Source organism: Schistocerca piceifrons, chromosome 1 (genome assembly GCF_021461385.2).
Source record: "Schistocerca piceifrons isolate TAMUIC-IGC-003096 chromosome 1, iqSchPice1.1, whole genome shotgun sequence".
NCBI classification, from domain to species: Eukaryota; Metazoa; Arthropoda; class Insecta; order Orthoptera; family Acrididae; genus Schistocerca; species Schistocerca piceifrons.
Window position 1 is genome coordinate 1,184,612,754 of NC_060138.1, and position 72,089 is coordinate 1,184,684,842.

Sequence of the window (72,089 nt, forward strand, 5' to 3'; positions counted from 1 at the left end):
TGAAACGATTTGACGATTTGGCGAGGTTGATGGATTTATGTATGAAGTGAGACTAATGGTGTTTGATTTTCAGTGATGCCCCATTATAAGGTGATAGGAAGTTGCAATTTCCCACCACCTACTATTAGGCACGTTTAAGGATGCCAGAATATGGAAGCTCTGAAAGATGAATATTAAAACACATTTTAAAAACATTCAATTTAATATTTGATAAATAATCAAGGTAACAACCTATAAGTGTAAAATAACGTGAAGGTCTGTGAGGATACCTGGCGACACGTGGTGAGTAATGGTGCAATGGTTGTGAGTGTCGTATGACAATTAGTAAGGTGAGAAATTATGGCCATGGGCAAATGATTTGATTTTTTTAACAATCTTTTATATGTTTACGTGTAGGATAAAGTGATTCTGACTTCTGTTTTATGCCCACTAATTCCGTTTGGATCAATCTGATGCCTCAATATTAACACGTTATAAATCCAGATATGACTTGTATGAACCTTCTGTGTCTCATTAACTATAGCTTCTATTGTGAAATGTTCATAGAAAAGATGTCACAGAAATTTTCCACAGATCAGCAAACGTGTACTGCAAACCATGGAGAAGCAGTCAAAAAATAGCAGTATGAGTATCGAAAAAATACATTTTTATTTGTGACAATCGTAGTCGTCCTATATGTTTGTGGTGACTGGTACAAATTCTGTAGATTGTGTGTGGGAATATAGTTAGTAGTTGATAAAGTCATCAAATGTACTCCAATTCCTTACCAAATATTGTACGAGACCTGTCCTGAACCATTGTCTCAATGTATGTAATGCTGTATCTGTGTTACATAAGAAGTATCTTCGTTGTTTAAATTTTGAATACCATGTCGCTCTTGTGAAGGGAGCTCAGATGATTTCCTATGAGTTAAACCCATTTCCGTTTATCGTTAAAATTCATCCTAATGCTTAATAATTCAAGTTTTCGTTTTTAGATTATTAATAAGGCTCTCTTTCTGAAACGAATTTCTGGCACTTTTTCATATATTAGTCAGTAGAAGGAATTTCGGTAGATTTTTTTTAATGTATACGCACCATATTATGTGAAAGTCTCTCTGAGTGCAGCTATTAAGTGCGCGATACATTGCCAGGCTGTCTAGTGAGCGTGTGCATCAGAAAGTACGGGTCTTGCTGCAACAGCGCACCGGGGCACGGCGCTAGGTTAGCGTGATGCAGAGGAGCGTAACTCGCGCACACACAAGCGAGATTTGGGCACTGGCCGAAACACGACACAAAAACATTAATACAGTCTGACAACGGCATGGTTCCTGGCCTATTGAGACGTTGCCATCTCTGTAAGATGGTTTTGCTGAGCTTCACGGCCACGGGGGTGGGGGGAGGGGGAGGGGCTGTGCCCATGTGACAAGTACAGAGCTGTGCAGCTGACCGCTACCAAACAGCACTTAAAGTGGACGTTCCCTGCTTGCTGAGGGGTAGCACGAAGAAGGGCTTATTGCTGCCTTCTTCGCGCGGGAATGTCCTGACAAACATTCCACTGCTCTACCAAATGAGCTGTGCGCAAATGATGATGACGATGGTCATCATCATTTGTGGTCGACGTTCCTTGCTTGCCGAGGGCAGTGCTAACAGAAGAGCCTTTTTTGCCTCCCTCAGGCAGGAACGTCAAACGACCATGGTCGCTATGACGTCATGGGAAGTTCACTGAGGCTTTTTGCGGATGATGCTGTGGTATATCGAGAGGTTGTAACAATGGAAAATTGTACTGAAATGCAGGAGGATCTGCAGCGAATTGACGCATGGTGCAGGGAATGGCAATTGAATCTCAATGTAGACAAGTATAATGTGCTGCGAATATATAGAAAGAAAGATCCCTTATCATTTAGTTACAATATAGCAGGTCAGCAACTGGAAGCAGTTAATTCCATAAATTATCTGGGAGTACGCATTAGGAGTGATTTAAAATGGAATGATCATATAAAGTTGATCGTCGGTAAAGCAGATGCCAGACTGAGATTCATTGGAAGAATCCTAAGGAAATGCAATTCGAAAACAAAGGAAATAGGTTACAGTACGCTTGTTCACCAAATGCTTGAATACTGCTCAGCAGTGTGGGATCCGTACCAGATAGGGTTGATGGAAGAGATAGATATGATCCAACGGAGAGCAGCGCGCTTCGTTAATGGATCATTTAGTAATCGCGAAAGCGTAACGGGGATGATAGATAAACTCCAGTGGAAGACTCTGCAGGAGAGACGCTCAGTAGGCCGGTACGGGTTTTTGTTGAAGTTTCGAGAACATACGTTCAGCGAGGAGTCAAGCAGTATATTAACCCCTCCTACGTATATCTCGCGAAAAGACCATGAGGATAAAATCAGAGAGATTAGGGCCCACGCAGAGGCATACCACAATCCTTCTTTCCACGAACAATACGAGACTGGAACAGAAGGGAGAACCGATAGAGGTACTCAAGGTACCCTCCGCCACACACCGTCAGGTGGATTGCGGATTATGGATGTAGATGTAGACGTAGATGTAGACGTCCTAAAGAAATAATTTACAACGACCACGATGAAGAACTCCCGCGAGGTTCGGAACTGCCAAGTAGGTGTGGCGAATAGACAGTCATGCATGCTCACAGCCATGCCGGCGGGAGGAGATCCACCAATGTCCTTCACTCTGTGGGACGACGGCGTGCGCTCTGGTGGATTCGGGGGTCATGTCACTGCTCGAGCAGTGAGGTGCACGTGTTTTTTTGTGTTGTTCAAATTGTTCAAATGGCTCTAAGCACTATGGGACTTAACATCTGAGGTCAGCAGTCCCCTAGACTTAGAACTACTTAAACCTAACCTAAGGACATCACACACATCCATGCCCGAGGCAGGATTCGAACCTGCGACCGTAGCAGCAGTGCGGTTCGGGACTGAAGCGCCTAGAACCGCTTGGCCACATCGGCCGGCGTTGTGTTGTTCGCCGCATAATATGAATGTGTGATTGTCTTGAGATAATCTATCGAGGCACGTATGTCTTTAGGGTGCTAAAGCGTGAAACTAGCTATGATGATAAAGTGCCAACGAAAGTTGCGACGTCATGCTTACAAACCACCGACGTAATATTCTCTTGTCTAGCCGTGCACTCACGAGTTTAACCTTGTAGTATTGTGTGTTTATTTTGTAAACCTGTATATTTGTCTACCTTTTATGTATGTTTCTGTGTTAATTAGGATTTTGTACTGAGTATCGTTAACCAATTTAATTTCCAATTTTACTTTGATGACCGATAGAGGTCTGTTTTGTCGCATACATTACATTTTTCTCTTTAAAATTGTATTTGAAATGCTTGTAATTTGGTTCTTGCATTGAGCTTGATGATCAGGACGAAAGTACTGATCACCTTGTAATAATTACTTTTAATAACTGTTGAAAGCAATTTTTGAGATGATATCGCATGTTTGTTATTGCAATAAGTTGGGTGATATGATGTCAACTTCCAATGTCTGAGTATCGTTAACCAATTTAATTTCCAATTTTACTTTGATGACCGATAGAGGTCTGTTTTGTCGCATACATTACATTTTTCTCTTTAAAATTGTATTTGAAATGCTTGTAATTTGGTTCTTGCATTGAGCTTGATGATCAGGACGAAAGTACTGATCACCTTGTAATAATTACTTTTAATAACTGTTGAAAGCAATTTTTGAGATGATATCGCATGTTTGTTATTGCAATAAGTTGGGTGATATGATGTCAACTTCCAATGTCATATATTTCAGTTATCTTAATCTGTTTGCCTTGCGAACCACATGAGGTCACAACTACTGACTAAAATCATCCAAAATTAATTTAAATATTGCAGTTTAGTCAGTTCTTTTGAGCTGCTGTTTGAAGTTGGGATAATTGTTTCTTAAGTAATGTTTGTTTCGAAGACGGTTGGCGAATCTCCTAGCATGGCTAGAAAATTCACGGTACAGTCTTCTCCAGGACGTTTGGGGTGATGAAAGGGTCCTGTAGTCCCCTTTCATTATCATTTTATCTGTTTTCTAATGATACAGAACTCTCTGACATGCGTGAGTGAATGAATGTGACTGTGTTTCATTTGGTATACGGTGGTTTAGTCTGCTGCAGAGAATCAGCGGTAGTCGTACAGAATGGCCAATTCTTATATTTTTCAGGTAGGCAAAGAGGTTTCCTCCCCTTGTGTGAAAGTTACCGGTGTTAGGTTGGTGGTGGAAGCCTCATCTCTGTGTTTTCCTAGCCACGGGGTCGCGTGGCAGACGTTGGAGTGTGTGAGACGGTCAGTCTAGTTCCAGCTCGCCGAGGATCTGCAGCCGAATTCTCTTCGAAGAAGGGTGAAGTGATTTAAGCATGTGGCGCGTTGTCTCATAGCGAGAGGGGAGCTGTTAGTTTTTGGCCTCACGTTTCGTCTTATAAAGATTGTTTTTCTGGGTCGCAGCAAGGAACCCAAGGCTTTTGCGGATATTCAGTTTGATTCCTTACGCAGACTGTGACCCACAAGAATAACTTAGCACAAAGGTTGAAGCGCCCTTGGTTCAGTGTGAATGTTTGTGTGCCTGCAACTGCGTCTGTATACAATCTAATCTTTTCCTAACCTTGACAATTTTTGCCTCTTTGTGTACTTTCTTTGTCTCATTACTTTATGTCCGGTGGAAACCATCCATATAGGTTAATTATTAGAGATTGTTGGTCATCTGCCATTATCATGTGTCCTCCGTAAAATGTTAACTGTTCGCGGCTGCTTTATTTGATGTTATTAAAATTTGGCCACCTTACGTAAAAATTGTGTCTCCGCGAACCACATGGGCTCAGGAGTCTGTTGTAAAACGTATAACGTTTCACAAGCAATTGTGCTTCGTTACCAGGCAACAGCAGTTCTATAGACGGATTACATCAATATTTTAAGGAATAAATAATTTTGTCTCTCTTATCCGGTGTACGATGTTACGCCTCTATTACGTACGCCATTTACCTTGTAGTTTTCCTTGTTAGCCCATCCATAGCGTTTCCATGCGCACAGGTCCAATAATTAGTTTTTCCTTTTTATTTTAAACAAATACTTTAGAATAGATCTTATTTTCAGGAATATTGCTGCAACTGCTCTTATGCAAAATGTCCACGCACTCTTCGCTTTATTTTAATATTTGATTCACTTGAACAGTGGGAGACCATATTAATAATTACATCCCATTCTTTATGAATGTTCTTTGATAAGATTTTTCTTAGTAATACATTAAGTAATTTTCCTACTCAGCCCAAGCTCTTTCTTGTCGTGTGGCTAGAGTTGGTGGCAACCCAATCTTTTACGTTGACTTCAATGTCAGACAGAATTTTCTTATTCAAACTGCGCTTGACGCACCTTGAAAGGTGGCTACACTGAGCTACTGCGCCAGAGATTGCGCCAAAGAGTATTATTAAGCCGCCTCCTCAGTGCTTGTGGGGAGCTCGTAGTAGTCAGTGCTTGTCGAGTGCTCGTGGCAGTCAGTACTTGTTAAGAACTCGTAGCAGAGAGTGTTTGTAGGCAGTGCTTGCTGAGATGTGATATTGGAGAGTTCTGGTTGAGATGTGATAGTAGAGAGACGGTGTGAGATATATTGTAAGGATTAGAGTGATTTTCATCGATATAAATGAGGTAACTAACTCCGTTTCCTTTTATTTCAGTATCCTAAATAATGCTTCATTACAGGTTCAGTCAACAAAGCATCTGGTGTGTGTTCTTGTATTAGAGTTTAATTCTGCTTTCCTTACGTAATTATAGTATTTGTAATTTTCTTTTATCACGTCAGTAAAATTGGTATTAAAAAATTCTTGTCTTGTTGAAGAAGAACCGTGCCAGACGTACGTTGAGTCATACTTCCACATACAGAACAGTTATACTTATGCTTTGGTTTCGTAGGTTTCATAGTTGCTGGGGACTTAATTAATTAATTGTGTTAACGAAAATTTTCATTTCATTCTTAGTTGTTGTTCTTTGCAGTCAGATTGCGTAATAGTTCTAGTCAGGGCCAACTGTTTACGAAACAGCATAATCGGACTTACAGCTACTAAAAACTAAAAAAGTATTTTCAATCATATTTAATTAAGCCCCCATGCACGTGGCGACCCTGCCAGGATACTCCATACGAATACTTTCAGAAATGACTTCCTGACACTTAAATCAATACTGGATGTTAACAAATTTCTCTTCTTCAGAAACGCTTTCCTTGCCATTGCCAGCCTACATTTTATATCCTCTCTACTTCGACCATCATCAGTTATTTTGCTCCCCAAATAGCAAAACTCCTTTACTACTTTAAGTGCCTCATTTCCTAATCTAATTCCCTAAGCATCACCCGACTTATTTAGACTACATTCCATTATCCTCGTTTTGCTTTTGTTGATGTTCATCTTATATCCTCCTTTCAAGACACTGTCCATTCCATTCAACTGCTCTTCCAAGTCCTTTGCTGTCTCTGACAGAATTACAATGTCATCGGCGAACCTCAAAGTTTTTATTTCTTCTCCATGAATTTTAATACCTACTCCGAATTTTTCTTTTGTTTCCTTTACTGCTTGCTCAATATACAGATTGAACAACATCGGGGAGAGGCTACAACCCTGTCTTACTCCCTTCCCAACCACTGCTTCCCTTTCATGTCCCTCGACTCTTATAACTGCCATCTGGTTTCTGTACAAATTGTAAATAGCCTTTCGCTCCCTGTATTTTACCCCTGCCACCTTTAGAATTTGAAAGAGAGTATTCCACTCAACATTGTCAAAAGCTTTCTCTAAGTCAACAAATGCTAGAAACGTAGGTTTGCCTTTCCTTAATCTTTCTTCTAAGATAAGTCGTAAGGTCAGTATTGCCTCACGTGTTCCAGTGTTTCTACGGAATCCAAACTGATCTTCCCCGAGGTTGGCTTCTACTAGTTTTTCCATTCGTCTGTAAAGAATTCGTGTTAGTATTTTGCAGCTGTGACTTATTAAGCTGTAAGTTCGGTAATTTTCACATCTGTCAACACCTGCTTTCTTTGGGATTGGAATTATTATATTCTTCTTGAAGTCTGAGGGTATTTCGCCTGTTTCATACATCTTGCTCACCAGATGGTAGAGTTTTGTCAGGACTGGCTCTCCCACGGCCGTCAGTAGTTCCAATGGAATATTGTCTACTCCGGGGGCCTTGTTTCGACTCAGGTCTTTCAGTGCTCTGTCAAACTCTTCACGCAGTATCGTATCTCCCATTTCATCTTCATCTACATCCTCTTCCATTTCCATAATATTGTCCTCAAGTACATCGCCCTTGTATAGACCCTCTATATACTCCTTCCACCTTTCTGCTTTCCCTTCTTTGCTTAGAACTGGGTTTCCATCTGAGCTCTTGATATTCATACAAGTCGTTCTCTTATCTCCAAAGGTCTCTTTAATTTTCCTGTAGGCGGTATCTATCTTACCCCTAGTGAGATAGGCCTCTACATTCTTACATTTGTCCTCTAGCCATCCCTGCTTAGCCATTTTGCACTTCCTGTCGATCTCATTTTTGAGACGTTTGTATTCCTTTTTGCCTGTTTCACTTACTCCATTTTTATATTTTCTCCTTTCATCAATTAAATTCAATATTTCTTCTGTTACCCAAGGATTTCTACTAGCCCTCGTCTTTTTACCTACTTGATCCTCAGCTGCCTTCACTACTTCATCCCTCAAAGCTACCCATTCTTCTTCTACTGTATTTATCTCCCCCATTCCTGTCAATTGCTCCCTTGTGCTCTACCTGAATCTCTGTACAACCTCTGGTTCTTTTAGTTTATCCAGGTCCCATCTCCTTAAATTCCCACCTTTTTGCAGTTTCTTCAGTTTTAATCTACAGGTCATAACCAATAGATTGTGGTCAGAGTCCACATCTGCCCCTGGAAATGTAGTCCCCGCCCAGAGATCCGAATGGGGGACTATTTTACGTCCGGAATATTGTACCCAAGAGGACGCCATCATCATGTAATCATACAGTAAAGCTGCATGCCTTCGGGAAAAATTACGGCTGTAGTTTCCCCTTGCTTTCAGCCGTTCGCAGTACCAGCACAGCAAGGCCGTTTTGGTTATTGTTACAAGGCCAGATCAGTCAATTATCCAGACTGTTGCCCTTGCAACTACTGAAAAGGCTGCTGCCCCTCTTCAGGAACCACAAGTTTGTCTGGCCTCTCAACAGATACCCCTCCGTTGTGGTTGCACCTACGGTACGGCTATCTGTATCGCTGAAGCACGCAAGCCTCCCCACCAACAGCAAGGTCCATGGTTCATGGGGGGGGGGGGGACTTGGGACTATAAGGCACTAGTTGATGTTAATAGACCAAGTAATTTTGAAGATATAAAGCAATAATTTAATTATCCTACGTTATGATTCCTAAAAGAAGAAATTTATTTCATGAATTGTTTTCATGAACGTTCAGCCAGTTGAGTCTTATTTGTATTGAAAGTAGTGTTTATTTTGTGAGTGACAAAAATAATGGTATCTTTGACTTTGAAACATATCGACAAAATCTATTTTAACTGAGTAAGAAGTCTTTTAAATAACAGGATAATCCGCTATCGGGAGGTTAAGAAAATATATTTAATTTTCACTTAATCAAAAAATAACAACGAAGACAGAAAACAGAACATATTGAAATTTATCTAGAAATCAAAGCACAAAATACAGAGGTCCAGTGGATTTGGGTGAGCTTTCTATTACACACCATCAATGGTTTAGCAACGCGGCAACCAACAAGTGCCACTACGACTTGAATACAAAATTCCAACAAGAAGTCGTTACTCTTTCTCCTCCTACTGCACATGAAGAAGACGACCTGCATACTAATTAATTTATATAGTATAAGTGGTGTTCTACATGTAGCTATACACGGTCGTCAAAACAATTTTAAAAATGAAATGTCTTACCGTTAAATACCTGTGGTCTCTAATCAGAAAGCTGACTTGACACCTCTCTCCACGCGAGAGACACCATGTGTTGTTATTACACATCCCTAAAAACAGAAATTTCGCCAAAATCCAAATGGACTTTTCCATGGTGTCTCACGTGTCCTCTGATTTCATCCCACCCTCCAGTTAAGCTATTCCATAAATTATTTTTGACCTCAGTTCCACGCAATACCTCATCAAAAGTTGTACGAGTTACATACACAAGAAATATTCAACTTTTTTCTGTGAACGACATTTTTTAGTGTTACTACGCAGGGACATTGATTTTACTATATTTCCCTGTTATGGATCCAGTTTGATGTCTAATTAATAATAATTCTCTTCTACGAAATGTGCAACATCTCGTGGTTATTGTATGGGAAACTGTAGACAATAATATAAACACTGTAAGACATATTGCATAACCTAGAAATGACGTTTCAAATTACAGTCACCTTACCATTAGCATCAGTTTCACAGTTAATAAAATATATCATTAATGTTATATCTCGCAGGTGAATAATTAAATTAACATTTTAATTACTGCTTCACAGTGGTACCTGTATAGTTATGAAAGAGTGCAGTGTTTACTTTAGTTATTCGCTCTGAGTGTAGAGTTTATGAAGTGTCTAAGTGCATAGGACGAACTACGTTACAAAACTGCATATTTGTCTTAAGTCCGTGTCGATGAGGAAAGGTCATGACTGAAGCAGAGCTCGGATATTCGCAGATATTGACTTTCCACTCAGATCCCAAAGGGCCGAGAGAGGAAAGAAATTGCCCTAGTCTCGCAATCGTTGGTACGGTAGCTTGAGTGTCAACGTTTGCCTTACGGCTATAGAGAATTTTGACGTAATAACGTGATATAAATAAGACATTTTACGAGGAAATGATCATACTGTGAGAAACTTTAGTATGAACAGTTCAGTAAAGAAAACCACAAACAGCCAGTTTGTCCTAACTAGCATTCTGTTCTCAATGATTCCTGAAATGGAGTGGGCTGAGACAGAAAGAGGATACATGTTACAGTATGCTAAAATGTAGGTGGAGATCGAACATAGGAAATGGGAGGTCTACACAGAATTGACAAGCAAAGAATATTTACTGCACAGAGAGAATGACGGAATGATAAGGCGTGTTTAAACATTGGTGAATAGTACTAATGGTGAGAGAGGGAGTTTTATAGAGAGGAAAAAGTATTGGGGAGCACCGAAATTGGAATATGTTTGTTGCTGTGGTATGTCCAGAGACTGGTTTGATGCAGCTCTCCATGTTAGTCTATCCTGTGCAAGCTTCTTCATCTCCAAGTAACTACGGCCACCTACACCTTTCTGAATCTGCTTAGTCTATTCATTTCTTGGTCTCCCTCTACGATTTTTACCTTCCACGCTGCCCTCCAATACGGAACTGAAGATCCCTTGGTGCTTCAGAACGTGTCTTACCAACCAATACCTTCTTCTAGTGAATTTGTGCCAGAAATTCCTTTTCTCCCCAGTTCTGTTCAGTACCTCCTCATTAGTTACATGATCTACCCATTAAATCTTCGGCATTCTTATGTAACACCACATTTCGAAAGCTTCTATTCTCTTCATGGTTAAACTATTTATCGTACATGTTTTGCTTCCATACAAATAGTTTCACAAAAGACTTCCTAACGCCGGCCGGCGTGGCCGAGTGGTTCTAGGCACTTCAGTCTGGAACCGCGCGACCGCTAGGGTCGCAGATTCGAATCCTGCCTCGGGCATGGATGTGTGTGATGTCCTTAGGTTAGTTAGGTTTAAGTAGTTCTAAGTTCTAGGGGACTGATGACCTCAGATGTTAAGTGCCATAGTGCTCAGAGCCATTTGAAAAATATTTTTGACTTCCTTACACTTAAATCTGCATTCGATGTTAACCTATCCCTCTACTTCAGAAACGCTTTCCTTGCCAGTGGCAGTGTACATTTTATATCCTCTCTACTTCGACCATCATAAATTATTTTGCTTGTCAAATAGGAAGATTCATTTACTACTTTAAGTGTTTCATTTCCTTATCTTCTTCACCCAACATCACCTGATTGAATCTGACTACATTCCATTATTCTCTTTTTGCTTTTGTTGATGTTCACCTGATATCATCCTTTGAAAACTGTCCATTCCGTTCAACTGCTGTTTCAGGTTATTTGCTGTCTCTGATAGAATTAGTATGTCATCGGCAAAGATGGAAGTTTTTATTTCTTCTATATGGATTTTATTTCCTACTCCAAGTTTTACTTTTGTTTCCTTTACTGCTTGCTCAATACACAGATTGAATAACATCGGGGATAAGCTACATCCCTGTGGCACTCCCTTCCCAACAACTGCTTTCCTTTCATGCCCCTCGACTCTTTATAAGTGCCATCTGGTGTCTGTACAAATTGTAAATAGCTTTTCGCCCTCTGTATTAGACCCCTGCCACTTTCAGAATTTGAAAGAGATTATTCGAGTCAACATTGTCCAAACATTTCTCTAAGTCTACAAATGCGAGAAACATAGGTTTTCCTTTCCTTAATTTATTATCTAAGATAGTTCGTACGGAAGCCAAACCGATCTTCCCCGAGGTCGGCTTTTCAAAAAAAAACCGAACTAACCTAAGGACATCACACACATCCATGCCCGAGGCAGGAATCGAACCTGCGACCGTAGCGGTCGTGCGGTTCCAGACTGTAGCGCCTTAACCGCTCGGCCACTCCGGCCGGCCGGTCGGCTTTTACCAGTATTTTCATTCGTCTGTAAAGAATTTTTGTTAGTATTTTGCAGCCATCACTTAGTTTGGTAGTTTACACACCTGTCATCACCTGTTTTCTTTGGGACTGGAATTGTCATATTCTTCTTGCAGTCCGAGGGTTTTGCTCACCAGATGATAGTGTTTCGTCACGGCTGGCTCTCCCAAGGCTATCAGTAGTTCCAATGGAATTTTGTCTGCTTCTGGGGCATTGTTTCGACTTATCTCTTTCAGTGCCCTGTCGATCTCTTCACGCATTATCATATCTCCCATGTCATCTTCATCTACATGCTCTTTCATTTCCATAATATTGTCCTCAAGTACATCGCCTTTGTATAGACCCTCTATATACTATTTCCAACTTTCTGCTTTCCATGCTTTGCTCAGAACTGGGTTTCCATCTGAGCTCCTGATATTCATACAAGTGGGTCTCTTTCCTCCAAAGGTCTCTTAAATTTCTCGGTAGGCAGTATCTATCTTACCCCTAGTGGCATATGCCTCTACATCCTTAAATTTGTCCTCTAGCCATGCCTGCTTAGCCATTTTACACTTCTGTCGATCTCATTTTTGAGACGTTTGTATTCCTTTGTGCCTGCTTCATTTATTGCATTTTTATAGTTTCCACTGTCATCAATGAAATTCAATATCTCTTCTGTTAGCCAAGGACTTCTACTAGCCCTCGTCTTTTTACCTACTTGATCCTCTGTTGTCTTCATTACTTCATCTCTCAGAGGTACCCATTCTTTTTCTACTGTATTTCTTTCCCCCCTTCTTGTGAATTGTGCCCTAAAGCTCTCTCTGAAACTCTCTATAACCTCTGTTTCTTTCGTCTCATCCAGGTCCCATCTTCTTAAATACCCACCTTTTACAGTTTTTTTCAGTTTTAATCTACAGTTAATAACCAATAGATTATGGTCACAGTCTACGTTTGTCCCTGGAAATGTGTTACTGCTTAAAATTAGTTTTATTGTCACATATGTTATGTTTATCTAATGCGTTAAATGACAAATTGTTGCAAACAAATGTTTCTTAACATCACTGGGTAAAATGGCCCTTTGTAGAAACTTCCACTGTGATACCAGCACTACATACTAAACATAGCGTTCACATCTCATGCTCAAAGTGATGCCTATTGGCTTGCATACATAGGGTCACTCTGCGGATGAAGGATGCCCTACGTCGTGCTACTGGTTCCTCTTTGATGGCTCTACAAGCATCAATAATGCGTTGCTTCATGTCCTCTGGTGTTGTTGGTTCATGTTGGTAAACAGCATCCTTCACTGCTCCCCAAAGAAAATAATCCAGCGGTGTAAGGTCCGGAGATCGGGCAGGCCACCTAACTAGGCCACCTCGTCCAATCCACCTACCAGGGAACTTACGGTTCAGAAGTCGTCGTGCTCGTAAGGGGTTATGTGCAGGGCATCTGTCATGCTGATACCACATGACCATTCTCCGGTTCAGAGGTACGGTGTCCAAGAGAACAGAAAGATTGTGTCGTATAAATCTGGAGTATTGTCTGCCATTTTGGATGCCATTTATAAAGAAAGGTCCGATAATGGTATCTCCAATAACCCCACACCAAACATTAACTTCCCACGGACGTTGATGCTCTACCTGACGGAGCCATTTTGGATTGTCTGCGGACCAATAATGCATATTCCTTATATTAACAATTCCTTTGTTGGAGAATGATGCCTCGTCGGTAAAGAGAACATCTGCAAAAAAAAATTTGGATCAGTCAGAAGTTTTTGCTGAGCCCACCGACAAAATGTTACCCTATTGCGGAAGTCATTTCCATGAAGATCCAGGTGTATATGAACATGGTAAGGATGAAATTTATGACGTTTAAGAATACGCTGTGCACTTGATTTCGACACACCAACTTCACGTTCAATTTGACGTGTGCTGATTTGAGGATTCACAGCTATGGTAGGGAGCACAACAACTTCAGCACGTTCATCTGTGCGTGTTCTAGGACGATGTCGAGGTCTAGGATTTAAGCTTCTCGTTTCACGTAGGCGAGATGTGAGACGACCAAACACCCGGCGCGAAGGCGATGGCCTGTCAGGGAATCGTCTTCTGTACAGTCGTTCTGCCTGAACAGCATTTGGTCCACCTTCAACAGGGTACAGTACAGGTATGTAGAGTAGGGTAGAAAGCAGACATATTAACTTAATAAAAATAATGTTCGCTAACAGTACTATCAACAAATAAACAATCTCATAACGTATTTCCGGTCAACGTACATTCTCCATAGATCAGCAGCATTTCCACCATATCTTCATGTGTGTACATTATATTGTACAGTATAAGTTCCACAACACAACGTTTACTTACAATGTGTACTACCTCCGTGCCGTCACTAGATTACTCTTATGCATGACTACACTGGCAAGCGGTGTACTGCACGCCAAAGCAACAACAAATGGGATGCCCGGAGGGTGGTGGAGTACAGGAGTTTGCATGGGTCGCAAATCATAAACAAGGCGAAGTGGTAACTGTGGCAGTAGTGGGAACTACGTTGGACACTTGACTAGGTAGAGCCAGGCCCTGCGCGACACGCACAATGGGTCATACAACGCATTAGATAAACCTTATTTTGAGTGTGCAGGATAAATAAGACAACCTGACGGGTGTATACCGATCGGAACTGGTCCATATTGTGTACGTAGATACGTAAAACGTGCAAGAGGGAAACCATTATGTGCTTATGAGAGTTGATGGCAGGAGACGGTATTATTCGTTTCGGACCTCCTGTTAAGTATGGAGGTGTGATTACACATGTCAATCACATCGCGATTAGGGGCAGCATGGGGTTCACGCCTGAGCCTCAGGACGTGCGCTAGCAGCGCATGTCGGGTGTTTCAAGCGTCAACTTCGCGTCTCAATATCTCGGGATATAGTGGTAATATTGCTATGCAATCAACGCCATTGTGAATGTGCTTTGTCATGCTATGGATTGCTGAAGATAAAATATAGGAGGTCCATTTAAGAAAACATAAGTTTGTGTTAAAAAGCACATATGCTTTCGTTTTAGAATGTTTCCAAATATGTACTTTCATGGGCCCCAGCCCTAAATTGATACCGGTGAAAGTCGTTTTCCAATAGCTGTTAATGTTCCAGAGATATTTTGGGTGGACAAGATAGCTGGGACACCCTGTATGTTACTTAGACAACACACGACTCACACTTTGCCATAGGTAACAACTCCCACGTGATATTATTCCGTTGGGGAGCATCAAAGACGTTGGGTATCAGCAGCGGTACAACGTGAGATGGTTTGAAAGACATACTTTGCAAGGAATGCCGGTCCCTCCAAGATGAAGAACATCATCAGGGTACTCTGTGTACAAAGGCGGGTACCCCATTCGTCAAAACAAGGCATAAAGCATTTCGAACGCCTAATACTGTAACAAGAAAAATGTTACATTCTCTTACAATTCCTTTGTGTTTTTAAACAGAAATAAATTATTTCGGAGTTAAAAGTGTAATCGACAGTTTTCCCCCACTGCAACATACAAAAAAAACAAAAAAAAAAAAAAAATAAATGGTTCAAATGGCTCTGAGCACTATGGGACTTAACATCTATGGTCACCAGTCCCCTAGAACTTAGATTTAATTAAACCTTATTAACCTAAGGACATCACACAACAACCAGTCATCACGAGGCAGAGAAAATCCCTGACCCCGCCGGGACTCGAACCCGGGAACCCAGGCCCAGGAGCGGGAACGCTACCGCACAGCCACGAACTGCGGACTGCAGCATACAAAAAGTACGTTCATTATCATATAAACTTTTTTGAGCATGTTCAGATAGCCTGCTCCAGGACGAGTTTTTCAGTGATAACATTGAAATGGAACAATTTTCTTTTTTTTTAAAAAAAAAAAAGAACTTTTTCGAAAAAACGTCCAGTTTTAAGAGCTCGTATTCCCATCGGAATTTCTATAGTTGATTTCCTTTCCTCATGTTTCAACAGTTACCAGGGAACGTAGGTTTCGTCTTTTCATTTGCCTTTATCTGTTTGCCTATAATGCATTTCACCCGAACCCACCGTTTCCCTTTTCCTCTCTGAAGAAGATACACAACTCGCGATCCCCTGGCATCGCCTAGTCCGTATTGTCCGAAATCTACCTTGATATAATATTGGAATGTCTTAGTGAGCCGACCGCGGTGGTCTAGCGGTTCTAGTTGCTCAGTCCGGAACCGCGGGACTGCTACGGTCGCAGGTTCGAATCCTGCCTCGGGCATGGATGTGTGTGATGTCCTTAGGTTAGTTAGGTTAAAGTAGTTCTAAGTTCTAGGGGACTGATGACCACAGATGTTAAGTCCCATAGTGCTCAGAGCCATTTGAACCATTTTTTTTTTGCCACTTCGACACGCTCTTCCTTTTCGTCAGAACCTAAGTTCATTTCTAGACATTGGAAGCAAGGCAACAGACATGTACATTAACGCATTTCCTCTTACAGCTTATCGAGTCAAGTGACGAAGTTACTAGCATTCATAAACTAAATATTTCAACACCCAATCTGCTGATATAAATCACTGCTTCCCGTTTTTTCAGTAAATGGCTTAATGCGAATCCCTCACCTTCGAGGACATTCGATCGTTCTCCTTCCACATCGTCACGAAATCGATCCCATATTCCGTCTTTAATGAACTCGTCGTTGACGGGAAGTCTTACGCCACTCTTTCTTCATTTGTTACGTTTTCTGCCCTCGTGCTTCTTCGCAACATCGCGTCTTGCTATGCACTTCTACAAGGCTGTACTTCGTCAGATAACGATGCTTAGTTGCTGCAACGGCTACGAGAATAATACTTGCTCCAGGAAGCTGTTTCTCCCCTTGCCTTCGTCTCCATTTAGCAACCATTGTCTTCCTGTCAGAGCCTGACGGTGCACGTGAGGTGGCTGGTGTACTGAAAGAAACCATCCGCGGCACCAACTGGCGGTGAACGTGATTAATAGCCAGGCTGCGTGTTCCGGCTTACGGTTAATTACTCACCGCCTGTCGCCGGAACTTCCGCACGTCCTTATGTCTCACCGCACTTCGGGTCTGAGTGACGGTGTCTCATTAGCGACAAGCAACCAGGCGTGCATGCATATTTAATCATCCGATCAAAGTGTCTCCTTGGCTAAGTGCTCAAATTTAGCTTCCAACGATCGAGCTACATGGAAGTTCCTCCGAGACCGGGACTGTCAACACAGCAACATCACTGGGAAAGCAATTACAGATCAGTTTAGTAACATGGCTTAGGGTTTCCAGACAGAGTTGCTGATTCCGGCTTTATGCACATTATTGTGATACCTGGAATACTTTCCCTCATGTCCTCGCTGTTTGAAGAACAGACTGTGCGTAGCAAATAATATTACGAGAGTCACAATACCATATTTCGGTGATATTTCGCAAAAAGTGGCTAACATTTTCAAACCTTTTAAAGTTGATACCGCTTTTCAGACCAATAATGCGCTGCGATTTAAACTGAGAAATGATTTACAGCAGGAGAGCGATAAATATGAGAGAGCTGGGGTCCATAAAATTCAGTGCAGCACGTGCAAGGCAAGCTATGTAGGCCAAACTGGTAGGTCCTTTAAAGTACGTTACAAAGAACATAGCGATACTTTCCGGCTTAATAATTTCGCAAAGTCAGCCATAGCCACGCATGCTTGGGAAACGGGACACCCCATGTTGGGAATAGATTAGGGTCTCGTTATTTTACTTAGACAGGACAAAGGCAAAAAGCTGGATCTACTAGAACAGCTGGAAATTACGATACATAGCGTGGATAATCAGAACACACTGAATGAACAGCTAACTGGTGATACAAATAACTTTTTCAAACGTTTCACTGGTTTCTTGTAGCAACTACATTTTTAGCAATTGGCAGGATACCATCATTTCATGAGGTCCTTGGAACATGTATACGATATCTGTTTGTATAGACATCTCTGTGACTTCATTGTTTACTTGCGAGTGAGCTCACTCGCGTTTCAGTATCGTGTTTGGCTACGTGGTGAGTGGTATCAACGAAGACGCACAGGCGGTTTACGACGATAGAGGAGAGAGCGATGTGGTTAGATGTTGAACACCATAGGCGACACCATTTGAGAGTGTTTTATATTTTGACGACTATGTGGAGATGCACCTTGGAAGACAGGGCTGCAACAAGGGAAGTAGCCACGATGTTTTAATTTCATTATCAATTTTATTGTGCCTGGTACATGTTCCATTTTAACGAGTTTTAACAGGTTCTTTTACTTTTTATTATTCTGATGAGGGAAGCTGGACTTCCGAAACGCGTCAATCTTAGTGTTTTACACTATAAACAAGTGGTTGAGCCGATAAATTCTTTAACATTGACATTCACAACCACGACCTCTCAGCCAGTATGGATAAAATCAAAACGTCATATGGTTAGGACCAAATAGTTCTATGTCCCCATTTGGCCATTAGCTACGAGAAAATCTGTTATATCTTCATAGATGTTCATGTCCTGCCCTAACAGGACGTAGTATTTACACAACTGACCCGTAGCATCCGTAACAGTGATCTCTCCACAGATGTCGATGCGACGATAGCCTTGTCTTAATAAATGAATTCATAGACACCGCCGCTCAAAAAGGCATACTTGAAAAGTCCATCGCGATCAAACTTTAGTACAACATTTTAGAGAAGAAGTACGGCAAAGGGAAGACAACTGCAAGCATCTAAACGCAAATACGTCCGAAAATTTCCTGTGAGTCTTGCTTCGGAACAATTTACTAGGTTAAATGATCCGCGTCAGCTTTAATCACCGGTCATTCACCAGCTATCTTCAACGAACACACGTACGAAATAATCCTTAATTTGAATATTATGAAAGAATAGCAGGAGATATAAATCACATTGTCACTGCAATTGGCTATGTGTAAATCTAGCCGGCCGCTGTGGCCGAGCGTTCTAGGCGCTTCAGTCTGGAACCGCGCGACCACTACTCTCGCAGGTACGAATCTTGTCTCGGACATGGATGTGTATGATGTCCTTAGGCTAGTTAGGTTTAAGTAGTTCTAAGTTCTAGGGGACTGATGACCTCAGATAGTGCTCAGAGCCATCTGAATTATTTTTACTGAGGAGCAATGCAATGCATGACGCTCACGACTAGAGTTACACGTCACATTGCTATTTGAGGCCCACGGCAATGACGGGGAGCGGCACGTTCGTCACAGTACGTGACACTACAGATCTTACTAGTGCCAGCAGCCTTCTCTGGTATGGAGTGAGTGACTATTTCAGAAAAGTTTCATAACTCTTGACTGCGTGTTTAAACACATGCAAGTGCTCGAAAGCACACCACAAAATTAAGATGTTTAGTTAGTACCGTTTCAGTTAAATACTGATTCCCGTGGTCCCTGAATGGAGCCAAGCTTTCGCGAAGTTTGATGGACAAGGTGTTCGAAATTTGCACTGTTTGCCTGAATGCATCGCTCAATCGTCCCTTTACGCAGATACTCTAAAATTCCCTCCATATTTTGGATCTCTGCTGCGGCAACGGCTAAGTGAGGTACGAGCTCCATCAGGGACTCCACTGACGTGCTGTAAGCTACTTCTTCATACGACCCCAAAGGAAAACGATATAGTGTGTGAATCCTGAGATCCTGATGGCGAACAATTGGTTAGCGTTGTAAGCAGGCTGTTTAGGTTTTTATGTTAGTAACGTCACCCAGCGCTCTGTATGAAAATCACTGGCTGTGCTGTGTGCAGTCTCTGCCTGGTTTGCAGTGTTGTTCGCTATTGTAGTGTTGGGCAGTTGGCTGTTAACAGCGCATAGCGTTGCGCAGTTGGAGGTGAGCCGCCAGCAGTGGTGGATGTGGGGAGTGAGATGGGGAGTTTTGGGAGCAGATGATCTGGACAGAGACAGTAAATTTGTAAGACTGGATATCATGAACTTATATATATATATATATATATATATATATATATATATATATATATATATATATATAAATGACTTTTGAACACTATTAACGTAAATACATTGTTTGTTCTCTACCAAAATCTTTCATTTGCTAACTATGCCTATCAGAAGTTAGTGCCTTCTGTAGTTTGAATCTTTTATTTAGCTGGCAGTAGTGGCGCTCGCTGTATTGCAGTAGCTTGAGTAACGAAGATTTTTGTGAGGTAAGTGATTTGTGAAAGGTATAGGTTAATGTTAGTCAGGGCCATTCTTTTGTACGGATTATTGAAAGTCAGATTGCGTTGCGCTAAAAATATTGTGTGTCACTTTAGTGAATGTCGGAGTACGTTCAGTTTTGCTCAGCTGTTTGAAAATCAGCACAGTAATTCATAAATTTTCTGAGGAGACGTTTTAGCGTCGTTAAATGTAAACCGATTTATCATAGTCTTGTAGTATCATTACCTCAAACAGTAACCTATTACATCGGATAGTGCAAGAACGAAAAAAGAGGAGACTGGGTACGATCGACAAGCACAAGCGATGAGGTACATCATCTGGTGACGTCATCTATTCAACACTTCTCATCCACTTTTGGGATATTTCCAGATATTTACAGCCCTTTGTGTCCAGTTTTAAGTTATTTGTCTCAGAGTCATCTACGTCGCCTCAGGGGTTTAAAAGTTAATAAGAATTCCTCTGTCTATTGAATTCACTGACGATTACCTTCAACAGCAGAATTTAAAAAATGTATCAGAATATTCCATTTAAAGTACTTTTTTCCTAGATTATAAACATATTCCATTACAGTCTATGGAAATCTATCTTTTATATATTAAAGTCAGCAAATGCTCAACACTATATTACAAGGTCTAGAAAAGACTTTCTTATACCGGTAAACTTTTTCTTTGATTGTATTTTCGTTGCAGCCCCTATTATGGCATACAACTCCTCGATTTATTATTAATGAAGACTTCTAATTTAGTAAATGTCCCCCCTCCCAACTATGAAAGCTGCCCGTACCAATGACGTCTCCTTTGTACCTATTACGTAGTCTTTCGTTTATTTTGAAATCTTCCGTTGTGGTTCACTAAGAAGTAAATGACAGTACACTGCTTCTACTTGGTATCGATTATTGATGTTCATGGGGAAAAAGTCAGAAATATCTGATAAGAAAAGCAATAGCTTAACGAAAAGTTTAATTTGAAGCATTTCAACCACTTATCGAAGAAAGTAACACCACATTTTTGAGGGCCAGTTGTCCCAGTTCTGTTAGAGACAAAGACAATTCTGAAAATCAGAACGAGTAAACATACTCTATAATCGTGTAGTGATTGTTTTTAGAAATAATGGCTCCTCTATAAACAAGATCATCCATACCGCTTTCACAAGTGTTTACCATCTGTTAGACATTCATATTCTTTTTAACCTTCCGTCTCTTGCTTGTCTCTGACGCATACACATTTACTCCATAGTACTGGAGTACATAATGGCTCGTCTATAAACAAGATCATCCATACCGCTTTCACAAGTGTTTACCATCTGTTAGACATTCATATTGTTTCTAACCTTCCGTCTCTTGCTTGTCTCTGACGCATACACATTTACTCCGTAGTACTGGGCCAAGTGGTTTTAATTCTGTCACTGACCCACTCTGAAGATGGCTATTAGCTGAAATATCGTGTCAAGGCAAATATCTGTCCCGGATGCATGACCGAAATTCGATGCAGTATAACAACACCAGTTTATGTACATTCTTATTCGTGCAGACATACTACTACAAGGATAAAATCCTGAATTCACTATTAATTCATGAAGTGTAAAATTGCATTTTCATAAGTCCATCTCTTGGTAGAGATAGCCAGTAGAGCAAGTTTAAGAATTTCTGCAGAGCAAACCTAATTTATCATTTACATAAAAAGTACCAACAATTTGACAGTCAGATACTGATGAATATTCCACGAAGTTTCGGGACTGCAGTTAGATGACGTAGGCTTCTTGCCACGATATTTCGAGTGACAACCATTCAGCCATCTTCGAATCACTGTTTTATACTGGAGACTGCCAGTTAACACCGCTAACTTTATTTCAGACATTGGCAAGGAGACGCATGCGCAAAGGCAGTCCGATGTGTGAGTTACCTCTGTCCAGTTTCGTGACCTCATCGACTATTGCTCCATCTATAGTTTGCAGGCGCGTGCATAATGACGATATCACAAGCACACTCCCTTTCGAAATGCAGACTCGCAGAGATAAAATTCAGATGTCAAACTAATAAAATTTTAATAATAAAATATTTTCTTCCGGCAGATATTAAAGAAATCACCGGGTCCCTCGCTTTATGCTGTTGAATGCCGCGATCGCGATTAATAGGATCGTGCGCCAAAAGCACTCCTGCCTTCATTAATAATCGAATCGTAGAAGGATCTAGTCGAGGCGAAGATTTCTATGGCACAATAATTCAGACAATATTCTCTGGAGATATAATGCTCGGCCATGACTTACTGGGCTGTGAAAGGGAAGTATGGCGATCATCTTTCTCACACTCTGGGCGTTGTGTGACAGCCGCAGGCTTCGCCAGAGTGGCGTGATATTATGTAGATTCCAGCTCTCCTCAATCCCAGATCGTCTCTTGCCAAACGGAAAAGATTACAGGTCTTTGTAGGTGTATGGAAGATTAATTTTGACATCATGTTTCCTTAAGATTTGCCTGATTTCGACGTAATATAGTCGGCATGCATGAGGATTGCCCTGGATTCAAATCTCTCATTTTCCCAGATGAAATAGAAAAGCTCAAACAGTTATCGAATAAAGGAGAGAGAGTTAAAGAAAAACTGGGACACGTAACGGAAAGAGCACGTGAAATAATAAAATATACTTTCAGTAAAAATGCATACGGAGGAATAAAAAGATTATGCATTATAAAATGACAGTGAAAACAGAATACTTCTACACGACCAACTAGAAACATTAAAGAGAAATATTACGAGGAATGTTTTAGGTCCAATGAAACCATAGCAATCATGAAAATTTAGAAGCTAGAGTAAAATATACAGAAATATGGACATGAAAACAGAAACGACAGAGAATAGCAAACTGAAATTTTTGGACACTTTCGTAGAGAATGGGTGACAATAGGTTCACAGAACGAATGTTCGCACATCTAAAACAGAAAATAACAGAAACTAACATCAACATCAGGTTACCCTCCATTCAGAGGCTGTTGCACGCAGTAACCGTTATTTTGATTTGTAAATAATAGATTTCAGCTCTCAGTCGTCCTTTGCAATTTTTATTGGCAGATCTAGATATACCAGATCTATATAACCAACCGATGAGTTCTCCACACAGCTCGCCTTCCGCAAACATTAGTATTCAATGAACTGTGTACAAAGTCAGACCAACAGGCATTACATGCATTGACCAAAAAAGGATAGTGGTATGCGATATATAAACCATATGAGTTAAGCCATTAATTGCAACTTTTTTATGACATCATCTAACTATGTACCTGTTGTATTCTTAGCATTGAGAATGGCTAGTTTCTAGCTGAAATCTAGATCTGACAATAAAAATTCCAAAGGACGACTGACAGCTGAAATCTATTATTTAAAGACTAACAAAAAGCTTAATACGACTCATTGAAAATATTTAGAAATCCACGCATGAATGATTATTCTGAAATTGACGCTTATGCGTTTGGAATAGGCTACATAGAACCACTTTCAAACTACACTCCTGGAAATGGAAAAAAGAACACATTGACACCGGTGTGTCAGACCCACCATACTTGCTCCGGACACTGCGAGAGGGCTGTACAAGCAATGATCACACGCACGGCACAGCGGACACACCAGGAACCGCGGTGTTGGCCGTCGAATGGCGCTAGCTGCGCAGCATTTGTGCACCGCCGCCGTCAGTGTCAGCCAGTTTGCCGTGGCATACGGAGCTCCATCGCAGTCTTTAACACTGGTAGCATGCCGCGGCAGCGTGGACGTGAACCGTATGTGCAGTTGACGGACTTTGAGCGACGGCGTATAGTGGGCATGCGGGAGGCAGGGTGGACGTACCGCCGAATTGCTCAACACGTGGGGCGTGAGGTCTCCACAGTACATCGATGTTGTCGCCAGTGGTCGGCGGAAGGTGCACGTGCCCGTCGACCTGGGACCGGACCGCAGCGACGCACGGATGCACGCCAAGACCGTAGGATCCTACGCAGTGCCGTAGGGGACCGCACCGCCACTTCCCAGCAAATTAGGGACACTGTTGCACCTGGGGTATCGGCGAGGACCATTCGCAACCGTCTCCATGAAGCTGGGCTACGGTCCCGCACACCGTTAGGCCGTCTTCCGCTCACGCCCCAACATCGTGCAGCCCGCCTCCAGTGGTGTCGCGATAGGCGTGAATGGAGGGACGAATGGAGACGTGTCGTCTTCAGCGATGAGAGTCGCTTCTGCCTTGGTGCCAATGATGGTCGTATGCGTGTTTGGCGCCGTGCAGGTGAGCGCCACAATCAGGACTGCATACGACCGAGGCACACAGGGCCAACACCCGGCATCATGGTGTGGGGAGCGATCTCCTACACTGGCCGTACACCACTGGTGATCGTCGAGGGGACACTGAATAGTGCACGGTACATCCAAACCGTCATCGAACCCATCGTTCTACCATTCCTAGACCGGCAAGGGAACTTGCTGTTCCAACAGGACAATGCACGTCCGCATGTATCCCGTGCCACCCAACGTGCTCTAGAAGGTGTAAGTCAACTACCCTGGCCAGCAAGATCTCCGGATCTGTCCCCCATTGAGCATGTTTGGGACTGGATGAAGCGTCGTCTCACACGGTCTGCACGTCCAGCACGAACGCTGGTCCAACTGAGGCGCCAGGTGGAAATGGCATGGCAAGCCGTTCCACAGGACTACATCCAGCATCTCTACGATCGTCTCCATGGGAGAATAGCAGCCTGCATTGCTGCGAAAGGTGGATATACACTGTACTAGTGCCGACATTGTGCATGCTCTGTTGCCTGTGTCTATGTGATGTATCTGACCCCAGGAATGTGTCAATAAAGTTTCCCCTTCCTGGGACAATGAATTCACGGTGTTCTTATTTCAATTTCCAGGAGTGTATTTCTCTACTATTCCATCGTCAAGAAGCACTTCATGTAAAGGAAACTCTAAATCTTTCCTGAGACCTGCGATATTTGTGTTTTATAGCTATGGCCGGTTCTCTCTATGCAGTTGAGAGCGAATAAAGTAGTCTGGAAATTGGAGGAGAAATTCCTGGAAAATATCTCACCGCAGTGGAAAACGGCTTTGTTTCAATGTTGGCCAAGCCATATTCGTGAATAATTGTCTCTAATTCGTAATAATTCAAAATGAGCTGCCATTCTCCAAACTTTTCTCATGTCCTTCATAAGTCCTCACTTGTAAAGTTGCCATACAACGCAGCAATACTTCATAAGGCGCAAAAGAGTGCTGCGTCTCTTTAGTGGATTTGTTGCTCCATCTACATGTACTCTCAATTAAACAAAAGCTTTGCTTCGCCCGCCGCACAGCTTTTTCTATGAGTTTATTCTAGTTTAAACTGTTCGTAATTGTGACCCCTAGGTATTTAGCTGAATTCATTAAAAACACAAAACGTCAAATGAGAGGAAGTAGGAGATAGAGATATTTTCAGAAGGGAAAGATTCCAAGGAAAATGAATAAGAAAACAGGTGTACTGTGATCTGAAAAACAGTGGAACAATACATGGTGGACAGAAGCTAGGATGTTGGAAGGAAGGGGAAAACCCTATAAGAAGAAAATAAAACTTTCGCATAGTCGCTAGTTGAACCAAAAGAGAAAGCAAAAGAGAAGGATACTTGAGGTAAATCACTTGTCTGGGAGACATACACGAAAGTGAAAGAAGTTTTCAAACACCTCGCAAGAAACTGAGATTGGCCGGGTGCTCAGTAGATCTGTCGTTAATGGTGGTACGACGCGTGACAAGTCATGGACCTCTTTAGAAACCGTTTCGGCCGGGAGCAGCGTCCCCAGTCCCCCGGCTGTAAGCTGAGTTCCCCTTTCAGCGCTCGGCGGACTCGGTGCGGCGTCAATGGCGGCGAACACGTTGAGGTTGGAGAGCCCTTGTTATTCCAGTTCGGTAATATTCTGAGTACGTTCGAGCACTACGGGCTTTCAGCAACAGCCAGCCTCTCTCGCGGCACCGCGGCGCGCACGGCCAATTTTGTGCATTTCGCCTCGAGCGCTGCCCGTCCGGGTGACGTAGGCGCTTGCGAAAGTGCCCACGCGGAATAAAATATCACCCAGGGTGTCCGTTGAAACGTAAACAAGCCACGCACGCGTTTCACCTCACATTTTCCGTATTATTTGTTGCTGCACGTTCGCCTACCTCGCGTACATTTGCGACGACTTGTGAATTGAACAATGGAAATTACGTACGATTTATTGGTCCTTTATGTTAGTGGCTTGGTTTCTCAATAGCTGTAGGGTCCTGTGAAACACACTTCGTACATCAGCGTCATAGGAGAAGTAGCACGAGATCAGGAGAGACAGGATTAGCGGAAGTTATTCTATTTAGTACAGATGCAGGAACTATTACATTATTCGCCTCTATTTGTTTGAAAATTAAACAAAATACCTCAGCCTGGGTGGTGGATTTGATATCTAAATCCCACTCCTTCAGGATGAGGACTGAAGCAAGTTCGTAAAAGAAGGCGCAGATCTATTGAATAATGGTAACTCTACTAAGACATGGTGAGAGAGCCCTAAACACCATTTTCATGAGGTTTAAAGCATCAGAAGTTCAGGCCTTAAAGTCATAAACACGGCGGTTAGTACCCATCCTGTTACAAGCTCGACTGAACTCTTGATTCCTGTTTCAGTCGGGCTGACGCTTTGCAAGCCTCTTCATCTCCGTATAATTATTGCAACTTTCGTTTGTTCCTGATACCTGTTGTAAAGCTTTGGTCTAGATTCTTCCCCCACCACCCCTCCTCCCCCTCCTTCGTCCACCCCAAAGCCCCCCCGCCCACCTCTACACATACACACACACACACACACACACACACACACACACACACACACACACTTCGAAATTTTGTTTATGCGTCAGAAGGTGTCCTATTGCCCGATCCCTTGCTTTACATCAGTTGTGCGATAAATCTCTATTCTCGCCGAATCAATTCATTACCTCTCCATTCATTAACAGGTGTACCCATCTAATCTTTAGCTTTCTTCCGTACTGGCACATACAAATGTTTCATTAAACTTCTTTCCCGCTTATCGTTCACCTTTCACGCTGTATTCCAGGCAAATAATTTCTGAAAAAATCTTCAAACACTTAAATTTAGATAACAAGCTGAAATATCGATATTCATCAGAAAAACTTTTCTTTCTGTTGCAAGTTTGCATATTACATCTTCTTCTGCCAGTTTCTTTACTGCCCAAAGAAAACAAAGCTCGTCGACTACATTTAGTATCTGTTTCCCTAATATAATCCGACTTGTCGCCACTTCCATTGTTTTATCTATGTTGACATTAATCTTATAAACTCTTCCCAAGCCCTCATTCATTTTGTTCAAGTGATCCTCCCCATCCTTTACCGTCTTGACAGTATTAAGGGTACAGTCTCATTGGCCTTTCGGTAAGCTTTTATTTTTAGTCCCGATATTAAATTGGATTTTGGGATTTCTCCTTGATTTCCTGCACAGGCTACTCAGAATTCTGACTGGGTAATAGGCAAGAAGCCTGTCTCCCACCTCAATTACTGCCTCCTTTTCACGGTTTTCGACCCCTAGAACTAATGTCTCATACATATACGATTTATACATAACCTTTTGCTCTCTGTATTTCAACACGTCTATTTTCACATTATTGGTACCTGATAATAGACTGTACACAAACCTGCAATATAAACAGCATTAAGTGTGTAATTCCAGTGCCAGCTGTTCTGTATTTATTATTAATGGCACTAATACTGGTTAATAGAATAATGACAATATCGACCGGAGACTGGAGGTTGTAACCTCCCCACAGAAATATAAAAATGAAAAGTGTAACCTCCCAACAAAATTATTATAATTAAATGAAAATGAACCATGCGTAAACTCCCCAGAAAATAATAATTAAAATGAGTTTTTAATATTGTAACCTCTGAACAAAATTGGCTCCCATTTATAATCTGTGTGCAGAAATGCATTCACATTTAATGTTCCCACAAAATTCTTTTCTCATTTAATGTTAAGTTCGAAACAGAAAAATTCTTAAACACCAAAAATAATTCAAAAAATTCAGTAACCTGGTAAATTTTATGACGACAGCAACGCTGCGCCTCGGCCCTGTATTCTGAATAAAAAAAAGCAAAAATCCTTATCTCAATAAAAACTGCAAATATATCTGCTCTTACATAAAAATTCTCGGCACAGCTCCGTGCAATGCTGGCCCATGCTTTGTGATTCGTGAAAGGAATTAATTATTCATTGGACAAAATCTTTAAATTGAAATGAATGCTTTCTTTTAAAAAAATTACTTTATATTATAAAAATTATTATTGGGGCATATTTTTTTGAAAGAAATTAAATGACAATTAATATACATTACTAGATATGCGCAAGGCTGCTTCTTTACCTTCTACAACAATACTCATCCTCCAGAGTCTTGACCAGAGTCCCGAGCAGAGCAGACAGCCGACACGCGCCGACTACCGCCGACTCACGCAGACTACTCAAGACTACTGTCGACACGCGCTTACTAGCGCAGACTCGCGACAAGCACAACTAACGACATACTGCTCTCTGGTCAGAGACTCTTCTCACCTCTTACAAGGTTTCCTCTGCTACTTGATCGGATCCCATATTACTCTTTTTTAGCACTAGCTCTAAGGAGTTAAAAGTGCTAATGACCTTGGATGAGAATACTGTGAGAAAACGTTTGTTCCACCAGACTCTTCGACCCTAATGGTTGTATCACTGTTACGATTCTAAGAGATCAGATTTTCACCTTAAAATTCCTGGAAGGTCCTATTCATGACCGGCTGACAGTGGAAAGACAATGAATTAATTTTTTTGGAGAACAAACAGCGACACCTGCTCACAAATCTTATTATGCAAAGATCAGTCATACTGACATTATAAAATACATTTGGTTTCACTAATATTTGTATGAAAACAATAGCAGCGCTTTACCATCGACTCATAGACCAGTAGAGTTGGTAAAGGACGTAATTAAGAAAAAATGCTTTACAGTATTGCCACAAGAAGCGAAGAAAACATCGTACTCTCCTCCGTCCGAACAGGCCTTGGAAGAGCCAACGGTACCGACCGGCCGCCGTGTCATTCTCAGCCCACAGGCATTACCGGATGCGGATATGGAGGGGCATGCGGTCAACTCTCCCAGCCGTATGTCAGTTTACGAGACCGGAGCCGCTACTTCACAAGCAAGTAGCTCCTCAATTTGCCTCACAAGGGCGAAAAATTAAACAGTACTACATTAAAAAAACCTAAGTATTGTTACAGAAATTATATCAAAGTGCGAGCTTCGTTCTGAAAAAGAATATTAAAACAACACTACTGATACTGAAGGACAGCACTGCGATACTTGTTTTGAAACTAAAAATAAAGTATTCCAAGGAAATCATACTCTGCTCTTATGTTCTTTAGCCGTTGTCGTCTCAAATCGATCCCACTGTATGAGAGTACTCGATCTCGTCTTACGAAAGATATCCGGATAGCGTACCTCGCGAGATTTCTCTCTGACCACACGAGGGCAGTGCGGCCAAGTCCACGGAAGAAATGTATGAGTGTTCCGCCATTAGGGCTAGACACAGCAACGCATGCGCAACCAGTGACCGTTGGTAGTGGGGTACTACATTGATGTGCAGTCTTGAGAAAAAAAATTATTTTCTGCTGTACATGCCTCTGATCGTTTTGCAGTTGATTCGTTGCCTACATAACGACCATGTTAAGCGTCAGGACTATAACTGCTACAGAGCGACTGCACCCTGGTCGTTGTTCCTGGTTAAGATTTGCGTTCGAAAACATTGAACGCTATGTTCCCTGATATCTAGCTGGCTCCTGGATCTGCTCCGATTATAGCCACACGCCGGTTGTGGTTATAGTTAAGTGATCTGCTCCTTCTCCGTGACCTGTTGGTGTTATTGTTAAATGTGAAATAAGGTCAAGCTACGCTTGTGTATTTTCAGGCCACGATCTGTTGTCCGCTGAAGGGCTTTTTTTAAAATTTCACTCTAGACTTTGGAAGGTAACCATTTTGAGACTATTTAAATGATTGAGAATGTAGGCAAATGTTAGTGTACTAACAAGATTTATTTTCCTAACACAGACATTAATTATGCCAAACAAGGTATGATTGAATTCCGTAGACAACTAACAGGTGATTTACACTGGATAAGTATCCTGGGTTGCAGAGACAGTAATAGTAGAGTGAGTCACGTACTCTGGCCCCAAAAATGTGGATAACGCAATCTAAATTGATCTGACGCTGAGAAGACTTTGATTGATCAAATCTAGTGAAGTTTCTCTAGATAGGTGCAGCTGAGAGCAAGTGGCGATTACGATCGGCACACCCTGACAATGCCAGAGCGGCAGTCAGTACATTACCCTGTGTGCTTCGTGCGGCGATGTAACTTGCAGCAGGCGAGTGTGTGCGACGGAGGTGAGACGAGGAGGCGGCACCTATGCATCGAACGCAGCCACGAAAGAAATACAAAAATTTAACGATCTAGCGATCAGGCAGACAGATCGCAATTTACTCTCTACCAGAGCCCTGAAATCACGGTAGATTTTAGTGTGTGACACTCCCGTTTGCTGGTCGCACCAAGGACCAATGTGGCTCACTTATACGACACAGTGTACAAGCATACCAAACACCAAGACTGGTAAGCCAAAAACGAATAAGTGTGCCCTCGGCAAACAAGGAGTCCGAGACGTATGAAGTCACATTGTCGGTACAGCAAGAACATCGCCACAGGCGCCCAGTCTAAACTAGCGGCAGCGTAATAAGTCCTCTCCTTTTTACGATTTACATAAGCGATCTGGTTGATGGTGTTGACAGCGGCCTTAGACTGTCTGCCGATGATGCTGTAGCTTACAGGAAAGTAGTGGGGTGGGTGGTTTTGGGGGAAGAGACCAAACAGCGAGGTCATCGGTCTCATCGGATTAGGGAACGATGGGGATAGAAATCGGCCGTGCCCTTTCAAAGGAACCACCCCAGCATTTGCCTGGAGCGATTTAGGGAAATCAGGATGGCCGAGGAAAGTAGTATCACACGAAAGGTGTGAACAAATCAGTGAGGATATGCAGAAAATAAATGCGTGGTGTAATGGCTCTGAGCACTATGGGACTTAACATCTATGGTCATCAGTCCCCTAGAACTTAGAACTACTTAAACCTAACTAACCTAAGGACATCACACAACACCCAGTCATCACGAGGCAGAGAAACGTGGTGTAATGACTGGCAGTTATCTTTCAATATTAATAAGTGTAACCCACTGCGTATAACAAGACGAAAATCCCCATTAATGTACGAGTACAAAATAAATGCCCAGTCTTTGGAAGCGGTAACGTCCGTCAAGTATCTGGGTATGACTATTCGAAATGATCTCAAATGTAATGATCGGATTACACAAGTAACGGGTAAGGCGGACTCTAGATTGCGATTTAATGATAGAATCTTGAAGCGATGCAGTCCGTCAACAAAGGAAATTGCTTACAATACGTTAGTTTGTCCAGTGTTAGAGTATTGTTAGTCTGTATGGGACCCTTACCAGTTGGGTCTGATTCAAGAGATTGAGAAGGTCCAAAGAAGAGCGGCAAGATTCGTTACTGGTACATTTAGTCATCGTGAGAGCGTTACAAATCTCATAGAAATTTTGAAGTGGGACACACTTGCAGATAGACGGCGCGCTAAACAGAATGGACTGTTCACTAAATTCCGAAATCCGATCTTCACCGAGGATGTCGTCTGCCCCCCCCCCCCCCCCTCCCCGCGCGCGATCCGCGAGTGAAACAGAGGAGGAGAAATAAGACTTTGGCGCGAAATGTACTCTCCTCCACACACCGCTTGGTGTCTAGCGGAGTATATATGTAGATGAAGATGTAAACTACTTCCAAGTGAGGTCAGCCTCAGGACAGGTCCCAAATACCAATCACATATGTACGAGCATCGACCAGAAGAGCTTACGAGACCAAAGTGCCGCATCCGAGTGCTTCGCACCTCTCCAGAAAAAAATTCCGCTTTCCCGCAAAGTGTACCAACGACACTGCCTTCACGCCGTCTTCAGCCAATTACAGGGCTCTAGACGTACTAAATCTACCCTCCCACGTGACAGCACAAAGTCTTGTCACACCAGGGCAAGAGTTGAGAAACATGCGGCTCTGAAAATAAAGAAACGGCCAATTGATAGCCGTTTTAAGATTTTGCAGAGGGGGAAGGGATGACTTTTTTTTTGGAAGTCTTGTCTCTTCGCACGGAATAACGCAAACAGATACCGTCTGATACATCTTTATCTAAATCGCCTCTGCCTTAGAGCTTGTTAGTCCTAGCTATGAGATGTAGTAAAGATCTATCTCCAAATGTTTCTCAGACTCCGGATCTTTCTTATACAACCGAGGCGGCCGGGGAAGAGGTTCACTGGCCTATTTGCTCTATCAGTGAACACGAAAACAGGTGAATTTGTACTATGCGTGGCTCTGCACACAATGCCCAGTTTATGACTGCATTGTGTAGACGCGTTCCTTCAGACCATCGCCCCAGCTCAGGTTTCAGCCGGCGCCGCGGCGGGAAGCGCGGCATTGTTCTGTCCTGTCGAGGGGCAGCCCTGCCTGCACCGTACGGCTGTGGGACTGTCCGGCAGGATTTACTGAGGGATGGGCTCGACCACAATTGTTTTCAACTCCCAACATGCCGTTTCTATGAGCTAAGACTCATAAAAATACCTCATGCTTCTAGTGCCCTACCAGGCTGCATCAACTTCTGCTCAGGCCATTGACTTTCTAGAGTCTCACTCAAGGTCTGTCAGGTTGTAACAAAATCATTAATAATTTTCCATGTGCCAAAAAATAGGTGAGACAGTGTGAGAGAGTAAGTTGTCCCCTCTCAACTTCACGGAATTGTACTAATTGCACTGATTCAGATAACGATATTGCTAATTGTTCTCAAATGCTACGTCACAGAGAACCTGACCGAGTATTTGTTGCCGTCCGGAGTGGCCGAGCGGTTCTTGGCGCTACAGTCTGGAACCGCACGACCGCTATGGTCGCAGATTCGAATCCTGCCTCGGGCATGGATGTGTGTGATGTCCTTAGGTTAGTTAGGTTTCAGTAGTTCTAAGTTCTAGGGTACTGATGACCTGAGAAGTTAAGTCCCATAGTGCTCAGAGTCATTTGTACCATTTTTGAGTATTTATTCTCGTAATTGGTGTGTTCTTGTGTGAAGAACAGTTCTCACTATTGTTTATAAGCGTCACTCAGCTGGTTTCTGTGCGGTGTTCCTCTGGTTTGTGTGGTGGTGGATTTGTACCCACTCTGTTACGTAACTCTTCCGACTTAATAAAACTCTTTTTTGCATTAATACAATCAGTATAAATCTTGATTCAACGAAGATTCAAGTGAAGTTACAAGAAGATTAGCCATTGTTTCCTTTAAGGTTTGTTGTGCTACCACCTTTGATGCAAACAAAGGTAAACATATCATCCTTTTTTTTAATTTTGCAGAAGATATATAATATTATTTGTTGCACTATTTGGTTGTTGTAGCATGTCAAATACAGCTCTAACACGTCACTGGATTATAATAAATGTCTTATGCGAATTTTAAGTTTGTTTTCCACCCACCAGACCTTACCCCTCCCGACCTCCTGCTTACCTTACATAGCAATTAATTAACTCGGCTAAGTTCTCCCACTTCGATGAGAAGCTATAACAGTGTAATGGGATCTTCAGTGCTTCATTTTCATTGATCTGTCTATCGTTTTATTTCGTGGGGTAGGCTCGTTGTCTTTTGTGGGATAGAAGTCTGGCCGCGGATCCTGTTTCTGGTAGAGGAACTTCCACTAGTGAAAGCCTTGTGTTTAGTCAGGGTTTTCTAAACATTGAAACAACTATATTCACTAATATTTGCACACCCTGAATTGTTAAGATACTTCTGCGATCAGCAGTATCGCAAAACCGACCGAGGTGGTGCAGTGGCTAGCACACTCCACTTGCTTTTGGGAGGACGACAGTTAAAATCCGCGTCCGGCCATCCTGATTTAGGTTTTTGGTGCTTCCTCTAAATCGCTTCAGTAAAATGCCGGGATGTTTATTTTGCAAGTGCACGGCCGACTTCCTCCTCATCCTTCACTAGTCCGACGGGACCGATGACCTCGCTGCTCTGTCTCCTAATCCTACTCCCCCCCCCCCCCCCCGGAATCAACCAACGAACTAACCTGTATGACAGAAACACATTAACTGTATTTAAAATAACCTTTCAGCCAAGGCGGTTCTCGTCGCAAACATTCCTGCCCAGACTGTCAGTCAAAACTGGTCTCCAGCAAAGACTATGCACAAGGGAGAATAACAGATATGTAATATAAAAACGAAGAGTTTACGACTTTCTCGATAATGACCGCTGCTACATATATGCTAGTACTGCGAACGACTGAGAGCAAGGGGAAACTACAGCCGTAATTTTTCACGAGGACGTTGTAATATCCACGACACTATGTTCTAGCCACAAGATGTAAAAATGAACTAAGTGTTCAAACTTCAACAAATATTATCGATACTACGTATAAAAGGACTGTATCGTGTAAAAATGACGATAATTATTTTATTATTTCTGTAATAATTTAATTTCTGTGTGAATCAAAATTATTGTCAGTGAACTACACTCATGGACACAACAATTATAATCTTTTTTTGTTATCTGTGATAATTGTGGTTCAGTTGTTCTTCCTGTGGTAATGGATGAACTGTTCGGACGTGAGACGTGTGGAGGTCTGTAAAGAGAAAATCTGTAACTATATATATTGCTAATTATTATTTGAAAAATAGAGTCGCTATTGTCTAAACGTGGATTTGTATTTATTGGAATTGTAATCCAATCTAATTAATGTTTTTAAGTGTTAATTTTTAGCTCCGCAATTAGGAGCGCAGCCATTAGCGCTAGTAACTTGCAGCGGAGTTTACTAGTAGCTGGTATAAAAAATACGTCGGTATTTATCATTGAATATGATTTTAAATGCTAAAGATTAGAGATAAAGGGCTTAAAGACTTTTATCTATATTTCTTACCTTGATAACATAAATCGAGAATAACAATAGAGAAATTGACTATCGTCTATCTGCCGCTATCTTAGCAAAAATATCTCCGCGGCAGTTTTGAATCGAGAATTTTAACAAACATAAATGTTGTTAGAAATAAATGAATGGAAATAAATGTGCACCTGTGATCCGAAATAGTGTTCACAGCACATTACGTAGTATCAATTTCTTATTTGCTGATCTATGAAGCTTAATAATTTCTGACGATTTGCCTGAAATATTGTAATACTAGGCATACGTCAGTGTTGTGCGCGGGTAGTATTTTGTGACTAAATGTTCCTTTTGCTAGAGAAAAATGCTTCCATCTTACGTAACAGTTGTGTAAAATCTGATAAATGATGTGCAATTTAGTGCCACTCACACGACTTTACAAACAACATTTCTACACAACGTGAAGTGGAGATTTCTTTAGCAGAGTGACAAATATTAGCCGGTATATTCATATTTGAGATCAAACGAATTGTCACGCTGACAATAGGTAACTGGTTTTATATTTTCTTGATCTACCTGAAATATCATTTATAAGTAATTAAAGTCACGAAATACAATGAACCGGTTCCGCCACAACATGCATGGCGTCCTTTTGGGTAAAACATTCCTGAGTTGAAATAGTCCTCCATTCTGATCTCAGGGCGGGTGTTTCGATACACGGCACAAAATATTAAATCGTGCGACGACAAGTCATACACAGAATGAAGTAAAATGAAAATCGTAAAAAGAAATTCTGAAAATGTGTGTGCGGTTAGCTGTCATAACGGTAATTTATAATGAAATGAAATAATAATGTGTAACGCCGGAAATGCATATCCTCCTATTTCCATCTATTGTACCATAATTTTTCCTTGTTTTGTTACCTGAAGATATAACATTTCTGTGTCTTTATATATTGTAATTGTTTTAATATTTGTATATATATATATATATATATATTTATTTATTCATTTATGTCTATGTATAATTGGTTTGTTTTGTAAATATTATTTTTATTTTACGCTGGGTCTTGCCTAGGGAAAACTATACTATCGAACGAATACATCGATAGGTCGTGTGAAGAACGAAAGTGTTTAGGATCTTTGGTAGTGTTAACTCTGCCGCGTGGAGCGCGGGCAGCGAGGAGAGTCTGGTTGGAGTAGTGCGATTGAGCAGGTGCGTTGTGTGACGCTCCCGCAAGTTGCCGGGCTTTCGGGGTTTGGCAGCATGTAATTGCGATCGACTGCTATGATAGTTTCTGACACGGTGTCGCGGACGGGAAGCATTAGCTGGCGCACATCAAGAGCCCGTTTCGCCTGGTGACCGTGTCGAGAAGAAGGCGCGCCAACATCCAGCTTCTGCAACAGCGACGGCCGACAATGAGGGACTGTCGCCACCTCCTCGATCGGCGACTTCAAACCTTCAATCAACCAACAAGGAAGACTAAAAGCACGTAAAGTTTCAGAACTGTATGGCAGACCTCAGCTTTTCAAACTGTTCAAATCACAAAATTACAGCAACGTAGCATGGACCTTTGTTGCTTATTGTCCCAATTGCATTGCCAAGCAGGGTCCCTTCCTTTTCCGAAATGAAGCTGAGTGTCGTTGAAATTCAAACGCCAGCATTAAAATAATATCATTCAATTTCACTGCTTTAATTTCAAAGTTCAGTTAAAGTATTCATAGCTGGCTACAATATTTAGATTACACGAGCACAAATTAAGAGTGCGAGTTTTGTTAGCATACTTTAGCTTACCTGTGACTGCAGCTCAGCTTGGTACGTACAAAATTTTTACTATTGTTAATTGTTCAGAATCATTTAATTCAAGTTCAAAGTTAAATCTCTTATTTCTAAATTGCGTAGAGTCAAGTTGCTTTTGAAATGATTGTTGAGGTAGTCCAAGACTAACCGTATTTTACTGAATTTCGATGTGCTTCAGAAAGAAAGCTCACTATTAACTTCAATCACTAAATTAACTTTCGATTTCATTAATTCTTTTGCTAAATTAAGTCAGAGTGTAGCGAAATTTATTACTTCTGACAAACTTTCAGTTTTCACACTACACGTGTCAACCTTCAGTTGCCACGCTTCTAGTGCTAATTATATGTTTAATAACCTTTCTTTTTCAGTTACTATAGTAATTGTCCTTAGGACTGGCGACCGTAATTTCCCCCAAATCTCAAATACCTAATTACCGCTAGTTAATTGTTAACGTAACGGCCGCACATTTACTTTCTTTATTAACTTTACCCCTTTTCAAAATTAATTTCCACCAGTTTCATTTGCATCTTTCCTTTCATTTAGATGTAACCCTTTCCTCCCTCTTTACCGACAGATTAACTTCGGTGACGATTGATTTTCCCAAATTTCCATTACGTACACGCGGTTTAATTTTTCACTGTCATTAAGGTCGATAAGAGAGGTGGAGGTTACAAATGGTTCAAAAAGACTGTATAAGATAACTGTGTAGGATCTTTGTGGTGAAAGAAACGAAAAAGACCAGCGTTATTACTCACTCTCTGATCTAGTCTCGAAGCTAACGCACGCTATGCCGGCTATTTCGCATTGCAAGTTGTAATTTTTAAATCATACATGGTAATTTGTTATGAATGTGTATTTTTTCTTTCATATGCCTTGCGACCGTCATGGAGAAGTAAAATTATTATTTATAAGGTTTTCAGCACGCTGGATAAACGACAAGAACGGTTGAACAATCGACCATTCTTGGCAGACATTTTGCATAGGAAAAATTACATTATAATTTCATTGCCTTCCGTCGTCAACGGACGCTTTAAAAGACTCGCACCAAATTATTAAGGAAAAGAAAGTAAATATACTAATTTATGTTGTATTAAGGCAAAAACTAAGAACATTCAGTTAAGTTCAGATATTGGCCGCTTCTCGGCAAGACGAAGATTATCACGTTAAAAAAAAGGGAAGTTCTTTCATTAAAGATTCCTTTTAATTAAATTTCACTACAGTAAAGATATCCGGCAGCAATATTTTAATCTGATAACACGAATATAATCCATGAGATTACGTTAGGGTTTTTTTATGCCACTGTGAACGCTCCACGCAGATATCAAATTTAACAATTTCTAAATCAATCAATTCAGTATTAAAAAGGTGGTGAGTCACGCATTTTTGAATAATGGTAGCTCGGAAACTATTTTACGAAAGTATGGATTACGGTCCCTCATATTATCATGATTCTTTCTTGTGTCCGTTCTGCCAAATATGTGCTCTATTCACCCTCTTGCCGGGTGTAAATATCAGTAAAGTTAGGCGGTAAGATCTTCTTACACTCTTTCCGTCATATTCGTTTACTACGTCGGAAGTATACCTGAGACTGTCCGGACCGGTGACGGTAGCGGTATACGGGGACTTCTTGGAGGACGTCGTTAGCAGCAGAAATAAAACTGGCGTTCTACGGATTGGAGGGTGTAATGCCAGGTCCCGTAAATGGGCAGGTAGGTTTGAAAATTCAAAAATGGATTGGCTAAAGTTAGACATAGTGTGAGTTACGGAAGTCGGGTGGCAGGAGGAACAAGACTTCTGGTCAGATTAATACAGGGTTGTAAATACAAGATTAAATAAGGGTAATGCAGGAGTAGGTTTAATAACGAATAAAAGAACAGGAACTTGGGTAAGCTACTTCGAACAGCAAGGTGAACGTATTATTGCAGCCAAGATAGACGCGAAGCCCACGCCTACCACAGCAGTACATGTTTATATGCCAACTAGCTCCGTAGTTGATGAAGAGATTGAAGAAATGTATGATTTGATAAAAGAGATTATTCAGATGGTTAAGGTACACGAAAATCTAAAAGTCGTGGAGGACTGGAATTCAGTGATAGTAAAAGAAAGTGGAAGAAAAGTGGTAGGTGAATATAGACTGGGGATAAGAAATTAAAGAGGAAGCCGCGTGGTAGAATTTTGCACAGAGAATAATTTAATCATAGCTAACAGTTTAAGAATCATGAAAGAAGGTTGTATACATGGAAGAGGCCTGGAGACACAGGAAGGTTTCAGATAGATTATATAATGGTAAGACAGAGATTTAGGAACCAGGTTTTAAACTGTAAGACATTTCCCGGGGCAGATGTGGACTCTGACCACAATATACTGGATATGAACTGTAGACTAAAACTGAAGAAACTACAAAAAAGTAGGAATTTAAGGAGATGGGAACTGGATAAACTGAAAGAACCAGAGGATGTAGAGCGCTTGAGAGAGAGCATCAGGGAACGATTTACAAGAACAGGGGAAAGAGGTACAGTAGAAGCAGAGAGATGAAATAGTGAAGGCAGCAGAGGATGAAGTAGGTAAAAAACGAGGGATAGTAGAAATCATGGGTAACAGAAGAGATATTGAATTTAATTGATGAAAGGAGAAAATATAGAAATGCAGTAATCGGAGGAGGCGAATAGGAATACAAAAATCTCGAAAATGAGATCGACAGGAAACGCAAAATGCCTAAGCAGGGATGGCTGGAGAACAAATGTAAGGAAGTAGAAGCATGTATCACTAGGGCAAGACAGATACTGCCTACAGGAAAATTAAAGAGACCTTTGGAAGAAAGAGCACCACCTGCATGAATAGCAGCAACAATCAAAATAATAATAATAATTGGCGCCGCAACTTTGGGGCCCGATCAAAGAAAATACGAAATTTACTAAATCTGACTCTATTGTAATGAGTGCAATTATGTATGTGTCTAATTGTTGTAAAATATTAATGCCTATATGAATTCTTTTACATGTACAACAACAAAACCACACCCTGAAGAGAGCTGGAGAAGAAAATGTGTAGAAAAGAAAAAGGATTACTAGAAAGAAAAATAAAGGTAAGGCCTATTGTGCAAGCATCCTGTGTAGCTCTATGCGGAATATCGAACCCATATGCACACGAGATACCTTCGGTGAAAAAACAGTAAGTAAAGTGCAAATTAATCTTTATGTATTTATATGTTTATTTTTGGAGGGTATAATTATTCGTGTGTGTATCAGTGTTAAAGATTTGTCAGTAGCTTAAAGTGAACTTAGTATGGGTAAGATAGGACAACCTAAAGCATCCGTACCAGAAGAACAAAATTCTGCTAATGTGGAAAGTGAGGATCATTTGCAAAAAGTAAACGGATCCCAAGCCATCGCCTCAGGTAACATAATTTCCGGAGCGGGGGGCGAGGAGCTGCGAATAGTGAATGACGCTCCACAGCAGAATGGGAATAAAGTAACAACTCCACTGCCTGGGCAGGGGGGCCAATCGAGTGCTAGATTAAGCGGGGCACCAGTATGCTCACCGATTGCAGACTCTTTTGGTGAATTTCTGCGTAGGCTCGAAGAAAGAGATAGGGAAAGAGACGAAAAACAGGCTCAGATGCTACATGAGCAGGAGAAAAAATTAACGCAAATGCTACATGACCAAGGGAAAGAATTTACGCAAAAGCTCAGTGAGCAAGGGCAGCGCAGTGAAGCGAAACTAGATCGTATCCAAAGCGAACTTGCCGAGATGCGGGACGCGTGCAAAGAAATACCCGATCTTGTGCAAAGCTTATCCGGCGAGATGCAAAAACTACAGATATCGCAGGCTAGGCTTGAAGACAATGTCCAAACTTTAACCAACCGCGTGGATAATGTGGACATAGATGCTCGGAAAAGTATCGATACATATTTGGAAGTGCAAGATCAAAAAGTCGAAAAAGAATTTAATGAATGGCTAGAAGTAAAGGATCGCGAGATATCTGCTAAGATTGAAAGCGACGTAAATACAGCTGTAGAACAAGCGACTGCGGCCGCGAGTGGAAATACTGACGCTAGCACTGCCGCACTACATGCCGAATTAACTCAGATCAAATCCCGTGTGACAGCGGAGTTGCCAAATTGGCATCAGGAGGTCGCGCGGAGACTGTCTGCGTCGGAAAACAATATAAGCAGTGGTGGACAGATGAATCCGACTCCGCACACTGACTACTATATTAACGCAGACTGTATGCAGGGTGCGAGTGCGCAACCGCAACCTAATGTGAATTACGGGCACGAACAACATGCGATACCGTGCAGCGCACATCACGAAGTAATGAATGTCCCAGAATGTAGCAATCAGAGGTGCAAAAAGAGGACAATGTAATGAAACACAGCACATTCCAACCCTTCAATACCGAAAAACGAAATGTCCACCCTGTGGTATTTATTAAGAGCTTCAGGAATGTGTTTCCCAGGACATGGACGGAAAGACAAAGAATACAGTTCGTGGTCTCCTTTATTCAAGGTGACGCGGCACTGTGAGCCACCGACGTGTCCGAAAAATGTCTAACGATGCAACAGTTTGAAGGTGCATTCTGGCAAAAATTGTGGTCCGATAGCGTCCAAGAAAGACTACGCAAGGAGTTGTACAGTCCAGAAATGTACAATCCTAAGATGGGAACGTTACACAAATATTCTGAAAAGTATATAAACAAAACCAGGTACTGGGAGGAGCCAATGTCCGATCGTCACATAATCAGATTAATAAAAATGAAGTTGCCCAGTGAAATTAAAAGATATTTCATCAATGTGCCGGAATACGATATAGAACAATTCATGGAAATAGTGGATTCTGTTGACTTATTGATCGAAGATATGAATACCGAAAACAAGTGGAACCATGCAGGGTGTATTCAACAAAAAGCCGATTACAATGGCAGCCACAGTAACGGTACTAACTTAGTGCCAAATAGTATCAAATAGTAACGGGAATAGGCAAGAGCACCGGTAACAGAATCGAGGCACAAACAATGGCAATGGTTATAACGGCAACGGTTATAATCGTCAAAATCGAAAGAGACATCATGATGGACGTATGGATATAATGGTAACGGCAGTCCGCAATGGCGGAACAACCGAAACCAGTGGCGTGGTAGTAATGAACCGACACCACAGTGGCAACAAAACACAGCGCCACAATGGAACGCCAACCCAGGTCCATCACAGAACATGGCAGGGAGTTACAACCGAGCACCGCAAAACCAGGGCCAACCCATCAGTAGCAGCAACAACAACAACAACAACCAGAACCACAATGTGAGGTTAGTGGAAGTGACAGACAACTGTCACCCCACTAATGCTCATCCGTTAAACTAACGACAGCCACAATATGCTCTCCGTTGTTGGCTGCAGGATGGTGTAGTGAGGGCACATTCACGGATGACAACCATAAACTTTGTATGCTGAGATACAATGAGGGAATAAAAATAGGAAAGGAACTTGTAGACAAACCGCAGAAATGTAACCGAACCGACAAAAGTGTTCTGCATTCTATATTGCAAGCAGATATGTACGGAGCACCAATACAGATAATAGTCGATACCGGTGCGTCAACCTATGTCATGAGTGCAAATTTTTACACGTACTTGAGTCAAAATAATATAAAACCAGTATTGCCAGTGAAGCATTGTCGTGTAACAGTTGCAATAGGTGCACAATCTCATATCATAAGGCACCAGGTGCAAGTCGAGTTTACGGTAGGAAATGAAGCAATGAAAAGATCGTTCCTAGTAGTTAAGGGATTAGGTGTTGCTTGAATCCTGGGGATGGAATTTTTACGCCAGAGGGACGCAAAAATCGACCTCTTGTGCGGGGAAGTATGCCTTATGAATGAGGGTAGACGTGTAGTTTTGCCATTGTTGAGGACACGGGAAGTGCACGGTAAATATTGCCGGAACGTACAGTCTAGATTCGAAGGAATACAGGTAATGAATTTATATTCTGACTTAAGTACAAGACAAGCATATTATAAGGAATTTATTACTGAAGACAAAGAGGAAAAAGGGAAACTGATAGCCATGAAAGTCAGGAAGTCAGAACATTTGACTGAAGCACAACAAAACGAATTGACTCAGCTACTTACAGATTATGATAATGTATTTTCGGAAAAACCCGGTGTTATCGAGGGCTACACCTATAACATCGAAGTGGTACCTCACGATACTTTCTGTCACGCAAACTACACCATCCCGTGGTCAAAGAAGGAGGCAATTACCAAGGAAATAAGAAAAATGCTTCATTGGGGGATAATTGAACCATCTCTATCCCCGTACAGCAGTCTGCTCGTGGCCGTAGCGAAAGCGGACGGCAGTATACGTCTCGTGCTTGATGCGCGCGATATTAACAAAATAACTGTACCTGTCAGAACGCGATCAGAAAACCTGGATGAACAGATACAGAAGTTTTATGGAGTTAAAAATCTGACCTCTGTCGATATGAGTTCGTCGTATTGGCAAATCGCACTAACTGAATCATCACGAAAGTACACAGCTTTTGTGTTTGCCGCCAGAAGTTACCAATTTAAAGTCTTACCATTTGGATTAAATGTTAGTGCAGGTGTCTTCATTGCAGCGCTCGATACAGTATTAGGGCCTGATTTGTTGGACCGAGTGACGTTGTATGTCGATGACTTATTAATAGCTACTCCCGACTGGGAAAGCCACATGGACACGCTGAGATGCGTACTAAAAAGATTTTCTGAGGTAGGCGTAACAGGAAACCTCGCCAAATCCAAATTTGGCAGGCAGAGAATAAAATTTCTTGGTCATATAATATCACCTACAGGTATTGTGCCCGATCCGAAGAAAATGGCAGCAATTGAGAACTTCCCTCCTCCTAGAACCAAGAAACAGTTAAAGGCATTTCTGGGACTAGTGTCATTTTTCAGACGATTCATACCTGACCAGCTTTTAAATGATAATACCCTGTTAAACTTGTTGAGAAAGAATACACCCTGGATATGGAATGAACTGTGCCAGCAGTCATTTGAGCAAATACGACAAGCCCGTCTAAATGCTAATCTACTGATATGTCAAAGGAATATTGCCTTGCTACAGACGCTCCCACCGTCGAACTAGGCGGTTGTTTACTCCAAATCGACGAGGAAGGCGGAAACAAGAACGTAAGAATAACCGGTTTCGCAAGCCGAGTGTTGTCAAGTTGTGAACGATCATATACAGTCACCGAACTCGAAAACACTAGCAGTAGTATGGGCCATGAAGAAGTTCAGATACTACGTGTACGGAAAAAATGTAAAAATTTTCTGTGATCATCAGGCCTTAAGTTTTTTACTGACATGCAAGTTAATCCACGACAGGTTGACTAGGTGGGTGCTTGCTCTGCAGGAATATCAACTTCAAACAGTGTATATAAAAGGTTGTGACAACGTAGTACCTGATGCTTTGTCACGGTTGCCGCAAGGTTTGCCTGAGCTAACAACAATACTAGAACAGGCAACAGAGTACAAAATTTTAGTTATGAAAGACCCTACTTGTCGAAAAAAGTTCCTGCAGGCGCGCAAGCAACTGCCTACTTTACAGGACGAAGATCCCGCCTTGGGAAAACTCAAACAATAACTCCTAGCTTCGGGTGGAAATCAGATAAGTAGCCATTATTCTGTGCGAAATAGGGTATTATATTACCGGAAGGATGTTAACAAGGACTTGTGGTGTATCTGTGTACCGGAAGTATGTATCAGTGATTTAATCTGGCACGTGCACCTTTCGTGGGGACACGTGGGCATTGAAAAATGTAGAGCATTTCTCGCAAGACAATGTCATTTTAAGAATATGAAAAGAATAATTCAGAATGTTGTACGGACATGTGTAGTTTGTCAAAGGATGAAACCTACAAATCTGCCCACTGTAAATGAATTGCACCCGGTTGCTCCTAACAAACCATTACGACTGGTTTCTGTTGACATTCTAGGGCCACTACCCACTGGCAGAGGTGGTGTGAAATATACACTCCTGGAAATGGAAAAAAGAACACATTGACACCGGTGTGTCAGACCCACCATACTTGCTCCGGACACTGCGAGAGGGCTGTACAAGCAATGATCACACGCACGGCACAGCGGACACACCAGGAACCGCGGTGTTGGCCGTCGAATGGCGCTAGCTGCGCAGCATTTGTGCACCGCCGCCGTCAGTGTCAGCCAGTTTGCCGTGACATACGGAGCTCCATCGCAGTCTTTAACACTGGTAGCATACCGCGACAGCGTGGACGTGAACCGTATGTGCAGTTGACGGACTTTGAGCGAGGGCGTATAGTGGGCATGCGGGAGGCCGGGTGGACATACCGCCGAATTGCTGAACACGTGGGGCGTGAGGTCTCCACAGTACATCGATGTTGTCGCCAGTGGTCGGCGGAAGGTGCACGTGCCTGTCGACCTGGGACCGGACCGCAGCGACGCACGGATGCACGCCAAGACCGTAGGATCCTACGCAGTGCCGTAGGGGACCGCACCGCCACTTCCCAGCAAATTAGGGACACTGTTGCTCCTGGGGTATCGGCGAGGACCATTCGCAACCGTCTCCATGAAGCTGGGCTACGGTCCCGCACACCGTTAGGCCGTCTTCCGCTCACGCCCCAACATCGTGCAGCCCGCCTCCAGTGGTGTCGCGACAGACGTGAATGGAGGGACGAATGGAGACGTGTCGTCTTCAGCGATGAGAGTCGCTTCTGCCTTGGTGCCAATGATGGTCGTATGCGTGTTTGGCGCCGTGCAGGTGAGCGCCACAATCAGGACTGCATACGACCGAGGCACACAGGGCCAACACCCGGCATCATGGTGTGGGGAGCGATCTCCTACACTGGCCGTACACCACTGGTGATCGTCGAGGGGACACTGAATAGTGCACGGTACATCCAAACCGTCATCGAACCCATCGTTCTACCATTCCTAGACCGGCAAGGGAACTTGCTGTTCCAACAGGACAATGCACGTCCGCATGTATCCCGTGCCACCCAACGTGCTCTAGAAGGTGTAAGTCAACTACCCTGGCCAGCAAGATCTCCGTATCTGTCCCCCATTGAGCATGTTTGGGACTGGATGAAGCGTCGTCTCACGCGGTCTGCACGTCCAGCACGAACGCTGGTCCAACTGAGGCGCCAGGTGGAAATGGCATGGCAAGCCGTTCCACAGGACTACATCCAGCATCTCTACGATCGTCTCCATGGGAGAATAGCAGCCTGCATTGCTGCGAAAGGTGGATATACACTGTACTAGTGCCGACATTGTGCATGCTCTTTTGCCTGTGTCTATGTGCCTGTGGTTCTGTCAGTGTGATCATGTGATGTATCTGACCCCAGGAATGTGTCAATAAAGTTTCCCCTTCCTGGGACAATGAATTCACGGTGTTCTTATTTCAATTTCCAGGAGTGTATATTTGCTGTATATGATGCCTTTTCCAAATTTCTAAAATTGTATCCTGTAAAAGCTTCAACAGCCACACTCCTCATTCAGAAATTACGAACAGATTATTTTGTTAATGTTGGCAAACCACAGATCATATTATCCGATAATACCACCTATTTTACTGGTCTCAAATGGAAAACGTTTGTGCAAGAGCAAGGAATTAAACACATTTTTGTAGCTCGATTTCACCCTGAGAGCAGTCTTGTAGAGCGTACCTTTTAAGAGTTGAACAAGTTCATGAGAACTTACATTCCGAATCGCCACACCAAGTGGGCAGAATACGTTTCGACTTTTGAGGAACTCTACAATAGATTGCCACATTCAGCCACCGGTTATACGCCACTAGAAGTCATGTTTGGAAAGAATGAAACCGACAGCTGGCTGTCACCATTACCAACTGTACCACAAGTTGTACCTCACGAACAAATTATAGCTGAGACTTTAAATAATTTAACGAGGTGCGCGGAGCGCCGAAATGAGAAGCATGACAAGAAAATAAAGAAGGCAACAGTGTATCCACCAGGTGACTTGGTGCTAATAAGGACTCATCCCAAGTCATCTCTGTTAGCGAAAAAGAATAAGAAATGGCAACCGATGTATACCGGGCCCTACAAAATCATAGACATACCACATGGATGTAGCTATTTGTTGGGTGACGTAGAATCGGAAGAGATCAAAGGACTCTATCCATACAAAGACTTAAAGAACTTCGCTCAGTAGAACAACGTTTACATATATGAGTAGTACGTTAAGTTTATAGTGTATTTTTTTCTGTGAGTAAATGTTCAGATTTAAGTGTAACATTTAAAGACAGTGAGGCACACAAAATTAGTGAGATTCAATTTTGTAGATGTTAAGGAATAACAGTACTTTTAAGCAATTGCATTTTGAAAGAAAAAATGAACGTAGGTTTAAGAATAATTTCATTTTTAAAAATGCTTTAAAAATATTTAAAATAAATTCAACAGCTTGTAATGATGAAGGAATTTTTCATTACTGTGTCATGAATATTTTTGACCTGTGGTAGTAATGAAACTTATGAAATTCAATATTATAGTGTATATGTTGTTCCATGTATTTATGTCTATACCGATCTTGAAATATGCTCAATCATAATTTACTAAACAGCATGAGTGCAGGGTGTACATCACCCAAGGTACCTCATGTGTTGTGGACAAGGTACAAAGCAAATCGGTAAACGCGACTACCGCTAAGCACTGTTAAAATATATTGCCATCTGCTAAGGCAGAGATTTGCACGAATTTATCGTGTAAACGAAAGTCACAAATCCAGCACCAACCTAGGAACTTGCACGCTAGGCCTAGATTATAAAATGTGTACAATAATGCGAGAGGCAAAATTTTGTACAGTCGAGCCTGGCTCTGGAGGGCAAGTACGCAATGAGTGGGCAGACATGACATGGGGACTTAGCTCAGATGAGACGGAAATACGATTCAAATGGTTCAAATGGCTCTGAGCACTATGGGACTTAACATCTGTGGTCATCACTCCCCTAGAACTTAGAACTATTTAAGCCTAACTAACCTAAGGACATCACACACATCCATGCGCGAGGCAGGATTCGAACCTGCGACCGTAGCAGTCGCGCGGTTCCGGACTGAGCGCCTAGAACCTCTAGACCACCGCGGCCGGCGGAAATACAATTGTATAGTCAAAAAATCTGAAGGCAAGTATGACTCTAAGTGGAAAATGAAAGAGATAATTAGTGCGAGAGAGTGGTGAAATCCAGCACGAGCCAAAATCCAGTTCAGACTGAATGAAATATATTAGTGTTTGTGAACTAATCGAAACAGTTACTTTAAGCAGTGTGAGAAACTGTGAAGGTGAAACTGTGATACGGACAGTGAAGTGCTAGTATTGAACATTCAACAGCGGTAAGGACGCCAAACGCCAATATTACGCACGAAAAACTGTGAATTTGCTTATAAATGTGAACTGTTAACGTGAAGTGAACCCACAGTCAATATTTTTGGGACAGACTGTAATTTCAGTGAGTACAATAATGCGAGATTGGAATGCGATGCGTGGACTGTTGCAAAACAGCGACCGCAGAAACGGCGAATGTTTGCGCTAAGCTCCTACTGGGACACTCACCAGTGCCTGCGAGTGCGGCGAAAACATAAATAATTTTATCAAGACAAAAACTGACGTGTAATGGAAATAGTGGCGCATCAAAACTTCAATCACGGGAGAAGATCCATGTCATGTATTCTGCAAGACAGTGCTAGCTTGACACGGAAACTGGCGAAAACTTAACAACAACTGCCGCACTAATAAATGCTTCTTTCCCACTAGCGTAACCATCTGCAGCGGGAAACAAATATTACGTTGGTTGTCTGTATGTTTCATGTACTACGTCGGAGATGCGTAGCAGAGCTGACTTCTGCCAACAAGCGCAGGGGGCGAATATCATCCCACTCTGCCACGCCCGGGCTAGACAGAAGCTCATCGCCAACCGTGCACCCGATCAGGTGGTTCTGACGTTCCGCGACGGCGAGAGACACGCTGGCGTCGAGCGGGCGTTGACCTCTCCGCAGCCGCCGCGAACGCCGAGCACCGAACACACCACCCGGCGCCGTCGCGAGCTAAACGCCGCGGCGTAGACCATCAACGACACCGTATTCAATAACGGCGATATATTGTTATAATGACCTCATTTAGTGCAACAAAAAATTATTTGTAATGAATGCACATCCTGTACTCCAATGACATCCCAGAAACAATTAAGTGAAAGTAACCAAAGCAGTTAGTCTGTCACTCCGCCGAGGTTTTCCCAGGGTTTCCCTACGGCCGCGCCAAATGGGGAGCGAACAGTTGACACCCCTGGGACTTCACGTATTACGGACTAACGCGTGATTGTATACCTTTGAACACTGCAAAAGTTGCAATCCTAAAAAGAAGCAACCAAAATGAAACTAATTGTATTCTACGTCCTTTTCATTTGTACATGACTATATTCGTAACCAACTGTATATTACATTGTTATGTAAATAACTTCATCTGTATTACACTTTGTGTGCAACAAACATTAAGTACAACGACTAAAACATACGATGTGACAGATGTAAACTGTGAAACAAAAATCTGCGTGTGGACACTATGGACATCAAGTAGGAAATATTTACGTCAAAAACACGAACATTTTTTTATGACATAAACATTTCGGGGGGCAATATAGCGTCCTCAGTGCTATATTACGAAAAGACTTAAAACAGTATTTATAAAGATGAGACATTTAAAAATTGAATAATATATTTTTATCACGTAGCCGTAAAATAATAATTTCTCTGTGTAGGTTTCGAGTGCAAAGTAATATAACAAAATGATCTAAAGAGATGACAAGATGCGCTCTTTTGTTAATTTTTTAGTCGTTTTCACTTCTTCTCTTGTCTTGGTTGTGTGTAGACGGACATCTTGCGAGTGCTGGCTAATGTAAGCATATTTGTATGAGTTAAGCAGATAATATATCGATTTAATATTATTGTGCACTTTTAATTTGAAAGAGGTGATCCTGATTTCATGTCCGCCAACTTGAATTAACGTGCATTCAAGTAATTTACAATTCAACAATCGCAGTGGCCGATGCAGCCAACGACGCCATTACGTGGCGATATTAACTTATGAAAAATTAGGAGAAGCGAAAAACTCGCCCGCTATTAACATAATATTAATTTTTCTGCACAGCCGCCCGACCTCGCAGAAAATGCGTAGCTTTAAGATTCTTATTTTCAGTACCATAGCCGAGAGCCAGAGCCAGGACTACGACTATAATACAATGGTTAACGGAGGTAAGAAAAAATACTCTGGCGCGTGTGTGGGCCGCAATTGTAATTAATAACTAAAGATCTTTTCCTTTAAAATGAACTGACTAGCCGAGGAAATTAATATGAAAAGTTTCGTACAACTTGTATGCTCATGTTTTAAGATTCAGCGAGTCTAACATTCATTAACGTAGCAAATAATTTAAGATTAATATTGTTAAAAAGAAGAACTTCACAAAAGCATTTAACCGTAAATCAAAATTGAATGAAATATCATTTTTATTAAGGCCCACCACGTACGTCGGCAACAATCAAAACAATAATAATAATATATTAAATTACGACGGCCGACGGACGCGAGAAGGAAAATTAAAGAGACCACCTGCATGAATATCAAGAGCTCAGATGGATAACCAGTTCTAAGCAAAGAAGGGAAAGCGGGAACGTGGAAGGAGTATACAAAGGGTCTATACAAGGGCTATGTACTTCAGGGCAATATAATGGAAATAGAAGAGGACGTAGATGAATGAAATGGGAGATATGATACTGTGTGAAGAATTTGACAGAGCACTGAAAGACCTAAGCTGAAGAAACGACCCGAGAGTGGACAACATTTCATTAGATCTACTGATTGCCTTGGGCGAGCCAACCATGACACTTCCTTCTGGTGAGCAAGATGTATGAGACTTCATGCAGAATATAATAATTCCAATCCCAAAGAAAGAAGGTGCTGATAGGAGTGATAATTACCGTACTATCGGTTTCATAAGTCACTCTTGCAAAATACTAACATGAATTACACGAATTCTCTACAGGAAAATGGAAAAACGTTTAGAAGCCCACCTCGGAGAAGATCAGTTTGGATTCCGTAGAAATGATGGAACACGCGAGGCAATACTGACACTACGATTTATCTTAGAAGATAGGTTAAGGAAAGGAAAACCTACGGTTTTAGCATTTGTAGAAAGCTTTTGACAATGTTGAATACGATCCTTCAAATACTGAAGGTGGTAGGGGTAAAATACAGGGATCGAAAGGCCATTTACAATTTGTTCCGAAAGCAGATGGCAGGGATAAGAGTCGAGGGGCACTAATGGGAAGCAGTTGTTTAGAAGGGATGTAGTCTGTCTCCGATGTTAATCAATCGGTATATGGAGCAAGCAGTAAAGGAAACAAAAGAAACATTTGCAATAGGATGTAAATTCAATGGAGATGAAATAAAAACTTTGAAGTTCACCGACGACATTGTAATTCTGTCAGAGAAAGCAAAGTAACTGGAAGAGCAGTTCAGCGGAATGGACAGTGTCTTGAAAGGAGGATATAAGATGAAAATCAACAAAAGCAAAACGAGGATAATGGAATGTAGTCGAATTAAGTCGGGTGATGCTGAGGAAATCAGATTAGGAAATGAGACACTTAAAGTAGCAGACGAGTTTTGCTATTTGGGGAGCGAAATAACTGATGATGGTTGAAGTATGAAGAATATGAAATGTAGACTGGGTATAGCAAGGAAAACGTTTCTGAAGAAGAGAATTTTTTAACATCGAGTATACCTTTAAGTGTCAGATAGTATTTGTATGTAGTGTAGTCCTGTATGGAAGTGAAACATGGACGCTAACTAGTGTAGACATGAAGAGAATAGTTCGAAATGTGGTGCTACAGAATAATGCTGAAGCGTAGAAGAGTAGATCTCATAACTAATGAGACTGAATAGAATTGGGGAGGAATTTGTGGCACAACGTGAGTGGAAGAAGGGACCGGTTGGCAGGACATGTTCCGAAACATCAAGGGATCACCTATTTATTATAGGAGAGAAGCGTGGAGGGTAAAAATCGTAGAGGAAGACCAAGAGATGAACACACTGAGAACGATGTAGGTTGCAGTAGTAATTCGGAGGTGAAGAGGCTTGCACAGGATAGAGCAGCAAGGAGAGCTGCATCAAACCAGTCTCTGGACTAAAGACCACAACAACAACGACATATATGAAACATTTAATACAATTGATATTACAAAAATTTCAATACAATGCTTCAATATTAATTCAAATATGTATAATATGAACATCTAAATATGATACAACTGAATTTTTATGAATATGTGTTTATACGAATTTATTTGTACTCAGCTGTAGATATCGATACGCTTTGGTATCGCACTTTTCTCAGAGTATTGCTGATGTGACTGCATTATTATACTTGTACAAAGAGTAACTTAAACCGACTGATTGCTGTCCAAGATGAGTATGGTGCACTAAATAGCAACACCATAAATAACGCCGATTACTGATTCTTCAGTGGAAAAACAATAGTCAATACTGTATACGTAGAAGAGGTAATACAATCATATGCTCATATATTCTAACACGCACCACGCTAGTTTGCAGGAGGTGAGCCACACCTGAAAAGTTTCTTCTTGGCGGGTTATCACCCATAGGCTCCTACACCAGCGGAACTGACTCTAGTTTTACACGGTTTCCCTTGCTCAAGTAGGCAAATGCTTTGCTGTTCCTCAAATTTTGGCACAGACAATACGTTTGAGAAACACTTAAAATACGTACAATGCAAAGTTCATGCGATTGATAGACAGATGACGCATACTACTTCCAGCCCTTAGGTTGCCTTGACAACTGTAGCGTCAGGAGAGCATCCAGCCACAATGTTCAGTGAAGTAAAATTTTCCATATTCTGGAAAAGCAGATCCTTTATTACACGGCATAAATACTAGAGAAAAGAGAGAAGAAGTAATGCATAAGTAAACTTGACGAAAAGAATATCCTACCCCTCAACATTTTCTTCCAGAACAAAAATTGGAAGTGCACATGTTCTAACGGAACTAAAATGAAAATATACGGAAATGAAGGTTCGAAATCTTTCTACAGTTTCTTGTGAGTACAGGCACAATATAGAAAGAACTCAACAGAAGGAAATCTAGAAATATCCTTAGAACCTGGAGGTGTAGCAGATTAAATTTGGCTTTAAGTTCAGCATTATAGAAAATGAAAATTATGTAGTTGTAGACCAAAAAAATGAGTTTTTAGCATAGGTTCGTAGGTAAACAGCTAACTATGAAGACTTTAAATCTCAAGTTAACAAATCAAGCTGAATGTTTACAGCAAACGCTAAATGCAACAACGATTATGACGATTGAAACAAATCTATTCAGAAATGATTTCTAGAATATAAATTAAAATGAAAATTTGTTTAGAGTAACAGCTGATAACACTGAGAAGAAAACAGAATTCGTGATAAGTAGACGTCACAATGAATCTGTTACGTTGTCTGAAGGCATGTTAATTATCAAGAGAGTTGGTTCGTATTTGTTTGAAATACCTGCATAGTTAAAGAGCGGAATCAGAAACATATGTGATTAAACCCGGTAATCATGACATTCAGAAACCAATACCAGGTAACATACACAAGGCAGTTGGTAGTGTTCAGCTGATAAAATTTACAATGAAGATGAAATAAGAGAAACTTTCAAAATAATTTAAGGACTGTCTGTAGAGTGAGACAATTCCCCAAAACAGAATGAGCCCATTATGTTATCTACTACAGCAGCCGGGAGGCCGCCTAGACCTAAAGTAAGTCGATCGCTCTATTTCATGCCCCTAATGTTTAAGATATTCATTGTAAGTACAAGCATCCACACAACAAAGCTCTACACTTTAACCTAGCAAATCAACATGCTCTCTTAGAAAAAGGTGCTGCTCAATGAACCATTCGCTAGTCGGAGTTACTGAAAAGAGTACTTAGTAGGAACTACCACCTAATTAGAAATTGATAAGATTTTGAGAAGGTTCCTCACTCATCTTCGACGGCATGTAACATCGGTAAGGTATAGATGAAAATATACACCAGTGCTACAGTTTCCTTGGTTTGTGTTTTTTTTCTTTTTCGTCTTGTAGATCGAAATATGAGTCAAGTCAGTCAATTTTGTTTATATTTTGAGTGACTGGATCGGTGGAAAAGCAGTTTTAAAGTAAAGAATTTTATCTGTCAAGGTTTACAATTTGTATGTTTTCTCCGTTTCTGCGGTATTTAAAATCTATTTCAGCATCTTTCTTCTCTGTTGTGTACTCTTCGTTCTCTAAATTGTCGAACAACGCGTCAATCAAGGCGTATGATGGTTGGATGCCAGCTGACATGTAGTATCTCGTTATGGTTTTCTGCGCCCAGTCGAGAACAGAAAAATTCCCATACAGTGATCTCTGGCAAATGAACGCCTCTAAAAAGGGCGATGTTCTTTTACCACAGACCTGTCTCGCTGACTTTGCGTTTCCGCCAACGAGGTAAAATTTAAAATCCGGGTACAAAAGACAGCGGAAATGGGAATCTTGACAAGCTCTATAGCTGTCATGCGTTCCTGTGAGCCGTTCCACTTAATGAGCAGCGGCCGTTGCCGTCTTCTCCGTGTTTCAAATGGAGCCGCAGACTGCGTAGCGCTGTCCTCCGTCGCGCTTTTCGTAACGGTGAGAGTGGACGATACGGATCTGTCTCGTGATACGATTCTCATAGCGCCTAATGAGGCGGTGGTCGGGACAAAACCCACCTTTTGTCAATGGGGGGGCATTATTAAATCATATGATTCCTTTCTGCGGCAGTCCGTAGACATTTATCCATTATACTCTAAGAAATCTCCGTTTAAATATGATAATAGTATTGAACTTCATTGTTTTTCTTTCTCTGCGACACATTAATCTAGTGGGTATGCCGGCCGGAGTGGTCGAGCGGTTCTAGGCGCTGCAGTCTGAAACCGCGCGACCGCTACGGTCGGAGGTTCGAATCCTGCCTCGGGCATGAATGTGTGTGTCGTCCTTAGGTTAGTTGGGTTTGAGTAGTTCTAAGTTCTAGGGGACTGATGACCTCAGAAAAGTCAAGCCATCATTGTTGTTATCTGATCGTTTTCATTTTGTGAACCTGCTATTTACAAGAAATATGTCTGGGGACAGATATTTTTCAGACTAGTAGAAATTCTAATGCCCTGCATTGTCCTAATGGTTCGTCACGATACGAATAAGTTCTCCAGCGGTATGCTGTTACGCGGGGAGGTTCATGTCACAATCTTGATAATTTTATGCTTCTGTACTCGATACGTCAACAGTACACATAATGAAGTTAAAATCTTCTGGGTTATTAGGCCGCGTCATGTTTCTTCTAAAATGTACCGCTAATGAGAATGACGAGGAACCGCCTTCTCACTCCGTCAGGTTACCGTTCGTTTCTGGGGTCACTGACCGCATAAGCAGAATTTTAAAGAAAAATTGTATTCAGACATCTTTCTTTAATCAAAACAAAATAAAAGACTTTTTCCGACGGAAAACGGATGCACCTGATTACCTCCACAATGCAGGCGTCTATCAAGTGTCATGTGGCTGCGGCAAAGTGTATATAGGCGAAACGGGAAGAAATGTTAAAGAATGCATTAAGGAACGCGAACGGCACGTGCGGCTAAATCAAAGTGCAAAATCGGCAGTAGAGGAACATCACGGGAACTGTGGCTCTGACATCGATTTTAATAACGCACGCGTACTGGCTAAAGAAACAAACATTTATGGCAAAAAGGTCCGAGAAGCGGTTGAAATTTCTAAGAATTCATCTAATTTCAATAGAGAGGACGGCTATAGGCTTCCGGCATCGTGGCTCCCCGCCATCAAGGAAGTGAATACGCGGCCGCGGTGTGCGAGCGGCATAAACAACGCGCTGCAAGTCACCTTGGAGGACAATAATATTTTGGCTAAACGTTCCCCCTCTCTTGCTCTGTTCGTTTCGAATCTAGTCACTGGTGACGACCAAGCAATAGCGGTAGTAGGCATTTCAACCAAATACCCTTCTCCACCATAAGTGTGGAACAGTACCTTTCTATCCAATGACGATGACCGCCAATGGTATCCACAGGAGATGAGCCACCAACGCCCCTTCGTCTGTATTAGTCTATAACTATGGCCCACCAATGCTAGCCAAATATATTTTAACCAATACTATTACTTCTCCAGAACGAACGTCAGAAAATTCCCCCTTTATAAGTGGACGCGACACTGAAGAAGATCCCAGCAGAGGGGTCGAAACGTCGAACATTTTAGAAGAAACACGACGCGGCCTAATAACCCAGAAGATTTTAACTTCAGTGACAACGGCCACGAAAGCCTGCACACTTACATAGTACAAATATTTCTTCTCATATTCGGGAAACTCTACTTACGAGATACAAGGTCTGTACCCTGGACAACACACCATTATCCTGATATTCCTGATATAGCGCTATTAGGGAGTGTGTCACACGAAGGCTTCGAATCCTGCCCACAGCTGTTTTATCTTTTTCTTTTTTTTTATCTCTCTTACCAATCCACCCGCAGATCGAGGGAACAGTAAAATTTGTTTCATGATATACAAACGCAGCCAAGGAAAAAAAATTGTGTTTCGAAGGCCATTGCTGGTGACTAGGGAAGCGTGACAGAAACAGAAACCAGACCATCCCCCCCCCCTCCCCCGCCCTCCACCTCTCCACCCTTCTCCCGCGCAAAAAAAGGAGACGTTTGTTCTGTATCCAGGTAGCCTACAAGAATTTCACAAATCGTGGCAGCAAACAACTTCTGGTCAATTTAATGTGAGCAAACAAAGATCCTTGAATTCTGGAAAAAATACGACACTCACCATCAATCTATCACATTGAGGAAATTATTTTATACACACATAATTCTGTACATATTTTATGCCATGTGGAATTGGTGGAGATTCACAGGCTTGACAGATACTCAAGAATAGATCTGAAAACAGAGATACCCGTGTTTTGTAACCCTTATCTCTCCACCTCTGCTTGCATTCAGGTAAGGGAGTTGGAACAAATTTGGTATTACATGTGAATAAAACAAGTTAGATACTAGCGGCGAAACCGGGCGTTGCCCAGATGTTTATTTACACCAGACACCACACAGCGGCCGTACTACACAGAGTCTGGCCTTGTGCTTAATGTTTGTGAGGTCATGTCTACTGAACTATGTGTTATACAATCATATATTTTGTAGGTACATTCAGCAGCATATGTGAATACTATCTGGGAAATTTATTGCTAATAGAGTGAGTAGCAAACGAGTAACAAATTTAAATATCAAATTTAACATGAAAGTTTTCCACACATCTCATTGTTGAAGACGTCATAGCCCCTGAACTATGCATGCTAAAATGATAGAATTTAGTACTTACATTCGTAGTATATGTACGTACTGTTCGTAAAATGTTCCGCGAATACAGTTGGTAGTAGAAAGGTAATAAATTACATTGTCATGCGTCTTGTGGTATTTTTACTGCACTAACAGCAGAAAAGTGGTAAGCGATAAACATTTTCTCTTTTATCACATTGCAGTGGTTGCCAGCAAGTAAATAATTTCGCAAACGTTTGAAGTTATGTGTAAATTTTGTTGTAACGGTTCTATTCGCGATCGGCTCGCTGATTTCCTCCGCTCGGGGAATAGGTGTTGTGTTGTCCTTAGATTCATATCGTCATAAGTGACATTAATATTGGTATGACTGCATAAACTGAACAAAAAGAAAGTTTGTTGCAAGTCGCTAAGGGCTCCCATTCTCAAATACTGGATAAATAAATTCTGGCTATTCACGCGTCGTGGGCTACCCTTATTTTCACCCCTTCCGTCTCTCGTTTGATAGGCAGGTGTTGCTTAGCGCCGCAGCGATTGCCGCGTGACAGTTTGGTTGAAATCAGTCCCGTGTTTTAGGTGGAGATGTGGAACATACAAACACACACACACACATACATACATCCTTTTTTTCTGCAATATGCATGGAATACACACCTCTTCAATACGAAAGTAAATGAAGCTGGGAAAAATCTCTAACGAATGCTATTATCTGAGACAAATTCTATTAAGCTAATTCAAAACGAAAATCTCGCCAGCTCTTCGCTAATTAGAACCGGAAGGATACTCCAGAGGACCAGTAACGGACTTTATTTAAATTTCCTTCTTTCAGATTGAGAAATTGCAAGAAAATTTTTCAGACGCCAGATGGAAATCTGTTCCTCTAATAACTATGAAAACATCGTCCAGTAAACTCTAGCTAGAAGCCGGCCCGGCTAGCCGCGCGCTCTACCCCGCTGCTTCCAGAGCGGGCGGGCGTGTCGGTCCCCGGCACGAATCCGCCCTGCGGATTGGTATCGAGGTCCGGTGTGCCGGCCAGCCTATGGATGGTTTTTAGTCGGTTTTCCATCTGCCTCGGCGAATGCAGGCTGGTTCCCCTTATTCCGTCTCAGTTACATTATGTCGGCGATTGCTACGCCAAACTGTCTCCACGTACGATTACAATATAATTACTCTACCACGCAAACATTTGGGGTACACTCGTCTGGTATGAGACGTTCCCGGCGGGGTTCCACGGGGGTCGAACCGCACATTAATCCTGGTTTCGGTGTGGGGCGGCGGTGGGGTGCAGAGGTTGCTGTGGCCTGTAGTGGGGTTGTGAACCACTGAAGGCTGCGGCGGGATGAAGCCTCTCCCTCGTTTCTAGGTCCCCGGTTCAACACACAATACAATAGACAAGCTCTAGCTACTTCATAGTTAGTATCTTGGAAACGTAATAGAGTTGTAGTTCTCACATATATTCGAGTCTGTTGTGGTTCCTCGACACAGTTCAATTCGATACGTTCTGTGCAGTAGATAACTCTGGGAAACGCTGAATATCCCAGACACGTCTGCTAACCGGCCCAGTCGAATATGAATGCCAGGCCAGGCCATTAGAGGGCACAATCAAGCGGCAGCGGTGCGCTCGCAGTGTTTGCGCGCCATCTTCCTCACAGCGCAATATTCATCCTCGTGGACGTTATAAATAAGGCCGCCCAACGAACAGTCAGTACCAACCCACCCCTCGTTGTGGGGAACCGAAATTAAAAAAAAAAAAGAACGGTCTGTCATTTCTGTACTCTCGTCCGATCCTATCGCTTTCTGTCATCGCTATACTATATACACTCCTGGAAATGGAAAAAAAGAACACATTGACACCGGTGTGTCAGACCCACCATACTTGCTCCGGACACTGCGAGAGGGCTGTACAAGCAATGATCACACGCACGGCACAGCGGACACACCAGGAACCGCGGTGTTGGCCGTCGAATGGCGCTAGCTGCGCAGCATTTGTGCACCGCCACCGTCAGTGTCAGCCAGTTTGCCGTGGCATACGGAGCTCCATCGCAGTCTTTAACACTGGTAGCATGCCGCGACAGCGTGGACGTGAACCGTATGTGCAGTTGACGGACTTTGAGCGAGGGCGTATAGCGGGCATGCGGGAGGCCGGGTGGACGTACCGCCGAATTGCTCAACACGTGGGGCGTGAGGTCTCCACAGTACATCGATGTTGTCGCCAGTGGTCGGCGGAAGGTGCACGTGCCCGTCGACCTGGGACCGGACCGCAGCGACGAACGGATGCACGCCAAGACCGTAGGATCCTACGCAGTGCCGTAGGGGACCGCACCGCACTTCCCAGCAAATTAGGGACACTGTTGCTCCTGGGGTATCGGCGAGGACCATTCGCAACCGTCTCCATGAAGCTGGGCTACGGTCCCGCACACCGTTAGGCCGTCTTCCGCTCACGCCCCAACATCGTGCAGCCCGCCTCCAGTGGTGTCGCGACAGGCGTGAATGGAGGGACGAATGGAGACGTGTCGTCTTCAGCGATGAGAGTCGCTTCTGCCTTGGTGCCAATGATGGTCGTATGCGTGTTTGGCGCTGTGCAGGTGAGCGCCACAATCAGGACTGCATACGACCGAGGCACACAGGGCCAACACCCGGCATCATGGTGTGGGGAGCGATCTCCTACACTGGCCGTACACCACTGGTGATCGTCGAGGGGACACTGAATAGTGCACGGTACATCCAAATCGTCATCGAACCCATCGTTCTGCCATTCCTAGACCGGCATGGGAACTTGCTGTTCCAACAGGACAATGCACTTCCGCATGTATCCCGTGCCACCCAACGTGCTCTAGAAGGTGTAAGTCAACTACCCTGGCCAGCAAGATCTCCGGATCTGTCCCCCATTGAGCATGTTTGGGACTGGATGAAGCGTCGTCTCACGCGGGCTGCACGTCCAGCACGAACGCTGGTCCAACTGAGGCGCCAGGTGGAAATGGCATGGCAAGCCGTTCCACAGGACTACATCCAGCATCTCTACGATCGTCTCCATGGGAGAATAGCAGCCTGCATTGCTGCGAAAGGTGGATATACACTGTACTAGTGCCGACATTGTGCATGCTCTGTTGCCTGTGTCTATGTGCCTGTGGTTCTGTCAGTGTGATCATGTGATGTATCTGACCCCAGGAATGTGTCAATAAAGTTCCCCCTTCCTGGGACAATGAATTCACGGTGTTGTTATTTCAATTTCCAGGAGTGTATTATAGGATAACAACATCGTTTGGCAGGCGCTCATTGGTGGCAAAAACATCCCGTCCTTCCATCTCCTCGACTTCTATGTCACCATCTATGGCCGTCCTATGGCCCTCACCTCCACTCTTAAGTACCTTGGCGTCACCCTTGACCGTTGCCTTTCCTGGACCCCCCTATCTCCAGGCAATCCAAGCCAAGGCACGCTCCTGACTCTGTCTCCTTAAGCTCCTTTCTGCCTGCACATGGGGTCTGGACCCCTCAACCATCCTCCACACCTATAAATCCCTCATCCGCCCTATCCTTTGCTACGCCCACCCTGCCTGGATCTCTGACCCTCCTACCTTTTACAAATCCTTGAACGCCGTGCTCTCCGCCTCGCCTATCGCATACGTCTCCCCCACGTGAATCCTGTACGACCCTATTCCGTTCCCCCACCTCCTCCTTTTCCTTGAACAGATACGGATCCCCTACATCTCCCGTAAACTACATCCCCCTCACCTGCTTGTCTCTCCCATCCTCTCCCACCCCCGCCTGCTGCCACGCCTGTGTTCCCACATCCCCCCTGCTCTCCATCGCTCCACTCTCCTTACCCTCTCCCAAGGTGGCTTCCACCGGCTCCCCCTCCCTGATGATGCCCTCCTCCCCTCCATATGCCCCTCCTATCAACTTTGATCCTTCTCTCCCACATCCTGTATGTTTTCCTCAGGGCACCCTCTCTCCCTTCTCTCTCCCTCCTCCCTTCCACCCCACTCCTCCCCCAGGCTTCCACTGCCCCCCATACCTTCATTCCTCCCACCATCTCCTCTTCCACTGACATCTCCGCTCTCCCCTCTCCCTCCCCCCCCCCGCCACACCTTTTCACCCTCTTGGCAGGTCCCCGGCCTCGCACACATTAAGTGGACATTCGCGCACCAGAGACCATCGCCATCAGTTTTTCGTGTGTGTTCAAAAAATGGTTGAAATGGCTCTGAGCACTATGGGACTTAACTTCTAAGGTCATCAGTCCCCTAGAACTTAGAACTACTTAAACCTAACTAACCTAAGGACATCACACACATCCATGCCCGAGGCAGGATTCGAACCTGCGACCGTATTTTCGTGTGTGTGCCGTCGTGTTTGTGATTCAGTATTTTTCGCCGCCCATGCTCCTTCGTTCACATGTGTCGTCTAAATCATCAGTGTTTGGGCACGGTGCCGACAGTTTCCTTGTTTTTCGTCGAGTGTGAACGGCTTCATGTTTTTTTTTAATTATTGTATCTGCTGTTTTTTAACCACCATTATGTTACTTTTATGTCTTCATTGGTTTTTCACTTATTGTACTGCTTGTGGATGAAGAGCGGTGTAAAATTTACCGCTGCCAGCCCACCTTGTATGAGGTGAAAAATGACAATGAAGAAAAAAAAAACATCGTTTGGTACTTGGTCTTTCTCTCGTGTCGCGATTCGGACTGCGTCTCTCTTTATTCTTAGGCTATCTACATGGTTTTGGCGGAGGTTTCCACTCTGCTCTTCTTTGTCTACATGGTGTGCCCTGGTCTTGTCCTTGCCTGTGCCTCGTCCACCGTCAATCGACCGTGTTAGCAACAAGTGCAATAAAAGTATCGTACGTGTGCCCAGACCATAGCGTAAAAGTAGAACAAATGAAAAATGTGGGGTGTACGCCATCTACGTTTCAGACACCAGACGTTCTTTGGGAAATGCACTTAAATTTGATAAATAATCAAAAATTTCTGAACATGGCACAAAATTCTGGTCGGTGGATACCTTTGGATATAGATGGCGGCTACATACCGATTGTCCTGTTTTATTTTTAATGGGCCGCAAAGTACTGCGCTGTGGTTGGCTGTTTTGTTTTAACGGCGAGTAAAATAATGATCTGCGATTCACTGTTTCATGTTAGTGGCTGGTGTAGTGCTATCGTGACATCATGGCAAGGGGGGCGGGGGGGGGGAGGGGGTAGGTGCTTAGCGAAATCGTGATAATGTCGTCATAGAAATGGGAGCCGCTCTAGCGTCATGTATTGTGAAATTGCTGGTACATGTGACGTGACAAATGTAAAGTATGCTGGACTTGACATAGCCTTATCAGTAGAAACAAAATTTGAAGAGTGTGTTTAGCGTACATGTTGAAACGATATCAATGATAAACTTGCCTATCTCACTGATAGCAAAATGTTCAAATGTGTGTGAATTCCTAAGGAACCAAACTGCTGAGGTCATCGCTCCCTAGACTTACACACTACTTAAACTATGTTATGGTAGGAACAACACACCATGTCCGAGGGAGGACTCGAACTTCCGGCGGGGGGGGGGGGGGGGCATCGCTATTCGTGACATGGCGCTTCTAACCGCGCGGCCACTGATCGCCAAAATGAACGTACACAGGTGAAAAAAGTCATGCATTGAGATGGCAGTAGTAACACGTACACAAGGCATAAAAGGGCAGTGCGTTAGCAGAGATGTCGTTTGTACTCTGACGTACTTACGGCCTCACGACGGCAGTTAACAGTAATTGGTAGTAGGAGCTAGACGCCAAGGATTTTCTGTTTCTAAAATCGTTAGGGAATTCAGTATTCTGAGATACGCAGTGTGAAGAGCATGTCGAGACTACCAAATTTCAGGCGTTCCACCAGGGCCTCACTTAACGATCAAGAACAGCGACGTTTGTGTGGTGTTGTCACTGCTAATAGACAAGCAGTACAGCGTGAAGTTACATCAGAAATCAAAGTGGGACGTACCCGTTAGGGCAATGAGGCGGAATCTGGCGTTAATGGGCTATGACAGCAGACCACCGATACGAGTGCCTCTGCTAATAGAACGACATCGCCTGCAGCGACTCTGGTGGGCTCACGACCATTTTGGTTGGACCCTAGACGACTGGAAAACCATGACCCCGTTAGATGAATCCTGATTTCAGTTGGTAAAAGCTGATGGTAAGGTTCGAGTGTGGTGCGGACTCCACGATGCCATGGATCCAAGATGTCAACAAGGCATTGGGCATGCTGGTGGTGACTACATATTGGTGTGAGCTGTTTTTACCCGGAATTGACTAGGTTCTCCAGCTGGATCGATGGCTGATTGGAAATGGTTGTGGTCGGCTGCTTGGCGACCATATTCAGCCATTCGTGGACTTCGTGTCACCGGGCCATAATTGTTCGCTGATGGTCTGAAGAACATCTGAACATTTGGAGAAAATGATTTGGCCACCCACACAGCGCGACATGAATCCTATTCAGCACACATAGGACATAATCGAGGAGGTGAGTTCATACACAAAATCCTTCACTGGCGACACTTGCGCACTTGTGGACGGCTAGGGAGGCAGAAGGTTCAAATGGTTCAAATGGCTCTGAGCACTATGGGACTTAATATCTATGGTCATCAGTCCCCTATAACGTAGAACTGCTTAAACCTATCTAACCCTAAGGACATCACACAACACCCAGTCATCACGAGGCCGGGAATCGAAACCGGGAACCCGGGCGTGGGAAGCGAGAACGCTACCGCACGACCACGAGCTGCGGACAGGAGGCAGAAGGGCTCACCATTTCTGCAGGGGACTCCCAGTGACTTATTGAGCCCATGCCTCGTCTAGATACTGCACTACGCTGGGTAAAGGAGGTCCGGACACTGCAGTAGGGGGTACTTCTCAACTTTTGTCACCTCAATGTAAATAGGTGTTACGAGACGTGTGGAGTGGAATAAACACTCTAATGAGTACAGAATATGCGCTGAGAGTTAAACAGAGGAAAGATGAAAGCAATAAGGCGAGATCAGCAACGAATTTAGCATGAAATTTGCAGACCAAGAAACTGACGAAGTTAAATATGCCCGCTACCTTGGAAGTAAAGTAACACATGATGGACAGAGCAAGAAAGAAATAAAGATCAGGTAAGCATACGCAAAGAGTGCATTCCTAGTTAAGAGAAGTCTACTAGTATCAATCATAAACCTTAAAATGAAGAACAAATTTTTGAAAATGGAGGTTTAGGGCAGAGCATTGTGTCGTAGCGGATCATGGAATATGGGAGAGCCAGAGCAGAAGAGAACGGAAGCGTTTGAGATGCAGTGCTACAAAAGGAAGCGGAAAATTAGGTGGATTGAAGAGGAATGAAGTAGTTCTCCGCGAAATCCAAGAAGAAAGGAACGTAAGGAAAACACTGACAAGGACAAGGGACGAAAGATAGGACATTTGCTAAGACATTAGGAAATAACTTTCAAGTTACTGGAGAGAACTGTAGATGGTAAAAACTGTAGGGGGAGACAGATTGAATACATCCAAGAAACAACTGAAGTCATCTGATGTATGGTTGGTTGGTTTGGGTTGGTTGGTTGCTTGGGGAAGGAGACCAGACAGCGTGGTCATCGGTCTCATCGGATTAGGGAAGGATGGGGAAGGAAGTCGGCCGTGCCCTTTCAGAGGAACCATCCCGGCATTTGCCTGGAGTGATTTAGGGAAATCACGGAAAACCTAAATCAGGATGGCCGGACGCGGGATTGAACCGTCGTCCTCCCGAATGCGAGTCCAGTGTGGAACCACTGCGCCACCTCGCTCGGTGGTTGGTTTGGGGAAGGAGACCAGACAGCGTGGTCATCGGTCTCATCGGATTAGGGAAGGATGGGGAAGGAAGTCGGCCGTGCCCTTTCAGAGGAACCATACCGGCATTTGCCTGGAGTGACTTAGGGAAATCACGGAAAACCTAAATTAGGATGGCCGGACGCGGGATTGAACCGTCGTCCTCCCGAATGCGAGTCCAGTGTCTAACCACTGCGCCACCTCGCTCGGTCTCCGATGTATGTTTTAGTCATAGATGAATGGGTTCGCACAAAACAGAAATTAGTACGGACTTCTTAGCACCAGTCCGAAGACTGATGACGCAAGTCAAAGTCTCACTCGTTTCTTATCTTTCTCCTTCTCTCATACCTGAACAATTTACTTGTTTTTTGTCTATCGTAGTAACCCGTCTCTCAGCTTCCCGCTAACCAACCAGTTTTTTCCGACTTATTTTTGTATTGAAAATCAATGGTTCTCTATCATATGTCAGAAATGAGAAAATCCACAGATTTCATTCCATGTACATGAGAAGTTTAGCGTTTAATTTATCGATCGGATTGCACATTACGTTCTCCTTACCGTCAGTATAGCCTTGCCCTCAACTGCCCCAATTACAAAAAAATTTCAATCGATTATATATGTTCATTGTTTCTTCCTGCTGTTATCCATGTTAAGATTTCACATTATTTTATACTTAAATCTAAAACTGAATTCCGTCCGAACAGGCCTCGGAAGTCCGAACGGTACCTGCATGCGAATATGGAAGGGCATGTGGTCAACAAACCGCTCTCCTGGTGTGACATCACCACCGTATCCAAAACGTTATCCCTCTTTATCCAAATGAATGTCTGTGCACCTAACGACAGCGTCACGCACCCATAATTGAAATGATATTTAATTTATTGGTAATACGTCGACTGTGAAATACAGCGATATGTGCACTTTGTGATCATTACCATTATCGTTTGTAAAAAACAAAGACATTTGTATTAATTAATTAATGAATTATATGTACGATGCATAAATGCAAAAAGAGACACTTCGTCGGTATCGCTTGATCAATGCCCATTATCGCTGAGCTGTGTTATTTAGTGAGAGACTTATTTTCGAGTGCAGATCAAATACATTTTAAGGAAATTCTGGCCACGCCCAACAGCGCTTAACTTCGGTGATCTCACGGGAACCGGTGTATCCACTGCGGCAAGGCCGTTGCCTTTATAGGTTGTACTCACAAATATTCACCCTCGATTTTCTCGGAAACTAGGGGCTGTCACATGGAAAGTCGCTGGCTAGGTACTGAGGACGGGTATCTCTGCAACGTACCTAAGGCTCTTTAAACCTAACAGATCTTATGGTCTCCTTGTGAGACGGAGCAACTGGCCACTGGAGACCTGGGCCTAGCCGCCAGACGATCGCCTTTCGCACTGCTCGCAGGCTCGGCAGCATTGATTCACCAGCCGCCGTTATCCACTTTGAGCAGTCGGCTCTGCCAGTCGCCGGCAGGCTATGTGGCAGTTATGTAAAGCAGGTCTGGCTGCCTGCCTATCTGTCGACGCCCCCTATTGAGATACAGCACTAAATCTCTCAGAACCCTTGCCGTTGCCTGAAAATATAATTTTTTAAGCATCGAAACGCCGCTGTAACACATCCATATCCCACGGTGTAAGAAATTCTGCCTCCCAGGCCTAAAGAGATGTTCCAAACACATAAGTTAAAAGCACCTCCGTATCGTTTCCTTTTCTAGTTCTTCATTTATTGATTCCTCCAATGGTGTGATAATCACGGACCAACTGATATACAGTCCATTAATGTATATTGTTTTTTCGAACAAATATAATGCGACCTGGTTGTGAGGCTCAGAGATTCTCAGATGGATTTATTCAAAAGTATGTCCCAAGTTTCAAAATAAGTCAACGCTACAACTTCACACCCGGTTCCCATAACTCCAAAAGATAGACGTTGACTGTGAATATTGTATCACAGATACAGTCCCTTCGACTGTTCAGAGATGTCAGTAAACCCGACAAAAGATGTGAACAATCATGCATGAGCAGCGCGTGTTAGAGGGGGTCAGACAGCCGAACAGTTCCAGTAATTCCACCAGGAATGAGGTACGCGGCTCGTGTTGTCTGTAGTTCAACCGTGCCCAGATGGTCAGTACCGCAGTACTGTGACGCTCCCCTGTGGTGGTTTGATGTGATCGACTGGAACGCTGGCCGGCCCTTGCGACCGAGCGGTTCTAGGCGATCCAGTCCGGCCTCGGGCATGGATGTGTGTGATGTCCTTAGGTTAGTTAGGTTTAAGTAGTTCTAAGTTCTAGGGGACTGATGACCTCAGATGTTAAGTCCCATAGTGCTCAGAGCCATTTGACTGGAACGCTGAGGAGGAGGTTGCTGGTCTTCACATTCCCCACTGGCCCACTATTACATTCGAAAGACCTCGAAATTTCGCGATACCATCAGCCACCTAAATGGGAACCTGCTGTGAGGCAGATTTGAAACACTGTCAGATATCAATAACACATGTGTGTGTCCTACACACTAATCACTGAACACCTGATGCTGTTAACTCTTCTTATTTTTTTTTATGAGGTCTAGCAACAACGCTAAAGATGAACAAAACTAATGCACTTTGGTGAATGTTCTACCTTTTGCAGAAAATTAAAAGTGTAATTATTTACGTATCTGCCGACCGTGTGTACATGTACAAAGTTACGTTCACATCCAATCTTGTCTTCTGATGCTCCAATTCTTTTTCAGCCATTGTGTCTGTTCAGCTCAAGAATTCATACGGGCAAAACAGACAATAAAGTTAAAATCTTCTGGGTTATTAGGGCGCGTCATGTTTCTTCTAAAATCTTTTTAGAAGAAACATGGCGCGGCCTAATAACCAAGAAGATTTTAACTTCAGTGACAGCGGCCACGAAAGCCTGCAGACTTACATAAGACAGACAGTGTCCCAGTGGCAAGTGATGATTCCTGAGCGGCCGAGCTTGCCCAGCTCAGCATACGGCAGTTGGAGGCGACCACAAGCAGAAGGACACTGCACCAGAAAGATGGCCGTAGCAAAGGAGCGGTATCTATACCTCACCGGGCACAAGACTACGTCAGACCAGCAGGTGTAATTTGATTTCTCCTGGTGTAAGGAAAGGCACGCTCACTCTTCGGATCATATTTTCTTAACGATTATGTGAAAGGACGTCGGAAAAGCAGATGCAACAGAAACAGACAATAACTGTTTTAAAACTACATTCGTTGTTAAAGAGTCTACATCCGTATGTACACATCTACTCTGCAAATCAACAAAATATTTTTGCATTCGGAGGTGAAAGTTGACGACTGAAATTTCTTGAGAAGTTTCCGCTACATCGAGGAACCCCTTCGTTTTATTGATATCCACCACAAATTCTGTATTATGTCCGTGACAAGTCCTCCTCTGTTTCTCGATAACACAAAACGTACTACCCTTCTTTGAACTTTTTCGATGTAATTAAATTCTTCACGCGTGTGGCCATATTGCCATAGTTGCTTTAGAGTTCTTGGGGGTATTTTCGTTCCATCCTTACAAGTACGAGAAAATGCGTGTTTTTCTCACCGGACGCGTTTCACTTTATTGAGGTAAAGCATCATCATCGTATGCAATTAAAGATATTTACTATCTTATTTCTTTTTAAGATCGAAAAGCAGATTGTTATCAATTTTTTGGTTTTCATTTCTGCTTGGGTTCTCGCCTACATCAGGAAATGCTGTGTGCTAAATCGTCTTTGGTGTCTTTCTTCAATAGACTGACACTAGTAATCTAATTTTCCGTTGCTCTGCAAAACTACGCAATGCTTCCGTTTCATACAACTTACTTTTGCTTATGCCAATGTTTATTGTTTATTTTTATTCTTCTAAGGGAGTATCATGTTTGTTAGGGTTACCAATATAAGATTCCCTTTAGTTTCTCTTTTGATATTCTATTTCATTATGTTGCTGCGTATTTATATACTGTGTAAGAGTAATGAAGGAATAGTGTTTGAGTGTTGTTTTTTAATAGTTGGGTAGTTGTGGGAGGGTGAAGCAAAGTTGAGTGGACGTAAGTGTATAGTAGTGCGATAGTGCGTGAGTTGGATGAAAAGGTGAGGAGCAAGAAGTGATATGAAATTGAGGGTGTGGGGTGCTTGGGTGGGAGTGAGTGAAGGTAGGAAATGGTTCTTTCCTTTTTCATTTGATTTGTTTCCATTACTTCTTACAGTGTCTGGATTCCAATATTCATTTGATTATCGAGGAACTGTTTATTCTGTGTCAATGATTTGTATCTGTGGAAATATTCTTGGGAAAGGAGGAGACTTCGTCCTTCTCCCCCCCCCCCCCACCCCCACCAATCTATAAAAAAAGAAGAAAACGAAGAGAAACACTCCATCACTATTCCTTCATTACTCTTACACAGTATATAAATACACAGAACAATAATGAAATTGAATAACATACATACAGTTAACTAAAAAAAAGTAAATTCAAAGACAAACTAGTGGCAATGTTGGCAACACTACAGAACATAATACACAGACTGAAGTACAAAAGTAAACACTAAACAGTGGTATACGATAAAGTTTGCTGTGTGAAACGTAATAAATGCAGCGAAAGATTAGGTTACAAGCATAAGTGACTAATGAAGAGAGACACCAAAGACCTGCTAGCACACGGCGTTTCCTGACGATAAGCAAGAAACCAAGCAGAAATCACCATAAGTACTGGTCACAGATGATGCTTCACATCAACAAGGCGAAATACATTTTCTTGTAGCTGTAAGGACGGAACGAAAATACCATCAGGAATTTTTCGATGTACTCTGTCCCTATCCTGTAGGGATACCACACCGCGCAGCGTACTCCAAAAAAGGACGGACAAGCGTAGTGTAGGCAATCTCTTTAGACTCTATTGCATTTGCTAAGTGTTCTGTCAACAAAATTCAGTCCTTGGTTTGCCTTCCCCACGACATTTTTTATATGTTCCTTCCAATTTAAGTTGTTTTTAATCCTAATTCCTGGGTATTTACTTGAATTTACAGCCCTTAGATTTGACTGGTTTATCGTGTAACCGTAGCTTAATGGATTCCTTTTAGCACTCATGTCGATGAGTCAAAATCGTTTTGCAATTTTATTTGATCTTCTGTTGACTTTATTAGGAGGTAAATGACTACATCGTCTCAAACAACCTACGGGGGCTGGTCACGTTGTCTCCTAAGTCTTATATGTAGATAAGGAACAGCAGAGGTTCTATAACACTACATTGGGGAACGCCAGAATACACTTCCGTTTTACTCGGTAACTTCCCGTCAGTTACCATGAACTGTGACCTCTCTGACAGGAAATGATGAATGTGGCCACGAAGGCGAAACGCTATTGCACAGGCGTGCATTTGATTACAGGCCTCTTTTGAGGTACAGTGTCAAAACTCGTCTGGAAGTCCAGAAAACGGAGTCGACATGAAATCCCTCGTCGGTAGCACAGAACATTTCGAGTGAGTAAAGAGTTAGTTTTGTTTCACAAGAACGATGTTGCCTAAATCCGTGATGACTGCGTGTCAACAGACCGTTCTCTTCGAACTAATTCACAACGTTCGACGAAAATATACAGGGTGATTCAAAAAGAATACCACAACTTCAGGAATTTAAAACTCTGCAACGACAAAAGGCAGAGCTAAGCACTATCAGTCGGCTAATTCAGGGAGCTATAAAGTTTCATTTAGTTGTACATTTGTTCGCTTGAGGCGCTGTTGACTAGGCGTCAGCGTCAGTTGATGCTAAGATGGCGACCGCTCAACAGAAAGCTTTTTGTGTTATTGAGTACGGCAGACGTGAATCGACGACAGTTGTTCAGCGTGCATTTCGAACGAAGTATGGTGTTAAACCTCCTGATAGGTGGTGTATTAAACGTTGATATAAACAATTTACAGAGAATGGGTTTTTGTGCAAAGGGAAAAGTTCTGGACGGCCGAGAACGAGTGATGAAAATGTAGCACGCATCCAGCCAGCATTTGTTCGCAGCCCAGGAAAATCGACTCGCAGAGCTAGCAGAGAGCTGCAAATTCCACAATCAACTGTATGGAGAGTCCTACGAAAAAGGTTAGTTATGAAACCTTATCGTCTGAAATTGGTTCAAGGCAGGCAGCCCGTGACAGAGCACTTCATCACTGGCCTCCAAGAAGCCCTGATCATACCCCCTGCGATTTTTTCTTATGGGGGTATGTTAAGGATATGGTGTTTCGGCCACCTCTCCCAGACACCATTGATGATTTGAAACGAGAAATAACATCAGCTATCCAAACTGTTACGCCTGATATGCTACAGAGAATGTGGAACGAGTTGGAGTATCGGGTTGATATTGCTCGAGTGTCTGGAGGGGGCCATATTGAACATCTCTGAACTTGTTTTTGAGTGAAAAAAAAACCTTTTTAAATACTCTTTGTAATGATGTATAACAGAAGGTTATATTATGTTTCTTTCATTAATTACACATTTTTAAAGTTGTGGTATTCTTTTTGAATCACCCTGTATGTTACAAAATTCTGCTGTATGTCGATGTTATAGATATGGGTCTGCAATTTTCTGGAGCACTCTTATTGCCTATCTTGAATAATGGTGTGAGCTATGTAACTTTCCAGTCTTTGAGTACGAATCTTTAACCGAGCGTGCGGTTGTATATCATTGTTAACTGTGGAGCAGTTGTATCAGCATACTCTAAAAGGAACTTTACTGGTATACAGTCTGGAGCGGAAGACTTGCTTTATTAAGTGATTTAAGTTGCTTTGCTATTCTGAGAATATCTACTTCTAAGTTACTCTTGCTGACAGTTGTTCTTGATTAGAATTCTGGAATCTTTACTTCATCTTCTTTGATGCAGGAATTTTGGAAGTGGCTGTATTTAGTCTCGTAAAGGGAACAATGTGTTCACTAATCCCTGCATCCGTTTTGATGCTCGTTATTAGCCCAGGACTGTTTGTTGCAAAGATGTGAAGTGTGATTCCACAACCGCTTACTACTGGAGTGGGCTCCTGAAGTAACTGCTCGCAATAATTTTCTGAGAATGTGTTTAGCACAATTTCCGATGACGTTTTATGCGTACCTCCTTATTGACATATGCATTTTCGCCAACATATCGTGGGTAAATTGAAGTCACTACCTACTATAATTTGAGTCAGGTTAGACTTAAGTCAGGTTAGACTTAAGTCAGGTTAGGCTTAAGTTTTATTTTAA